The sequence below is a fragment of the Photinus pyralis genome, unplaced genomic scaffold, assembly GCF_008802855.1.
Source record: "Photinus pyralis isolate 1611_PpyrPB1 unplaced genomic scaffold, Ppyr1.3 Ppyr1.4_LG4, whole genome shotgun sequence".
NCBI classification, from domain to species: Eukaryota; Metazoa; Arthropoda; class Insecta; order Coleoptera; family Lampyridae; genus Photinus; species Photinus pyralis.
The window spans coordinates 38611962-38682711 of record NW_022170511.1 but is presented as its reverse complement, the minus strand read 5'-3'; the positions used below and the strand labels follow the sequence as shown (position 1 = coordinate 38682711).

The 70750-nt window shown below is 35.3% G+C and overlaps 8 protein-coding genes across 10 annotated transcripts; 3 read left to right on the top strand and 5 right to left on the bottom strand.

Moving 5' to 3' along the window:
* Positions 1–16607: 16607 nt before the first annotated feature.
* LOC116169764 lies at positions 16608–17962 on the bottom strand. The gene is made up of 2 exons (XM_031485930.1): positions 17304–17962; positions 16608–17252 (listed from the first exon to the last, which is right to left on the bottom strand). The coding sequence occupies exons 1-2, from the start codon at positions 17626–17628 to the stop codon at positions 16753–16755; spliced, it is 825 nt and encodes a 274-aa protein (XP_031341790.1). The 5' UTR covers positions 17629–17962; the 3' UTR covers positions 16608–16752.
* A 6052-nt stretch (positions 17963–24014) lies between these two features.
* LOC116169642 (beta-1,3-glucan-binding protein-like) lies at positions 24015–25049 on the bottom strand. The gene is made up of 2 exons (XM_031485783.1): positions 24492–25049; positions 24015–24445 (listed from the first exon to the last, which is right to left on the bottom strand). Exons 1-2 carry the CDS (start codon positions 24841–24843, stop codon positions 24144–24146), a joined length of 654 nt encoding a protein of 217 aa, XP_031341643.1. The 5' UTR covers positions 24844–25049; the 3' UTR covers positions 24015–24143.
* A 2995-nt stretch (positions 25050–28044) lies between these two features.
* Positions 28045–29118, top strand: LOC116169665. The gene is made up of 2 exons (XM_031485812.1): positions 28045–28524; positions 28578–29118. The coding sequence occupies exons 1-2, from the start codon at positions 28173–28175 to the stop codon at positions 29003–29005; spliced, it is 780 nt and encodes a 259-aa protein (XP_031341672.1). The 5' UTR covers positions 28045–28172; the 3' UTR covers positions 29006–29118.
* Positions 29119–36312: 7194 nt separating this feature from the next.
* Positions 36313–37727, bottom strand: LOC116168870 (gram-negative bacteria-binding protein 3-like). 2 transcript variants are annotated; one of them, XM_031484868.1, is made up of 3 exons: positions 36965–37727; positions 36729–36912; positions 36313–36608 (listed from the first exon to the last, which is right to left on the bottom strand). In XM_031484868.1, exons 1-3 carry the CDS (start codon positions 37311–37313, stop codon positions 36515–36517), a joined length of 627 nt encoding a protein of 208 aa, XP_031340728.1. In that variant the 5' UTR covers positions 37314–37727; the 3' UTR covers positions 36313–36514. The 2 variants fall into 2 exon arrangements, with proteins under 2 accessions (XP_031340728.1, XP_031340726.1); XM_031484866.1 differs by having other exon boundaries at positions 36313–36912; positions 36965–37724.
* Positions 37728–40586: 2859 nt separating this feature from the next.
* LOC116169123 lies at positions 40587–42289 on the bottom strand. The gene is made up of 5 exons (XM_031485150.1): positions 42285–42289; positions 42079–42218; positions 41579–41917; positions 41269–41530; positions 40587–41208 (listed from the first exon to the last, which is right to left on the bottom strand). Exons 1-4 carry the CDS (start codon positions 42287–42289, stop codon positions 41271–41273), a joined length of 744 nt encoding a protein of 247 aa, XP_031341010.1. The 3' UTR covers positions 40587–41208; positions 41269–41270.
* LOC116168878 (gram-negative bacteria-binding protein 3-like) lies at positions 42218–43712 on the top strand. 2 transcript variants are annotated; one of them, XM_031484872.1, is made up of 3 exons: positions 42218–43122; positions 43169–43440; positions 43524–43712. In XM_031484872.1, exons 1-3 carry the CDS (start codon positions 42780–42782, stop codon positions 43605–43607), a joined length of 699 nt encoding a protein of 232 aa, XP_031340732.1. In that variant the 5' UTR covers positions 42218–42779; the 3' UTR covers positions 43608–43712. The 2 variants fall into 2 exon arrangements, with proteins under 2 accessions (XP_031340732.1, XP_031340733.1); XM_031484873.1 differs by having other exon boundaries at positions 43510–43663.
* Positions 43713–56038: 12326 nt separating this feature from the next.
* Positions 56039–62297, bottom strand: LOC116168657 (beta-1,3-glucan-binding protein-like). Its single transcript, XM_031484594.1, has 4 exons — positions 62083–62297; positions 61556–61592; positions 57106–57432; positions 56039–57063 (listed from the first exon to the last, which is right to left on the bottom strand). Exons 1-4 carry the CDS (start codon positions 62140–62142, stop codon positions 56894–56896), a joined length of 594 nt encoding a protein of 197 aa, XP_031340454.1. The 5' UTR covers positions 62143–62297; the 3' UTR covers positions 56039–56893.
* An 82-nt stretch (positions 62298–62379) lies between these two features.
* Positions 62380–63239, top strand: LOC116168655 (beta-1,3-glucan-binding protein-like). The gene is made up of 3 exons (XM_031484593.1): positions 62380–62422; positions 62530–62922; positions 62966–63239. Exons 1-3 carry the CDS (start codon positions 62395–62397, stop codon positions 63181–63183), a joined length of 639 nt encoding a protein of 212 aa, XP_031340453.1. The 5' UTR covers positions 62380–62394; the 3' UTR covers positions 63184–63239.
* The last annotated feature ends 7511 nt before the right edge of the window (positions 63240–70750 follow it).

Sequence of the window (70750 nt, the reverse complement as noted above, 5' to 3'; positions counted from 1 at the left end):
TTTCTATGTATATTAGTAGACTGCAACTAAATATTACTCAAGATGATGTAGGTAATCTCATTTCTTGCAAAAAATGACGTTCACAATGCCGAATGCAAGAAAATGATTTCTAAATTTCCTGACATCTACCTACAGCAGTTTTAAACTCTCCGTGTATGAAGAGTATCTTGACATTATACGTCAGCCTAATATTTGGCCATCGGGAGTCACAATTGGGAAGTTTTTTCCAAATCTGGACAAACTCAGAGAACGCCACAAAACACTAATATTAAACTTCTACTAATTATGAAATTTTTCATCTGAACATCCAATCGGTCTCTAATAAAATTTTGGAGCTGGAAGCTATTTTAGAATTAAATAAAAATGTTAACGTAGTGTGTCTGACTGAACACTGGCTAAACGATTGTGCTGCAACCTTATTAGTGTAAACGGGTTTAAACTGCTTTCACACTTTTCTAGACAGACACATATATACACGGTAGTGTATTAATTTTAGTAAAAAACATTGTACAATGCGATCCTATTCTTATCACGAAGACCCTATCGAAAGAGATCGACTGCGAAATATCAGGTTTAGTTATCAAAGACTGTAATTTGATTATTCTCTCGGTTTATCGGTCACCATTAGATAATTTTAATACATTTACTGATACTCTTAACACTTTACTGTCAAAAATAGACCTTTACAAAAACGTGATAATTTTATGTGGCGATTTTAATGTTAAGATTCTGTTCTAATGATAGGCAAGCCAAATATCTTGTTGAGTTTTTACAAAGTTATAACTTATATATCCTACAATTTTTGAAAATACGAGATGCAACAATTGTGTCTTTGAGACATGCATGTCTGGTCATATGGCTCAGGTTATTAATTTTGAAATAATTCATAGTACTAAACGTGTAAATAGTAGTTTAAAATTGTCAAAACCTATTACAAATATGGGTAAATTGATGTTTTACCGCCTGTTTGAAAACTGCGACTGGTCGTTAATCGACTATGATCTTAAAACCGCAGAGGAAAAATTTTCTACTTTTATTACTACTTTTCTTAATTATTTTGATTGTAGTTTCCCCACCAAGGTCCGGAAGGTACTAGAAGCATCGCTCGTAGGTGGTATAACGATCGATTGAAAAATATGCATGATGTTCTACTGGTTCTTAATGGATGTTACAAAAGGGTGAGAAATGATGATCTACGTAAACTTGTGAGTAATTACCGTAAGCTTTACAAGGTTGCATTGCAAAATGCAAAAATTGCAAATAATGATGCGTTTATAAAGGCATCTAGTTGTAAATCAAAAGCCATATGGCAAGTAATTAAACAAAACAACAATGATAACCAAATGCATACTCAAAATCTAACACCTAATGAGTTTAACAACTTTTTTGTTCAAATTGCTGATGAGATAAGTGCGTCACTACCTGTGCAGAACAATGACCCAATTACATATTTTAGTAATTTCAAAATCAACAACTCTACGTCGTTTGATTTTCAAGAAATATCCTTTAATGAGATGCGTGATACAGTATCCAGTATTAATAATAGTGATTGTAGAGATCATTTTGGCATCACGGCTGACATTGTGAAGTCCTTGTTAAACGTCATAATTGTTCCATTAACAAAAATTATAATTGCCTGTATACGAAATTCAGTTTACCCCAATGAATTGAAAATATCCAAAGTTATTCCTCTGCATAAAAAAGGTTGAAAGGATAATCTTACAAACTATCGACCACTATCAATTACTCCAGTCTTTTCTAAAATTTTTGAAAAAATTAAAAAAAAACAAATTATGTCCTATTTTGAAGCAAAAAAGTTATTTTGCGACAGTCAATTTGGTTTTCGTAACAACCAATCCACTGCGAGTGCCATCTCGAAGTTAACCAACTTAATTTTAACCTGTTTTGAATCTAATGAAATTTGTGTTGCAAATTTTTTAGATTTAACTAAAGCCTTCGACTGTGTGAGTCACTCAATATTACTGAGTAAACTTCCAAAATATAATTTCCAATATAAAAGCATTATGTTGTTAGAATCGTATTTGAACGACCGAATTCAGTATGTATGTTTTAATCACTGTGCATCGGGTTTTAAGCAAATTGAGACAGGCGTGCCTCAAGGTTCAGTACTTGGCCCAGTACTTTTCCTAATATATATTAACGACATTGCTCAGGTAACCAAGCATGATGAGTTAATTTTATATGCAGATGATACTACTTTATTAAATAGATGTAACACCATAAGTGACTACACAAGCACCGGTATTAATATTCTTGAAGAGTGGTTTACTGATAATAAGTTGCTCGTAAATCATGATAAATCAGTTAAGTGCATCTTTAGTTTAAAACAAATTGATCAAATCAATAATACGGGTTCATTAAAATTCCTGGGTGTATATCTTGACCCGAAATTGAATTGGTCTGAGCTCTGCAATCAGGTGTGCACAAAATTGTCGAAAGCATGTTTTGTTTTGAGGAGTTTGAAATCAATGACATCTCATGAAGTTATGCTAAAAGCTTACTATGGTTACTTCCACTCAGTAATGAGCTACGCCATAATTGCATGGGGACATTCTTCTGGGGTTAAACGGATTTTTGCGATTAGGATATTCACTAATTTAGGCTACAGAAGTTGTTGTAGGTATAAGTTTGTTGAACATGGTATTTTAACCCTTCCCAGCTTGTACATTCTACATTGTATATTATTCATAAAAGAAAACATTGCTGATTACCATCAGTTTTCATATAACATACATGAATACTCCACTAGGTGTAGAGACAATATTAGCTCAAAATCTATTCGACTTACAACAACTCGGAACTGTAGTAACTATTACGGGATAAAATGTTATAAGTTACCCTCAAATCTGCGACTTTTATCTTTCAATAAATTAAAAAATGAGGTAAATAAATACCTTAAATTACACCCTTTTTATTCTTTCGATGAATTTTTAAGTGCGGAATGGCACCTGTAACTATTACTACTTTTTTTCTTTTGTAGGTAGTATAAAATATTTCCGGTAATGCGAATGCAACAAACCTTCATTTGAATTCTTTGGAATCGGATATTCTTGTAGTGTTTTAATTTTTGCTGGATCGGATAAAATTCCATTTGCGGATACAACGCGACCTAAGTATAAAATTTCTTTTCTTACAAAATTGCAATTCGAAGGATTTAATTTTAAATTAACATTCCTAAGTCTATCTAACACTTTAAATAAAGTTTTGTTATGATCTTGTAAATTTCTGGCAAAAACTATTAAATCGTCTAACATAATTCTACAGTATTATCAATCTAGAAAATGAGCTGGGACTGATGTTCAAATCCAATGGTAATCTTTTCATTTGGTACTGACCTTCGTTTGTGGCAAAAGCAGTAGAAGGCCTACTCTCTGGTTTTAACTCTACGTCTCTACTTGATAATAACTTTGACTCAAATCTAATGTAGAAAAATATAACGAACCCGATAATGATTCTATGATTTCGGTAATGTTCCCTAATGGAAATTTGTCGTCCTTAATTTTCTTTCACCAATTCTGTTTAATTTTGTGGGTAAGTACAAGTAAAACTGGAGATGAAAATTAACTTTTAGGCTTTTTTATTATATCTTTGTCAAGCCTTTTACGAATTTGTTTATTCAACTCAGCTCAGCGGTTTTACGTAAGTATATTAGCATTGACTTGTCTTTTAAATGTAGGTATTGATTGTTGATATAAATTAGTTACTGAAAGATTGCCTTCCGGCAAACAAAAAACGTCACTGTATTTTCCATAAAACTGTTCAATGGTCTTCCAAATTTAAGCCGTTTAAATTTAAAAGACTGAATCATTTGTTAACTCTACTGGCAGGGCCGGCTCGTCGAAAAAAAATGGGTGAGGCAAGCGCCAACTTTGCCGCCCGAATGGAAAGGTTTTTTGTTTGTTAATTGGTTCTTTAATATGAATATAAGCACCACCAAACAACGAGAAAATTAAATAAAATCGTAGAAATCCGAAAATGACGTTTACATAAGCATACAAAAAAATGGAAATTCAAACAAAAATACCAAAACAGTGTAATAATTCCTATATTACTATAATTCCTATATTCTCTTCTTAACTTCATTAATAACATAAATAATTTTTTCATTATTTTTTTGAGAAAGAACGTTTTCTATGGCAACAGTGACTAGAATAGTTAAAAGTATCTTTAGAGATACTACTATATTGGAAAGTTATATTACTCGAACTGTGGAGCGCTATACAGGGTGGCCATTTGAAAACGAAACAGAGCCTATTTTGGGGACCTCAAAACATTTACGAAAAAATCCTCGGACCCGTCAATTTTTGATTCAAAGGGGAACCATTTTTTTTGCTAGTTTCGCCCCCCTGACGGCAAAGCCATAGCGGGGGTGGCAAGCGCCCCCAAAATTTTAAATCGAATGGGGGGTCGAGTGATACCTTATTTGGAAGGTATTTTTATGTGGATTATAACCCTTAAGTTTTGAATCAAGTAAATGTTGAAAATGTTGGCCTTCGACTTCCATAGAATAATACAGGTTTTGTTCAAACATTTCCCGTACATTTTGAAAACTTCTGGGGTGATTTGACGACATTCGTCAATTATTTTTCGTCGCAAGTTGTCTAACGATGTTGGCTCACTAGCATAAATTTTAGTTTTTAAATGGCCCCATAAGAAAAATCTAACGCACTTAAATCCGGAGAACGAGAAGGCCATTCAAAATAGCACCTTTTCTTCCAATCCATTGTCCTGGAAACGTTTGGTCCAAATATTGACGAACCCTTGCAGCATAGTGGGGTGGCGCACCATCTTGCTGAAATACTAGACTATTTCCAAGTACTCGTTGTTATTTTCTAGTATCTCCACTAATTCTGGATGAATCGTCTTTTGTAATAACTCCAGGTACATCTCTCCTGTTAAAATTCCAGGTAAAAAGAAGGGGCCTACGATATGGTTACCAAAAATGGCAGCCCAAACATACGATGGATCTGTCGATTCTGGTGTTGTCGATTAAAGAGCTGGGCAGTTCTATTAGCATTTTCATTGTTTGCAAAAAAAGAGAAATTATTTCAGTGAATAAACCATTATCACTGTTCAATGTACCGATTTTCCAACTAAATATCTTTAAAGCGCTATTTGTCACTACTATGCTCTGACAACAGTAATTGACAATCACTATTAAACTTCAAAATGCTGCTATAGTAATGCTCTCAACAATAACCAAGATTTGCGTTGCAGAAAAGGCATATGTACTTAACGAGTATTAAAAAGGAAAAAAAAACAACAAAAAGTACGGTTCAGAATGTAGGAGAACAACATTTTTTGTATTTACTGTTGTTTTTATTTTTGTTATTTAACTAATTCATTTACAAGAATTTTTTTTCATAAGAAAATGTTGACATTTTTATAACTTTTATTAGCCCCTGTATCGACTAGGCAAATTAGTAGCGATTTAAAACTTAAGGGTTATAATCCACATAGAAATACCTTCAAAATCAGGTATCACTCGACCACCCATTCGATTTAAAATTTTGGGGGCGCTTGTCACCCCCGTTAGGGCTTTGCCCTCAGGGGGGCGAAACTAGCGAAAAAATGGTTCCCCCTTGAATAAAAAATTGACGGGTCCGAGTATTTTTTCGTAGATGTTTTGAGGTCCCCAAAATAGGCTCTGTTTCGTTTTCAAATGGCCACCCTGTATAGTTCATTATTTCTAAAGGTATTATTACCTTTGTGGCTTTGCACGATTCCTTCACTTCCCGTCTATAACGATCAGTGGCGGATTTACATATAGGCACACTAGGTAGGTGCCTAAGGGCAGCAGCTTTAGAGGGCGGCATCTTTTTTGCACTGTATTTATTTTAGGTAACATTTTAAGTTTTAAAATAAGTCCCCTAACAAGTTGCAAATGAAAAAAATTTTTAATTAAAATTATGAAATAAATTGGAATTGGTAGATAGTTTAAACAAACTGGAACTGTAAGAACGATAATCGACAATGCAAGTTTTGACGTGTGTGAAAACGTAATCTTAGGTATACTGTACTTCTATTCATATTAGTTTTAAAAATTTCAAGTTATAATGTGATTTTTATTAGCATCTTAAAATTTATTGCAATTCAAAGATTATTTTTGGAGAGGCGCATATCTTTCGGTGTGCCTAGGGGCGCAAAAAATTTAACGATTAAGCAGTAATAAGCGAAGCAGCGACATTGGTATATGTGTATCACCGCCGGCGCTAGCTTATTTGTTGTGTATCAAGTACGATAAAGTAATTTAAAAAAAAACCATGCTATCCTATTACATATACCTATCGCAAATTAGTGGCCTGGCAGAGATGATACAAAGATTAATTAGTACATTATTAATATATAAATCGAAATTATGCCACCCACGAGCCGGCCCTGCTACTGGCAGTGATTTCACTTGGATGAATTTGACAGGCCAAGTGATTGTATTTTCGGTGTGATATCTTTTACTTCTGTTTCTCTTGTTTTCAAAATTGTTATGGATAGTTTACCATTTCTGGTCTGCTAAATAAACACCCTTGTGAAGTTACTACGAAATTTCTTACAATCTCATTGTCGAAATTTAAATAGGTATTGAAAACTTAATATAAACTTAATTTATAGTAAGGTTAAACAATTAGCTGCAGAATTTCAAGTAAGAATAAAACCTTCTGAATTCAGTAGTGAATTTAATTTATATAAAATTTTATAAGTAATACGCATAAGTTATATACCGAAATTATAAATTTTTTGTCCGCCATTTTGGAGCCCACTAATAATTAACGCTTGCAAAATGTTGCATGTCCTGCATGTATTTTCGTATCATTTAAAGGAAAACTATTAATTTTTTTAACGTTCATTAATGCATAAGTGTTATTTAAGGTAAGATTTTACAGATTAAACAGTTTGCCTGTGCACAGATTTGGACTGTCAGTGGCTAGGTCAGTGGGCTCCAAAATGGCAGACGAGTCTACTACCTGTAATCTTGTTGGCAGTCGATTTCTACTTATAAAACAATAAACACGTAAGGTAGATTTTTATTGGAAGTGTAAATCAATCTTGTGAGAATTTACCACAAATTCAAACACTCGGATCAATTTTGACGAGTGAAAAAACCGCACACAGTAACTTTTTTTCATTTTGACAATCATACGCGATAGTCCGACATGGGAGACAAAAGAAATGAAATTGAAAATGGACACAAAGCGAGCTTTTTGTTACCCTATATATTAAAAGCTTCGCCCTGTTGTGTGGTGTATATTCACAGAAACAATTACATTCATATAGTCGGCGTTGCGTTTTGTTACACACTGTCGCCACTACAAAACAACATAGAAAATTCTGTACGGTTCGTCACTTCATTCAGCTCCGATGGCAATAAATACTAACGTGTTTACATTGATGAAGATTCATAGGAGCTTATGGCTGATTTGATTTACGGCAAGCCGATACTCCTCCAATGCTTACGTAAGCATTGAACGTACACCTTATCATAAATCTCAACCGCCACAAATGACTCGAATTTTCTGCACGGCCGGTCACGTTGCCTCGGGTAGCAAACAAACCCTCATAAAAATCGCGTGTACTGTGCTATCGGAGCTGCACATACGTGGCTAGCCACTATCAATGTCGATTCAGACTACACATACAACACCACAATGGTGCTGAATAGCCACAATGATCTTTACTGCCCCTATTCCACGATACGTGGTGAACATTCTGTAGATAACTACCGCTCGAGCCATAACAATTAAAGCGCTAGGAAATTTGTTTATTTCAATTCGAGCTTATAAAGTTATTATTAATGATATCCACCCCCATTTCGGGGCGAATTTATTGAAACTGCCGTTCGTACTCTGCCGATAACGGCGTTATATTTTCAATTTACAGCAGACTTCATGAACTTTATCGCATTAAGGTGTATATCAACTATAAATTAACTCGATGAAATTTTAGTCGAGTCAAGAGGTACGTACTGCTAATCTGGTTAATTTTATGATTGCCTACGTCGGAGAATTTTATAAGAACGTTAGTGGGGGGTTGCAGCTTTTAACATCGCTTATAACCGTAGCCAATAATTACGATACCAGATTTAGAAAAACGTTATCTATAGGATCGGGGCAACAGATATATTAATATTAATATATCGGGTGGATCGTCATTTAGAAGGATTTGCTATTAACGTGAATCAAATAATTGTGTACTCAATATTCATTGCAATTGTTATTGCATGGACCCACACTGAAACCCTTGTGATTTTGTGGATAATTGAAATGAACCCTTGAATGAAAAGGCACAAATGCCTACTGTTTATTACCTGGTCATAAAGTAGGTGGGATAACAAAATAAATTTGCACTTTTCCCTAAGATTTCCATGTAAACTTTACTTGCAGTTACTTCCAATTGTTCTTACATAAAGTGCAGGTAAACAATCTCAATCCCCAATCTCAAGACGTACAGACGTTTGTAGGGCTTGAAAATCTGGCAAGCGGTAAGGAGAGCGAAATTAAGAGGAAAAATCTAGGGGAAATACCAATTACCGGATTGCAGATATTTCTCACTACTTAATTTCGTGATGTATGGGGTGTGATGAACTAGAAGGAATACAAGGAAGGTATTGCGAATGGGTACTGCAACCAAACGGAAGGAAATTACATATTACCTAGAGGAGAAAACTACCAATGGCGAAGATTAGAACTGCGTCTGGACGCAGGGCGGTAAGATTCGAGTAAAGGAGAAAAAGAGATTGTGAATTGGTGACAGAGTGTTTGTGAACAAGGATGAACACAAAAGGAAATTGGGAGGAACAAAGAAAAAGATATGAAAGAAATGTATACGGATGAGCAAAATTCGAAAGGAGGAGTGTTTTCTTGCAGATTTCTTGACCGTGGGTATTCCAGTTCAGTTTCGAGTTCCACACCACTCACAAAAACTTAACGTTGTTCTGATATTGCAGGTTTCATCCGTTTAGATTGCGTTGATATTCTTTTCGCAATCGGTAGAAATGAACACACGCTATTTTCTCACTCTGACATTTACGAAATAGGAGGCTATACGCTTGAAGAACATTCCTCTCTTTATATATTCTTATACAGAAGCATTTGCTAATATGACAATTGTTTTAAATGTATTTTCGTAATTTCGCAAAGAAAACTTATGGGACTTATAACCCTGAATCCTTCCGGTAACAAAACGACTAAATACTTGCACGTATGTAAAAAAATTCGCCGCATATTGGGAGAGATAAGTAAATTCCTATGGAAGACTGACACTTTGGAAACAAACAACATACGAAAATAACATTGGGATGACGAAACTGCAGGTGGCAAGCCCAATGGCGGTTGAACTGTACAGAAAAGACTTATTTGGGTGTTACCCTTACCACAGTAAAAACTCAAACTACACAAATTAAGAAAAAGGTATCTGAGCTGTTTTATAAAGAAATCGAAATTTATATCTTTCTTTTTCTGATGGCACAAAACCGTAATTCACAACAAACTGTATGTCAAACTAAAGTTTTCACGTAAGTAACCGAAAATGGATTACGATAGCGTAACCGTGCGGAATGAAATATGATTTGTCTCTCCACGAATTACCAGATACGTCTAACCTATCAAGTTCCGTTACAGTAGCAGAACTTGTTAATAAATACGAAATAAATCTGCTGTTCAATCCATTGAAAGTAATTTGGAACGTTATATCACTGTATCCGTTCCATTCCTCTAATAGCTATATTATCAGTAATTAGCAGAATGAAATATTGACGATGTCACGTGGAATAGTGAAAAAAATGTGGAGGAGGAGTAAAATAATAAACGAAAAATGAATTTAATCGAGCATGTGCGTGTCCAAGAATAAATAACGTTAATACAATGATAATTGATATATGACTGCAACGTAGATATTGGATTATAAAGCGCCGCCGTTACAATTTACATACAAATGAATGCATATCGAAAATGTACAATCGTTTGTAACACCCGTTTCAAAATTTCCATCCAACCACATTCGTGTTTCAATTGGAATCGAGTTAAAGCGAGCGCGAAATGATTTAGTACTCGACCGGTAAGGGTGCCGCTCTCGCATGCATTAGAGACCCACAGAGATATGTTTGTAGAGATTACAGTTTTTGGGCCCATTTAGGTTATAGTTAATCTAAATTTAATTAAGTAACCCGCTAAATGTTTAATCTAAAATGATGAGCGTTTCAAAATCTAGCTCGCTCACTAAATGTCACAGATGTCACTAACTGCACAGACTTCAAAAATCTACATCGATTTACGGCAGAAGTAACTTTCTCCGTGTAAGTATCTGTACGTAAACAATCAATTATAATTGATTCGCTCTAAAAAGGTCTGGATTAAAAGGGTTTTGTGCCACAATACCCTTTCACTGTAACGTAAAGTAATATTTAATGGCTACAATTTAAATCTGATTCTTTAATTTGGTTTTTCAATTACATTTTCCAATAGACTATTAATTATAAAGCAAATTCCATAAATAACTGGTTTCCCATTTGAGAATCAAAACATCTTCCTTTTAGATACTCGTCAATTCGGAGAGATTTTAATTAAAAATTGTGCAATTCCAATTGAAAAATAAATGACAGCGGCAGTTTTACTGGTATATGAAAGAAACGGGGTGAAATAGATAAGATGCGGTTTTTTTTCGTATATCGAATTCTGTTTGCGGCCTAGAAAAAGTTAATTTCCTAAGATGTCGCCCTAAGAGATTTAGATCTATTTGGGAAAACAATTTCACCTTAGCAGAAATTCCTCGGTTTGTAGTTTAGTAGTCCTACGAGAATATTAAATCTTTACTCGTTTCGCACACTGAACTTTACAACAATTTGCTCAGGTTAGCATTAAAATTTATTCTTGCGGTTTTTGGTATCGATTCCTTCGAATATGGGATGCGCTTAGTCGACGCCGCCGGGGGCATTCCTTTTCGCCACGAGGTACGTTTTTTTCGGTTTGCCCTTAAACAATGGATCTTCCCCATTTGATGTAAAATCCTAAACAACGCGCAGGGATGGTGGTCCATCAGTAGAACACCGAACCTTCCGGCGATACATCATCCGGCTTGCTCGAGCCATTTATATTAGCTCGACATTGCACAAGCGTCGGAAATTATTGATGATGACACGTATTAAGCGGCGCTGCCATTCGAATTACTTTTTAATGAAATTTACTAACAAACACATGACAGAAAACTGAAACGTTGATGAGAAATCAGACTGGTGGATAGACCAGCACGCCGAACCTGGAATTAAAATCATCAAAACTGTCGCTACAATTTGTGTACCAAAGAAGTGTGCACGTAGCAAAACAAGAAAATTAATAATATTATCTGTCTAGAAAGTTATAGCAAAGTAACATCTTTTTCAAACAAATTTTCTTTATATACCGCATATGTCGTTACAACTTTTCTAATACCGTACAGAACACACCGAGTTTATCAGAAGTTTTCAATGAAATTTAAAATATTCTCTTAAATTAATTTAATAAAAATGAAAGTTTGGGATACCTCATTACAAAATGTATCTTTGTTTTCTTGCACGCATCGTAAGATTTAGCATTAAATTTATTATATCAAAGTTCCATTCCAAAAGCGTTATTGAACACATGCTATCCGAAAGAAGAAAAGTTTGGTGCGCAATGAAACATGTAAGAATTCTTCTTTAAATCCGAATTTTATATCCGTAAACCGACGGAAGTTTAGAATTCTTGCGTTCACTGGCATTTCCCAAATTAATATTGTTAAGATCAATGAAAGGAAAGTCATTTTATCTCGTCTCTTTCGAATGGTGAGCTTTTAAGGGATGAAAAACTTTTACTTTTGGGTATTGCAAAAATACGTTTAGTGAAAGCGGGGAATGGACTTGAAGGTACAGAGAAGGAATCGGGTAAGTTCCCCAGGAAATTTAAATGCGAGGTATATTCCCGTTTCCCTTATAGACTGGAGGACAAACGATCCTGGAAATTAAAGTTAAATACACAAAATTAAACAGCAATAACTATTAAATGTGGGGTACCTGGAAACTGAAAACTGTAATTTATTTATATAATAAAAAGATAATTGTAACTGATAACATAGATGGTTATTAAAAATGATTTTAGTGTTTTTACGAATGTCCTTTCATTCTAGTGTTGGATTGAAATGTCCACCGAGCACTTACAGAGAGAACTGCTTCCACGTTATGCATGCGTCTTTTAAGTGCCCCCTTCATACATTCGCTTTTGCTCAAAGATACATTCATACCTAAATTTAGATTTTGCCCCCGTTACATTATCTACCCTACAGTGACTTTACCCTAGATTGTGACACCTGCCCATTTTAAAACTACCCATTTTTGTTAAAAAAATCCCTCCCTCAGTGCTCGGGCTGTAACGTTTGTGGTGGATTAAATATCTGTGGTGAATTTTTTGGATTTCGTACCTTGCCAACGTAGGTCAAAAAATAAGGAAGCTCCTTTTCACATCTCCCTTATGAACCGAATTGCATTAAATTCAAATGGAGCATAGCTTTAGCCATATAATACGTAATGCCAAAAGTTGACCAAAATCGATTCAACATTCACAGTGCTTTTTTTGCGTATTTTTGTAAAATTTTTTGTAAAAAATAGCTTTTAATCTAACTTTAACTGACTGGCTGGCAGGCAGCAAATGAGGGCCCGTAAAAGAACGCTTGCATCCCCCAGCGTGGTTTACTAACGTGGTGATGTTTGAGTTTTTTTCCTAGTTTTGGCCCGATTGTTTTCAAACTGGTGTCGCCGGAAAGGTTTTGTAAACGCCTGACGGAATTATGTTTCTTTTCCTAGGGGCGAAATAAACTACCTGTAGCAAGGAGCCCGTTTTCGAGGGGTAGTCGCTGCGAATTTTGTCACGTAACTTCTTAAAGTCCCGCCAGGGTGCGAGCCTCCGCTAACAACTCCACGGTAACCAAGATGAAACAGGCGGCATCCATTGAATCTAATGTGACCTTCGGCTCTCAAGATAAATGAGGTCTGTAATGAGAATGAGAGACGTGCGCTTCCAGGCTTTTGGTTAGGAAATCTCCTTTACATAACATCACAATCGTTCATTGCATTTTATCGTGCATTAAATATTTCTGCTTCTTTTTTTGCTTATGCTTACACGGTCCACAAGCTACCTTACAAGTGCATTTAAAATTGTCACCCCTGCCCATTTTATAACTTTTGACTTTTGGGTGGAAAAACTCCGTTGTATATATGACTATTGTAGGAGTTGCAACCTTTTGAAGGATTAAGTATTTGTGTTTCTTTAATCGATTATGGTCTACAAACTGCCCTATAAGTGCATATAAAATTGCCACTCCCCTTCACATTTGATAACTGCCAATTTTTATTTGGAAAACCCTCTTATATTCTGTGGTCAAGACACGAATGTCTATCATGGGGATCTCAGAAACGATTGAAATAGGGGTTTGCTATTTCATTTAAGGGCTTTGAACTCTCTTACTAGCTAGCTCTTGACGACAACATGCACAATCACTTCTTTTTTGGTCTGAAAAAAAATTTACCTAGTTAATTGAACAATTTGGTTGTCAAATCAAATAACAAATTGCCGTAATAGTTTGAATAAATGAAGTATAAAATTTACGATGCTCTCTCTCTCTCCCCAAATCACATTTCCTTTTTACAACTTTTCCTTAGGACATTCTAAATCATTATATTGTAAAATCTGACCAAGATATTTTGAATGCAATATTCTTAGTTTACCTTAGAATTGAATAATAAGAAAATGCACCATGATATTCATTTTTACATAACAAATTGATTTTGTACATAAACAGAGTGGACACATGAATTTGGATAATATTTTCTATTGAACTAAATAATTTTCAAATGAAAAATCTACTTTCTTTTTAGCGCATTACTGTAAAAAAGGAAAATTTATTGTTCGCAGTCTGTCTGTGTGTGTGTAGCGTCGCATTAACGGACTTTTTATAATAGTTAATAAAACACATTATTTCTTTAACTAGAGTTGGTCCGATTGATTTTGCACTTTCGATTCCGATTTCGGTTTCGACAAATCACCACGTTAGTGTAATATGATCCGGGATGGCGCCCAGATGTTTCCGGCGGTAAAGAAACCGCGTCAACTGCATATAATCCGCAATATCCTTTCAGTGGGATTGGATTAAATTGAGTACTGGTACTTTGCACTGAATTATCCTATTTACAGTTTACAACCAGAAGTAAGAGTCAAATTAGTACAAAGCACGGAAAATTAGGCCTTGAATGTGTAGTCGAGCCATACCCAACTATTTAATTAAAAAGGATGCGAATTATTGCAACTGTGCATAGTTAATATTGTTCTTTACAAATGAAAAGTGTGATAACACAATGCCGTAGGGAAAAGGTAAGACAACCGTCTCTCAATACCAAACTTAGCTATGCTAATAAAAAAATAAATTACATTTTAGAAGTTTAGCTAAACAGATTTAACAATTTAATGAGAATCTGGAAAGTAATAAATTTCTAGAGAAAATTTCCTACCAAAAGCTTGATGACGGCGCGGAAAACAATTTAGCGCTCTAACGTAATAATATCTAGCCCGAATGAAAGTTTGGCATGAACGAATCGCCCATAATAGGGGACAATATCTAATAATATGACGGAATCAAAAATAAGAGGAGACGCGACCGCCAAAAATAAACAATCTCCAAATTACAGAAGCAATATGCTATATAGCGAGTTCGATCAAACTCGACAAACCCGAATTTACTCGTCCCCCTTCTAACAAAAAGTTGAATCCAATTTTCCACTTGGTCTCCCGCAAAACTTTCTTTTGCAATTTTGTCGGAAAATAAAACAATTTAGAACATATTGTCGCATTGGACAGACGAGGCGAGCGTAATAACGTAGAGATCATGTCTGCAGTGTTGATATAAAAGTCCGGACCTTTTGTTTCTGTCGCGAATAACATTCCATACTGAAAACTGCTCCCTCTTTATTTTTGACTTTAAGATTTCACTTTTTGCACAATCGTTCCAGATTCGTTTCCCTTACACCACTGCGAGGATAACAAGTTCAAGGCGTAATCGTTTGAATATAAAAGGAACGAGGATTTGTAGGTAAATCCGGTGAGCATTGTTTCGTTGTCGCCCTTTTAAATCTGCGTGAAGCTGTGAGAAACTCGGAAAAAGTGGCGAACATCAATTGAAAAACAATTCCGTAGTCCGATGGAGGTTTGAGGGATGCGGTTGTGGCAAATCCCTTGAAGCATGACCCTGCTTGTAGCTACGGACGCCATTTATATCGAAACGACACAGGATCATTTTGATTAATTCTTGAATTTACAACAACTGCATATTCGAGCCGTTTCGCGATGACAAATACTTTTAGAGTTAACATAAAGAAAATAATATAAGGAAATGCGGAATAGCTTTTCGTGATAAATGAGTGTTGATGGTAACTTTTACATTACGTAAGTAGTTCCTGATGCTCGTCATTTGAGCCATCTCGAATATTCTTTTCAAATTCTTGCAGAACCGTATCATTAATATTCCCAATTTCATTATTTCAATTTCCAATTGTGATTCGATCAATCATTTTAATATAATTCAATAGCCTTTATCGGGGCGCTTGTTTTATTGCCGTCACGAAAGCATGAGCTCTATTATTGAATAAGTTAATTCATTTACTTCATCACTCCATATTTTTTTCTGTGGAGAAATACAATTCATATACTATATTGTCATGGGTCTATTACGTGACCACAGAATCCAATTTATTCTTTTATATTATTATTTATAATTTATAAATTTATATTATATATTATTTTTTATTATATTATAAAATTTGATATTCGGGCATGAAAATAACTGCGGTTCTAACACCCTGTATTTTATTGCATTTTCGAAATGAAACGTTACACGTCATAAATCGTTTTAACTACTTTTGGTCATTTTATTTCAAGATAATCAACAATGAATCAAAAATTTATGATTGTTCGAGAGCACTTAGTATTGTAGTTTTGCGAAGGGTTATTATTATTACATTACGGTAGACCTTCTTAGCAGAAATATATTCAAATTTGTCAATTGGATTAAGTGAGGGGCTACAATTATTATTTCCTAAAGCCACCCCGTATATTACCCTTGGACAATGTGCACATTTACACACATTTTTTATATGACTGTATATCATATTTATTTACACAAAGTACGGATGTAACCTTCAGGCACCGAGGGTATGAGAAACCGAATGTGATGATAGATCACGACTACAACCTGCTCGTTTTGTCTTCCGAAAAAAGTAAACCTAATAAATTATTTTACCCATAGTAGGTGTTTTGATTAAACGCATATTCGGTTTCAAACGATCCAGCCAACAGTACAAAACGTTGTTAATAACGGACTGGTAACAATGTAATTAAACTTCATTGCAGTTCCGATCACATTAAATTTTAAATTATTTACCCACCTATTGACGTTATTAAATTGCGATAAATTTTAACACAAATTGGCGTCTAAACATTAATAATGCATAAGTAGTTGTTTAAATTGGTACATGCATGCTAATGAATAAAACATTTGCAATTTGAAGGTATTAGCACCTCTGCCAGTCACAAAATATGCAAATTTCTTATTATTTATTCATCAAAGGTTGTCACTGTCAGCTTCTACGCTAAATTAGTTTTTAAACTGGGGAGGTACAACAACATTATCCCGTCACCCTTTCACTCGCAGGAATAATTACTCTCTCTTTGAAAAACGAATTTATTAGGATATTTGGATTCTCGTGCCCTGCAATAGAAATTTTGCCGTTTCTAAAACTCGAAACTTCTCAAGAACTGTCGAGACGGTAAATCTGATGTTGTACGGCGATTCTCTGAAGGCCGACACAATCGCGGGACTAAGATTTAATTTTTCGTAGAGCATAAACCGGACAGTTTCAACTGCGTCGCCATCTGGTGGAATTCTGCCGGAGAGGGTGAGCTGTTTCGCTAAGGGGTAAGTCTCTTCAAAGTCTTTTATTTCTTGGGTCAAGTTTCTGAGTTCTTCCACTTCAAATTGAAGTGCCAGGATTGATAGACTTGCGTTGAAAACCGCCTGCTGACAGTTGTTCAATTTGGCTGCGATGTCTTCATCTGGAACATCGATTCGTTGCGCTGTAACTACAGGTCCAGTGTCGCTCATTCTGCCACAGTCTTCTTCTGATAAGGTAAGGTCGTAACTGAACATCCAACCGTGCTTTCTCAGCATGCCCATCGTCGGCAATTCTTCAATAAACAGTTTTTATAGGTACACACATTTATCTGAGAAAAACCTACCTTTGACATAGCAAACTTCATCCTTAATTACTTGAGTGGAGCCATTTGTATTAGACACAACCCTGTAAGAAATCGAATCGCCCACATTTAACGCAACGTTCCTTCTCGCGAAAGTAAACTGAGTGCCAAAGAACTGGTTCACATTCTTGGTGTAAGTGCCCACTAATAAATTACCATCATTTCTCGTTATGTTCACGTGAAAGTTAAGATGTTTACTCCTCTTTTCATCCTCAACACTTATGCTAAACCCCTTGGGAAACAACAGAACCACGCTAGCACTAGTCGTCAGTATCACACTTAGAAAAATTATAAATCTGCACACCATTTTACACAAAACGCTACTAGTTTATTCTAGAGAACATACGCCACCGTATTAACCGCGCACTTTGATCTTCGACGGCATTAGCACATCAAAATATATTAGATTAAATCATTTATACAAATAATCCGATTTATTCGCGGAAATTCCGAAGAATATCACTTTGAAATGGTTCATTCTATAATAAGTCACGATTCTAGCAAACGGATCTTGAGGTTGAATTTCCGATTTTTCGTCGTGACGATGACCGGTTGTTTACCTATTCGCGAAAAAATGGGAAAATTGCTTACAGGTTAATTTCGACGTAAAGACCTACGCGTTAATGATGACCGCTGTGCCATAAAGTTAGGTACGGGTTGAAGTTCTAATTACTAACTAATTAATATACAGGATGTCTTCATTCATTATTTATAATACAAGATACCATCTTATGAGTAATAAGCGTGAAAGGTCATGTTTGGGTTGCGTCTTTGTTAATGGGTATTTACTTTCTATGCGGCATTTGCTCCCATAGGGTTTTCCAGTGCCAACTTCTCACAGTTTTGCAAAAGTGGTGGTATTCTATGATTTCTTCCCTACTGGCATGTTTGTTCATCTGTTATAAGAAGAAAAGTACTGATACAGTAATCTTTTCACCAAATTTAGTCGATTGCGTCTTTCTAAATGTTGGAATGTGACCATATTAGGTAATTGCGAAAACGACATATCTAATTAACTAAGTTATTTCCCTAACCGTTGAATTATACAAAAATTTGAAATTGGGTAATTACTTCTACATACATTTCTAATGATTTATCAGTCTATTAGGCAACAACACATTGAACTGATTATGTAAAGTGAAAGTGCGTTCATTCCAAAAAGGATATAAAACTCCTACCTAAGTTCTCACGTTGCTGCAGCTCTTGACAGAGTGTTACGGTACCTTTTTCGCTCGCAAAAATTCGATCTTGGTCGTGATATATTTTATAAGCTTGGTTCCCACTGACTAGTATAATATTTTAAATTGTATTTCGCTCTCTTCCGAGTGATAAATATACTGATCGCGCATGTAGGTAGAAACGTCCCTATTTGATCTTCGCTGATGCAATACGTCATTACTTTTTTGTGTGTCACACGCTGCACTGCGTGTTTTCTTGTATCCTTCTGTTTTTAGGTAGGTATTATGGTTTACATGAGAGAAGAAGGGTTTTCTGTGCCAATAAAGAAAACGTCAATTCACGCTATTAGGAAGAAGCTGGCTAAACATTCAGGTAATTTTGATTTTTCAGAGAGAGACAAACCCCATCGACGTCCTTCCCCGGACTTCGCTATGATGAAATGAAGATTTGATCTAAGGTAGATAATCAATTCACGGAAGATGTTAAAATACAACTCTGTTAGGTGATTTCCCTAAAGAAAGTAAGTGACAAAACACTTTGCTGTTTTAGTGAAAAGACGAAATAAGTATTTATTTAGTAAACCAAACCTTATTATGTAAAGTACGTAATCCCACAATGGCCATTAATGCAATGCAATCATTTTATTCGAAACTAATATTAACAAAACAAATAGGCACCGGTTAATAGCTGATGTTTTTAAAAGAAAAGAGGATAGTTTTAGCGAAATTTGAAACATTTTTATTAAATCTAATAATAATTTTCACTTATTTTTATTAAAACGCGTTGTTGATTTGTGGCATCTCGGGTTACACCGTAAGTTACTTTTTACAAGCACATCTTTTTGTGTTACACTGTATTTTGGATTGTTCGCAGGAACACTTTTTAAATCGTTGAACTCCAAATAAGGATACATTTCCTGCAATCTCACAAAGACTTAAGTTGGCATGTGGAACTGTTTCCGTAAATGTTGTATAGTTGCTATTTGAAAAGCGTTTCGTAGTCAATTTTTATAATTCCAACTGAGGTACCAATTTGGTAATAAATTATTTTATTATCTAATACGATCGCCACAATGTTATTTCCATTTAATGGGCCCATATCTACCTTAGGCACATCCAGTAATACTGTGGAATCCACTAACACGTTTGTAAATTTCTTTAAAGAACCTTCTTTTATTTTTTCAGCTGATCTATTCAGGTGTTCGGCAGCATTTTCCCTTTGATCCTTAATGCTCTCTTCTTTCTGCCATAAATAGCATAAAATTCTCGATCCATATTCTTCTCCTCCTACTGTATTCCGGATTCCCACATATTGCATGTACCGGGTTTTTACAAATGTCGCATAAATAGATTTTTCCAGTAGATTCCATTCCACTGGTGCAAGTAACACTACAGATGTTTCAACTGTTGAAGCAGGAGTGGAATAAAGTGTCGATAAAGTACGGCATAAGTGTAAATATAATTAGGCGTAGTATTAGTTTGTACGTATTACCCCTTGTAAGGCTGGTAAATGACTCTTTTATGCTTTAAAAATTGCAATAGTTATTCCTTTGCATAAAAACGGAGATATTTATGACGTAAAAAACTATCGTCCGTTATCAATATTGCCGGTTTTTTGGGAAATATGTAAAATCGAATTTGTTATAACGTTTATTTTATATTATATACTTATTATAAATCTCAAAATAGCACTGGAATTGTTGCCTTAAAACTTTTTAATCATTTATCTGATAATGTTAAAGTAATAAAATCACCGCGACAATTTAAACTAAATGTAAAAAAAATGTTGACAGAATCCGCATTTTACAGCGTGAAAGAGAGAGGGCAACAGTGAATTGAATAACTATAGTTTAGATGTTTTGTTTTGTTTTCTTTTTTATTGTACTTTCCCATTATTTTCATTTGGACGACTGTAAGTACATTGTTTACATTTCCATGAAATATACAGGGTGACACTTTTAAAACTTTCAATGGGCGATATCGTTTTTTATATTAGAGGTATCACAAAATGGCCGAAACCGTTTCGGTAGAATCGAGGGGGAAGCAAAATGGTCGTATAAAGAAGGAACCAACTTCAACCTCGTACCCCCCGCCTCCCCCATGCCTAAATTTTGAATTGTGATGTATCACTTGTGATACATCATTGGAAAGCTCTTAAAAAATGCTTTTCAGAAATACACTGGTGCATTTAAACTGCCCATTCACAATTTATGTAATAAAAATGAGTAATTTGAGTATTTGATGAATTTGTCAGTGTTTGAAATAAAAAAAAATTCTTAGATCTAGTGATGCTTTGGAAAAACAATGACAGCAATTTTTAGTAAATAATAATTTTCTATTGCTTTATTTGTTGATCGGTTATTATTATTTTAGTCTCGTTTTTAGTATTTCTTAACAAGAAAATTACAAATGTTGAATTTAACTAAAGATTTCATAATGGTGTACACGTTAGCCGAAAGAGTTGAAATTATTTTCATCTATGGTTCTGAAGCGCGATTTGCATTTAGAACAGCAGCTGTTTTTAATGCCCGACACCCAGAACGACGTGTCAGTCACACTTATGTTGCAATGTTAGTGACTAAATTTGAAGAAACTGGGTCAGTGGAAAATAAGAAAAGAGACGGACCAAGAATAATGGATGAAGCTGCTCAGATTGAAGTTTTAGGTCATTTTGGTGCAAACCCAACATCATCTATTCGAAAAGCAGCGACTATGACCGGACTTTCGCGAGAAACTGTACGACGAACTCGTAAGGTGCACAAATTCTACCCTTATAAGATGCAGATTGTACAGGAACTAACCGAAGACGACTCCGATCGAAGAATCCAATTTTGTGAAATAATGACCGAGAATATTCAAAATAATCCGGAACTGGTGAAAAACATTTGTTTTAGTGATGAATACAATGAATACAAACATAACTGCCGGTATTGGGACGATAAAAATCCTCATCTTTTTCGCGAGGGGCATACTCAAGGCTCCAAAAAATTAACGTCTGGGCAGGTATCTTAGGTGATAGCATTATTGGTCCTCTGTTTATCGAAGGAAATTTAACTGGAGATACTTACCTAAACATGTTACAAAAAACCGTCGAGCCTCTCATCAATGAAATAGAGAATCAAATAAATCCAATTGACAGAAACATGAATTTGATTGAAGATTTCATACATTTTCAACAAGATGGGGCTCCTCCTCATTACTCTATGGCTGTTCGTGAATTTTTAGATGAGAAATTTCCGGGACAGTGGATAGGACGAAGAGGTCCTATAGAATGGCCAGCACGATCTCCAGATCTGACATCATTGGATTTCTTTCTTTGGGGTCATTTAAAATCGGTTGTGTACAAAACTGAACCAGCTTCCATAAATGATCTTCGCTACCGGATAGTCAGGGAGTGCCGTTCACTTTCCAGGGAAGTGTTTAAAAATGTTAGAAATGAATTTGAAAACAGTTTGTGGTATTGTTTAGAACAAAACGGTGAACATTTTATTAAATAAAAGTTGTTTATTTGCAGAGTTCAAATTTTAGTGTAATAAATTGTGAATGGGCAGTTTAAATGTACCAGTATATGGTATTTCTGAAAAGCATTTTTTAAGAGCTTTCCAATGATGTATCACAAGTGATACGTCACAATTCAAAATTTAGGCATGGGGGTGGCGGGGGGTACGAGGTTGAAGTTGGTTCCTTCTTTATATGACCATTTTGCTTCCCCCTCGATTCTACCGAAACGGTTTTGGCCATTTTGTGATACCTCTAATATAAAAAACGATATCGCCCATTGAAAGTTTTAACACGTTTAGCGCCGCAGCGGTCCGTGGGGGCCGCTCGTAACATAGCTGATAGGGCCACGGCGGTCCCTAGGGACCACTCGGTAGTTGCAGCAGTTTTTATTAAATTTATTATTTTTATTTTTAAATAAACAAATGTACAGTGTGTAAAGCGATGGGATATACAAGAGGAAATTTTTTTTAAATATTGATTTATGAAAAAAAATTATTCTTCATAATATTTTTTGCTTGCTTTGAAAGTACCAATAACGTGGATTGTTTGTGGTTTGATAGTAATACTCTATCTTAATTATAATGTAGAATGATAACTTTCAATAAAAAAAAATTAATTTTATATTTTTCCAGATTTTTATAAATAAATTTTAGATTATCGAAACGTTATTGGTACTTTCAAAGCAAGCAAAACATATCATGAAGAATAAATTTTTTTCATAAATCAATATTTTAAAAAAAATTCCCTCTTGTATAATACCCCATCGCTTTACACACTGTATCATGATATTTATAACTTTTTGCCATTATACCCGCCATAACATATCCGAAAATGCTTAAAATAGTTTTTGGCCCGATAAAAAATTTTCAAAAATTTCTCGTGGCACTCAACGTGTTAAAAGTGTCACCCTGTATACATTATTATTATAAAGAAATTGATTCCATTGTTATTCATCAATTCAGATGGTTGTAAATCTTTTGATGTTGAAACATTGTTGTTGTACTCTAAGGAAGCTGATGGTAAGTCTTCTGGTGTTAAAATAATGTTATGGTCCTGCTGATTAAGAAGTAGATCCAAGTCCTCTTCAGTAACAAGTTTTTCAAGTAACTCTTTCAAATGTTACTAGATTGTAATCCTGTCTTTGGTTCTGTTCCAAATAAAGCTTTGTAAGGTGATCGATTAATGGTTCGATAAAAAGAGGCTTTCTTATGAAATTGTACAAAGTAACAACCTATAGCCCAAGTTTTTTGGGTCATTGTCAATTAGCCAAGCACGTACATAGCTTCAACATCCTGATTTGACCGCTCATCAAATCCTTGATTGTCTGGATGTCTAGACTTACCATTTACACATTTTGCACGTTGGCCAAAGGCCCTCATTAATCAAACGGCAAATTCATGAAAAAAAGTATTACTTTCAAAACTAGTTGTACAAATAACTATATTAATATCTTATTACACTTGAAATCCACACACACCATACAAAGTTTTCGTAAAGGTTTTTGTAGAATACTAATTATAGTGTCAGAAATATTGCCACGGCCTTAATAAGCACACATCCTTAGCCCTAAAATTTAAAAATACCAACATCTGCAAAAACTTTTGTCTGACAGAACCATTAAAGCTATCACTTAATTTGATTCCTCTTATAACTTAGCAATCGGCAAGAATACTTTATTTACCTCGTCACCTGAAAACTTTGAGTATCACAATGTCCCAGTGACCAGAAAGTACTGAATTATTATAGAATTAAGTGGCAGAACCATCTAACCGTTTATCTGGTAGATTTAACTTTTTGTTTGAGGAGATTATTGTTTATAATACCTATTTTTATACTTATTTCCTTGTGTTTTTTCATTTCCTATAAAAATAATGCATCGAGCCCAATCGTTTTTGAAAAGCACATAAACTTCAAGACTCTCTTGCACAATATTGGCTACAGTAGCGTTTCAAAATATCACACAGTGGCCCTCGCAGAAAAGTATGTTGAAAATTCCTTAGTAAATAAAACAAAATTACAGAGAAGATATTATTGGAAACGTCGCGGAAAGAGACACACTTTTTGGGCACTTCGAAATTATTTCGAAGAAATGCTTCTTCCTTTTCGATAAAGGACTAGTACGGAAAAAATATAGGACGTATTACTACTGTATATTGATTTTTGTCCCTGCACTGAAACTGCTTTTCGCAGCTGCAAGGATATTCGACTTGTCCTGAATTGATGGAACTTCGAACGTAATACTGCCATCAGAATTTCGCTGTGCAGCTACAATCACAGGATCTATATCTAACTTTTCTTTTAGCACAAAAGCAACAGTGCTTAGAGCAAATCCATCCAATGGAATTCTTCCACTCAACGTCAGCGTCTTAGCGCTACTTATCTCATCTGCTCCGGTATAGTGAGACGCTTTGCCAGCGTTTCGTATAAGAGGATTTTCTACAAGCTCTAAAAAGTGATGATCAATACCAAAATCAAACTGCACACCTCTCACCTTTCACCGTAAATAGTCCATTGATGAACTTGTAATCCATACCATGTTTTTGAACGTACAACCAGTAGTGTATCGTGTCGCCAATGTTGAGCTTGTTCCTTCGGTCATAAAAGGTCCACTTGCCATTACCATGAATGGCAATATCTCGTGAAATCTCTCCGGTCTGCGAATCCGTTATTTCCCTATTGATGTTCGCGTGAAACCCAAATATGCGTATTCCCGGAGCATGTGGTATGCTGACACTGAAACCCCGTTGCCTGTAGACGGTTATTTCAGGTTCGGGCACCACGTAACTTTGGCACGACACTACAGCGCACACAATCAGCACTAATACTAATATAGTTTGATGCATTATCTCTTTTAACGCACTATTTGAGATTGCGAGCTGTACTTATACTTCATGCGGCGATCGCGTCGAGTTCTAGGGAATCATAGGTTACCTAATTACATTTTCACATAAAAGGTAACAATTAATTCAATAAAATCTTAAAATATGTTGCAGATATTTACTTCACAAGAGTAAGACACAGCTATAAAAATAAATATTAGGTCATTTAGTTATCGCGATGTGTGTATAACGATAACCCTTTGGAAACAAAAAATGGCCCACTGTTACGTAATAGTACATTATTACGACGCTCTCAATTAGATATGTTGCTATAGAGGGAGAAATAGTACTCAATAGTCAAACAAGTGATACAGCCAAACTTTCGTATTCTTTTCCTATTTATTGAAACAAAAAACAGTACCAGAAATGGGTTCCCTGATGCTTTCCTGGAGTTTAATTGAGTCGTTTCTAAGTAACTAGATGATGCGATCTTAGTATTGCGGTTGTAATTCTACAATAACTATGCGGTTATTTTCTGGAGGTTTGATAGTAATTGTTTCGCAATTTCTTAGAAATTATTTATAATTGGTTCTCTTGAATGCAAATTTTTCCTACAGCATAGACTATTTATATATTTAAACTAATGGTTCACATAAAAACGAATAAACATTATTATTATCTACGAAAACAGACAAAATTGCAGAATATACCAAACATCTCGAAAGAGAAAACAAGAGGAAGACTTCATTGAGACTTTTTAAAATGCCATATTGACTGTGTCATGAGAGTTTAATTTTTTAGGAGTGTTTGATCCTCTTGAAGACTGGGGTAATTTAAAAGAACCCTACATTTTTCAGAAAAATTGATAAAATGGAGGAACTTTTAGCTTGTAGGAGAAAGTATAGTGAGGAAATTAGGTGATGTGAAAAACTTTACTAAATTTCATGGTGCTGTTGAGGCAGCTATAGAAGAAGACGTAATTTATCTCATAAGCATGTCTTATTTTAGAAGCATCTACTGTGTGTAACCACCCAATAGCCGTATTGATGCCCTATGATTACAACTCTTTTCGGAGTGCACCACGTTATTCAAAAAATTATCTTGTACTTTCATAAACAGCATGAACTGTCCGGAAAGGTGAAGATGTGATAACCCCGAAAACAAGAGCCAGAAAATGATGGCAGCACTCAATTGGACCAGAGAAGAATAGAAGATGCAATGAGCAAACAACTCAACAAAGGAATCCAAGAAAACAAAAATTATACATTTAAAGACTTCTTGAGGGAGCCAGAGAGTTTATTCGCTGTAGAGAGCTACATAAAACCTAAAGAGGCCAAAAACACAAGCATAGTCTAAGGAAAGAGAACGGCACTTGGGCTAGAGACAACGAACAAAAAGCGGAAGTTTTGCGGATTTTCCTTGCAAGACCAGAATAACGAGCGTTTTTGTAAATATAATTTTAAATTTCAGAAAGAATCATGTTAATTTCTATAGAAAATGGTCAATTTGTTAGGTCACATGATCCAGAAAGGTGTATTCACCACACTTTCGGATCCTCAAAAAATAGAGACAGTGCAAAATCTACCTTAACCAAAAACAAAAGACAGGTTTTTGCAATTTATTCAAAACCTCCCATTTTAAAGAAAAACTGAATGGTACATTTAGAGTTTTGGAACAAACAGAACTTTTTATAAAGAACAACTTTGTTTCGTAAATTTTATAATAGAATTTCCATACGTTGCCAATTTAGGTCGACACACTGTGTGTTAATAACTAAGAATTTTATTATAAAACACGTTGTAATTACCTACGATAATTAAAATAAAGTGATTACAAGGTAGTTAGCATAGCGAAGAAGAGTTTCATTGTCTAGGTTCTAATTGATGGAAGATATGCAAATAGTCCTAATACTATATTGTATCTAGGTAATTTTCTTTTGCATTCAATAGGATTTAATTGCGATGGTAATTGAGTGATTTCGATATTTCTATGCTAATTGTGGAAATAATGATTTCCTGTAATACTTAGTAATCTTTTTATCGGGGTGTATTGTATAAATAAGCAATACCATTGAATAAGTAATTATTATTCAATGGCAATACTAACCAATTTGTTCCATCATTTGTCTCTTAATAATTGCGAGTTGTTCGTGACGAAACAATTTCCCTAAGCGGAACAGTAGATAGTCCGATTCTGTAGCGGTACCTACGCAAAAGCGAAACAATATCCCCCCATTTAATTAATGAAACGGAAAATAACAAAAAGCTTACCTTGCAATTAAACGGAGCGGTAAAAATGACTATGGAAGAAAAATGCAAAAATTAAACGGTACGAAACAAAATAAATTTACAGAAAAGCTCAAAATTACGGTACTTTCTAAACGTAGCTTGCGAAAGTGCAAAAGACAGAAAGATCCCCTCTAAACAACTATTTTTAAAATTTCCCATAAACCTCTCCATAAATAAGACTCTCTCCGCATGACACCCATAATTTTTAACACTTCTGTGAGAGACCTACTGTAAAAATTTTTCAAAAATCGATCCATAAACTAGAAAGTTAGTTTTGCGCATGCGTGGTAGGATTTTTAGCCTGCACTTTGAATTTCATTTTGTATCAAGGACGTGCGGTTAAAATTTTCTAAAATCCCTCCATAAATAAGAAAGTTCGTTCTGCTCTAGGGCGACCTATTTCATTATTTGCGCCTTGAATTTACCCTTTTTAGGAGTACCTACTGTTACAATTTTACAAAATTCGCTCCATAAATAAGAAATTTTAGGTCGCCTTTGTATATTTACCGTTCCCTATCAACAGAAATCCCTGTAACTTTTGTCCCTAGTGATGGGGATATGAAAATCAATAGCGTTCTTTCCTAAATTTTAAAGAAGCCGCTGTTAAAAAGAGTGTTCACACCGACGGACGGTCGGAAAATAATAAACTATAAAAAAGTGATTCGTAACCGTGCCCTAGTCCGGGTCCAGGTCCTGGTTTTACCCAGACCCGTGTTAGATGTGGGAATTCACGTAAATTAGGAAACGCGACATTGCGGATTTTGTACTTTTTTTTGACAGGTTGATTTGGATACGTATTCTAGATATTGTTTATAATTTCGATAAGAGGATTGACCTGCGCTCCAGTGGGTTTACCACAATAGCAAAGGTCCAAACATATTGATAGCGTATCAGGATCAACGTCAATAGTTGCGAAATTTTTTAGTTACTTCATTTTAAAAATAATCGGCAGGGGAAGTTAATGCCCGCCGTGCACTACTTATCACTGAATTTTTAAATTTCAATCAAAGAAACTTATCGCTTAGGCGATTGGTCAATCAAAACTATAATACAGTAGTATTCATAATGTCGTCGAGTGTACTCGTGATTTCAATAGGCTTAATTGTAACCCAATGCTGCCAGTGTTACACAGTTCCAAAGCCTGAAATACTGGTATACAAACCGCGCGGTTTTAGCGTTAGCATACCGGACGAAACCGGCATACGTCTGTTTGCATTTCATGGGAAAATCAACAAAGTGATCCAAAATTTACATCCAGGAGATCTCACAAAGGAAGTGAAATATCCCGTCAACGGAAAATGGATTTTTCATGACGAACGGACCAAACTAAAGGTTGGTGACACCATTCACTACTGGATGTTCGTGGTAAAAGACGCCCACGGATACTCACTGGACAGTACTTCGTTTACAGTAACAGGTAAAGTTGCACTCACAACTAACTATTAATGATTAGGGTTACGTACACTCCAGATTTAGTGGAAAACGCATCTACCAACTCTGAGATGCCTACCAGAATTGGTAACCCCAATGGAATGTGCAGTAACGAAATCAACACCATATGCCTCCAAAGTCTGTTTAACGTCACGCAGTCGTTCGGGCAACTTCAATCCTATGTTGTCACACTGAAAAAAAAATCAGAGCAACTGAGGAACTTTATAGAGCAATCACCTTCCGCCAGAAAAATGACTATCAGTGGTAGGATTCCACTGGAGGGACTAGCCTCAAGCACCGTCGCCTTCTTGTTGAGGGAGAAACTGGATATTAATGTAGTTGTGGTATCAGCTGAAAGACATTTTGATGGAAGCATAGCGTTTGAAGTTCCTACTATTGATGACAAGTTAGAGATCTTAGAGGCGGCTAAATCCAAGTTGGCCTATACAAAAATATTTGTTCACTAAGGACCTGCACTGCAACTTCAAACTTTCAAATTGCCGCCCGTGGGTGGTATCAAATCTATTATTCACTTTTTAATGTCAAATGCTCTTACAATTAAATTTTGAATTTGAGCAAATCCGGTAGTTCAAACGTATCAGTATAAGTTTGTCGAAAAATCTCCGTTTTAGGAGTATGGGGAGACTAGCAATTTGGTTCCTGCTTTATCCTGAAAGATGAACAATACACTTTTATGTAATGACCCTAGTGACGCGAATTATATAGCAAGTATCATAACGATAATTTGACAGATAAGGAAAATAATGTTTTTACCATTAGCGACCAAAAGTAACTGCTTGGTAAGTTAGGCCTAAACAATATTCCGTGATACAAACATTATTCAGTTTTAATCCCAGTTGATATTCTCTTATAAATTCTCGAGACGAATAGAGAGAAAAAGAATTTGCATGCTAGAAAAAATAGGCAAAAGTAATTTGAGTAGTATAAATTGGGAAATAGCTACATATAACCTTCGTAGATGATTGTAAAAATATTTTGTAAAGAATTTGGTAGTAAATTGGTAGCTGGAGGTCCATAAATCAAGGGAATGAATCCAGGAAAAGGAGGTTCTTATTCCGATTTGTTATAATTATAACCTAACATAACATTATACTAATCGTTCGGGGAAAATTTAAGGCTCATTTCCAGAAATCCAGTTTATTCCAAAATTGGTGATCTCTAAGTTGTCTATCTAAAAGGATCGGCTGTAATTTGGGGTGCGTTTGACACACTCACGAAAGAAATTGTAAATAGGCGTCTATGTAAAGTTAAGAGACGCATGTGTAGTCTAGGATTGAAGAAGTTGAAGGTGGTTTGGGGAGAGAAATTGCATGGGATCGAATAGGTTAGTTGATCTGGTACTTTTGGTTCTGGTACTTTATAGGAGAGTGTGATACGCATTGGAATAAATGATCAGGTGGAGGGGGAGGTTAACAAGTCTGCCAGATAAAAAGGAATCGAAGAGGAGAACATGATTAGTGGTGGTAGGCGTGCTATAGACACTAATTCTTAAGAGTGAGAATCTGTCAGGTCACATTGGACGCCATGGCTATGGAATTTTGAACAACATGCGAGAAATTCAGATCTTGTTGAACCAGTTGGTAATATATTCCACTGAGATAGTGAAAGAGCCGATAGGTTTTATAGGGAAACCTACTAGACAGACCTCAAATCGTCTTGAAATTTCCCGACAAGAATTTGCAAATTCGAAATATTGTTTTTATTTCTCCCGTGTACGTTTCCTTTATTCCTTTCCACTATTACTTACATTCTAAAAAAATTCCAAGATGGTGGCATAAGTATCTGATGTTTGGTGCGTAAGTTTCGGACAGTGTATAATAAAAAACTGAGATTGTCCGAAATTGAGCTGATCGATTTGCTACAAATCCTACTTCGTCAACAGTCGCAAAATTAACTAATCTATCTACTGGGTCACTTCATACAATTCTGAAGAAGTTTTTTCTATACAAGGTACAATACAACAATGATTACAACGGGAGAATCGACTTCTGTGAATGTTCCAAATAGTTGCGAAGATCCTAGTTTTTCCAAAAATATCTGCTATACGAATGAACGGAACAAACACAATTTATTGTAGATATCTGGGATTGCAGAAAATCAATGTTTAGGCATGTCTTCTTGGGAGTCAAATTAGGGCGATATTCCTAGAAGGAAACTAAACAGGGGAATTATATCAGAATCTATTCGAGGAGATAGATATATCTTCTGATTACACAAATTCAGGGGGCATGCTGCTAAACGAATATAATTTGCACTTTTAGCAAGACGGGGTTCCGCCACATTATGGTTTGGCTGATGGCTATGTATCACAGAAAATGGATTGTGCGGTGTTTTAAGTGCCAAAAATTTGGGCATAATTCTTCCGACTGCTGTGCTGCACTTCAATGCGATCAGTGCACAGGTAGTCAAGAGAGCAAGGCCTGCCCGAAGCTACAAGAGGAGCCCTTCTGCATGTACAAAAAATTCCTATACAACACGTTTGAAGTGTCTTTCTATAATCTCGGTTTCATTTTAACATCAAACATTTTAAACAATTGAGTAGGAAACATCAAAAACATCTTGTCAATGGATAGTGGGTTGAAATGGTATCCAAATGAAAGAAAAAATCAAAATAAAGGAAAATTGACAGGGTATAATACGTTACCATTGTACTCTCCTTCATGAGATGGGCAGTATTTCTACTTTGGCAACGAGAGTTTCGTGTTCCAATTATAGGCAACATATCACACGATACTGCCACTATAGACCATTCGCACCTTAGTATGCAGTATGGGGCTTATGGAGAAACAGTACATGCTTGCCAAACTTATTATAGGATCGATTACTGCACCGTAAAACGGTAGTTTAGACACTATTTATTACTTTTTAACCTAACCTCAGAAGTCAAAAAGGTAAATTAATAACAAGTTGTAATTGTTTGTCAAATGTGGCCGAGAACAGCTTGTATTTATTAAGTCCCCAAAAATTTACAAATGTACAGTATACATATTAGTCACTGGAATCGAATTGAAATTCATCGGAAGATGACTGCGACACTTGAATTATAAATTCTTCAACATCATCTTGAAGATAATCTGCTGCCCACATGCCATCTTCGATAGTTTTCACGTGATTGACATAATGTTGCCAATTTTGAACCGTAACTTGTGAATAACCCATTTTTATTAATTCTTCCATGTCCTTTATTTTAAATGTTTTGTTATTCATTTTGATATGATGTTTAACTTGAGCCCACACCATTTCAATGGGATTTAATTCACAATGGTATGGAGGTAAACGGAGAATCTCGTAACCTTTTTCTTGTGCAATAACATCAAGCTTATTTTTGTCGTAGTGATGCCGAACATGCGCAACAGAAGCCAGTAGGTCTCGTTTTAATGGATTTTCTTCAATCGGTACATTTTTCTCACGAAGCCAATCTATAATGTGTTCTTTTCTCCACGACATTGTTGGTATCTTCTCCAACTTTCTACTGTGGTACGAGGCATTGTCAATAACAATGACTGAATTCGGTGGCACATTTGGTAGAAGCTGTTCAAAAAACCACTTTTCATAAGTGTCTGCATCCATTTCGTTGTGTGCATCAGCAGTGTTCTTTTTGCAGAGAAAAGTCAGTTCCGCGCCCGGAATAAAACCATTATCACCACCAGCATGTACTAACGCAAAGCGAGGCCCTAGACCAGTGGGTGATTTTAAACCTGTACTGAGTCCTTTGATGAATGCCTGACGATTGCTTTCAACGGTGGTGTCATGCCACGCCCTGCTCACCGAATGACCAATGTTAACCCATGACTCATCCGTATACACAATATTTTTACCTAAAATATAAATATTATGTAATTTGCAATTAAATATAATAAAAAGATTAAGCACCTTCTTCTCTCAACTTCCTGATGCGACGTAGGTATTTATGTCTCCATCGTATAATATCATCCCGTTCAATAAGGATACTCTTGCGGCCAACCTTCTTAAATTCAAAACCCATATCTTTCAAGAGATTGAATAATGTGGTGCGTTTAAAGTTGGGTAGATCGTTATCGTCATTTACGGAAGCTAAGATGCTGTTCATAGTTGGTGGAATATTTGTAATGAAGAAGTTATGCACTTTACGTCGAATAACTGATTGCACATTTTCATCATACACATGAAGACGATCATTGCTTTGTTTCCCTTTTCTTTGCTTGCGTTTTTTCGGGCTTGATACACCTTCGTTTCCGTCTTCCTTTTTAATGGCATAGATGCTCCGTTCAGAACAACATAAAGCTTTACTTGCTTCTTTCACAGCTGCAGTAACGTTCATCGTTCCCAAGAAATAGTTCAGCACGTTGATAATGAGGTGTTTCTCCTTCCGGCTAAAACACTCTCCTTTATGGCGTTTCACGTTAGCAGATCCTGCTTCAGCTTCGGCTTCCATTTAATGGGATATTCTAAAAAGATGAAATCAAATAACGGTTCTACAAGAACACTCAAAGTTACCTTGTATATAAAGTACGAGATGGGGCGTTCTTAAAAGAACGATTTTTAAAGCAATGAGACAATAAAATGTGTTAAATACGAAAGACAAAAACGAACCACACACGTAATGACAATACAAGAAGATTTGACGTTATATTTTGTTTTAAAGCTTAAATTCAATCATATGTAAGTTTGGCATCATTGCGGTAAGGAATAAGGATAGCGTTATTGAAGAATGACGCAAATTAGTAAAGGAGGGATATAGTCCATAAGACCCCATACTGCATACTAAGGTGCGAATGCTCTTATAGAATAAAATGCGATAAAGGTTTACATGGTATCTTTTACCATTGCCATCACAAAAATCCTATTAAAATAATTGGTCCTTTTAGACCGGGCGCTAGATAGACTTGAGTGTGCAAAATATGAGGACCGCATTCTGTAAATAGTTTTGAACTCTGAAAAGCCTGCAGAATATAATTCTGGATGTTGCCAATAGCTTTGTTGGTCCAATTATTTTTTATACCCCACCTCTTTAGACATCAAGGAAATAGTCGGAACAAATTCTTTGGAACTGTTTTAATGACAATATCTAATTGCTTCTTATGATTAAAGATTAACATAGCTAGTCAATTGTTACAAAAATATAAAATAATTGAAATACAAACAAGAACTGTTGACAAAAAAAATATTTAATACGAAAAAGCAAATGTTAAGTTATCAAAAAAAATACCAAAGTTAATCTTGTTTAGTGTGACAGTCATTAATACATTTACACAACGAAATACAATTTAGTTGTAACTTTTGGCATGAACAAGCCTGTGTTTGACAATTTGATGAACATTTACAGGGCTCAATCAACAGTTCTGGCAATGGTCGCTTCGTCATCTACCTTGGGTACAATTTATCATCTTTTTTTTCATAGCCTAATAAGGTGTAATCAATAGGCTGTAATACCTATTGTTTGGTCAGCATTTATCCACACATAGGTTTGTGCTGAAGCTCTTAAATAATGTAAATGTAGAACATTTGATGTGCAAATTATTCTTAATAAGTTTAAGCCTAAGCCGATATTTTGCGAAATTAATTTATACCGAAGTTAATTTTTGTTGCAAGTGGTTTCTAATTCTGTTAACTGATCGATACTTGGATATGGATTTCCTAAATGCCTTAGAGCTTTCTGTACAAAAATCAACGATGCAACTTGTAAACTATTTTTTTCGAGCCCAATCTGCCATTTGAATCGCAGAGTGTAATGCTGGTAAAATACGATAAGTAAATGTTTTCGCCAAGGGATTGGGCAGCCAAATGACATCCTAAAATGCAATTCCTCTTATAAGATCCTTCAAACCTAAACAACCTAGACGAGCTAGCTTCTTCCAGAAATAAATTCCTGGGATGAAAAACATCTGTATCAGCGCTAAGGGTTATGATGTGAGCAGATTGGATTTTTACTGCGTGAAATATGTTATAAAACATCCTTGAATCGGCTTCTAAATGGTTCGAATTCAAGTCAGGTCCTTCAAAAAATGAAGAGCCTTGCAATGTGAAACATTTCGTTGGATCATCAAATCCTCCGCAGATATATAGAACGCAATCTTATTGTACTTGTGTATATTTATTAGTGGCAGTACATCAGACCATTCGAACGAGCTGTAATTTATTTTCAGGGTTTGAAAAAAAATTATCACCATTATTTGGAATTTTTGTGTGATCATTTGAAATTACAAGTGAACATTTTTAATCCTTTGACCTTTACTACGTAAAGTTGAATATAAATTTTTTTATCGAAATATCATCGTATCTGTCAAATATAATATGTATCTATTCGTCTTATTGTATTTAACTGCAAGAAAATGTTACGGATCTTTTTGAAGAATGCCTCAGCAAAATCGCCAAAGGTGTTGAACCTTTTTAATTGAATTCTATGAACAAGTAATTTTTGTTGTATTCAACTTTAAAACGTCCTGCCGTGTGTTTGTAACACACTTATGGTTATTTTCAATTTCGAGAGAAAGTTCCCATTTTGGAGATTTCCTGTAACATCCTTCTGCGTTAAAATTTTATATTTTATAGATTATCATATCTAACAAGGACAATGTCGATCCTCTTTTCACATTTTCTCATATCGATATATTTGCATTTTTTGGAAGGTTATTGGTTTCTCACGCGTATTTGATTTTTTCATTCAATAATTTTGTACTCTCTTTATTCATCATTCCTGTTTTAATTTCATTTGCCAACATTTAATTATGGTTAATTATTAAAAAAAAATTGTCACAGCATTATCATCGGGATAGATATATAACATGCACTCAGGCAACTTCGGTACTCGCGGCGCAAGAGGAGGGGGTATCACACAAAATTGGACCAAGCGGGGTTCCGGCAACATCCGAATTATTAATCTACAAGCTTTTCTGAACTGGGATCAAGTGGCAGAATGCGGTCCTCGGTTTTTGCACACTCAAATCCATCCAGCGCCTGCACTATTTAGTATCATCTTTGTAGCATTTAAATTAAAATTGTGTCAGATAAGTAAAGTACTTCAAATGTCGACGCCATCTGTGGCCCATCGCTACAGTTATTTGGGAAACACATATTGTATAATGGCCTAAAATTACATTACGACTCCCACTTGCATCCTTGAATTGAATTGATAGAAAGACGATGAGTACTTTTAAACCTATGCAAAAACTACATTAAAATCCGTATTATACTAAAAATTTTTTAAATCGAGTACTTAAAGGAAAATTTAGGTAAGCAATGTGCCGGATCATAGCACCAAATGGGTACCGGGTACTTTCTAAAAAGGTGTTTAAGTTTGGAAACATGACATTTTTAGTGGATTTATTTAAAAATCGAAAAGACGATTTGTTTCATTTTTAACAATTTTTTAATAAATTTAAAAAATGCAGTCTTTCATGCCTGGTCAATTTTTTTAGATAACATTTTCTATGATAGAGTTTAAGTAGGTGGTTTCGATGAGGATCATCTTATAGGGTGTTAATTTTTAATCCAATCCCCCATTTTGCACATTTCTCAAAATTTTAACTAAAGTTCTGTCAGTAAATCTACACATGCGGACGTCGGTACGTTTGGATCAAAGATAAAATTTGAGTCAGTTACTACCAGTAAGAAAAAATCTGGCAGTGCTATGCTTCCACAAATTTCAGTTACAGCTTAATTCCTCTTAGGAGCCAATTAATGGTGTCTATATAGTTTTCTCACCACCATGCCATAACTTTAACTGTTCAATTGTTCACTCAAGCTGATTTTAACGCCAAAGTAAAGGACCAAAAAAATATTACAGAATTTACTATCCCAGGTTTACCTACGAGTATATTGACTAATTATTGTACAATTCTTTGGTAGTCGCCTGAAAATACATAAGCCCTAAAACCTGCGGCCCTAAACCATCACAAAAGGTAAATCTGTCCACACTTGTAAGAGTACTTCATTTTCGGTCTTAGGGATCGCCCAGCCCTTTTCTTCACTCAGCATTATGTTATAGATATTGCTGATGTCGCCAATTTTTTTCTAGCTGCTTGTAGAATTTCAATCTTATCTTCAACCGAAGGAACTTCAAACGTAATACTGCCGTCGTTATGACGTTCCGCGGAGACAATTATGGGGTTTAAATCCAGCTTCTCCCTTAGAATGAAACTGACCGTCGGCGACGCCATATCATCCGGTGGCAGCCTACCGCTAATGGTCAATTTTCTTCCATCCTTCTGCTGCTCTATATAGGTCCTCATTTGCTTATTCGCTAATTCGAGTGCGTTAATGTAGGCCTGCTGTTCTAGCAGCGTCTTGGTTACATTTAATATGCCTTCTAAGCATGTCGGATTTTCTTGCCGAGACGGAGAAGCGGTCTTGTGTTCGTCAGAATTGTGCGATTCTGGAAATTAATTCGTTGAATTTGTCAAGTTACGGGTCGTCTACAAGCTTACCTTCCACCACAAAGCGGCCATCATCTAGTCTGTATCCCAAACCATCTTTGATGACAAAGAGCCAGTAGTAAATAACATCGCCGCCCTTTAATTTTCGGCTCGAGTCGTGAAAGATCCACTTGCCATTTTCCTGTTTTCGAATGTCCACCGAAAACTCTCCAGCACCAAGACCGACCAGCTTGCGGTTGATATTACCATGAAATGCGAATATTTCTATTCCAGATTCGTGTGGTATACTAACACTAAATCCACGTGGCTTATGCACAGTTATGTCCGGTTGCGGCACTTCGTACTGGCACGTGCTTTTAAAATTTAACACAAAGAGAAGCACACCAACGTTCACCCACATCTTGGTACATACTAACGTTAACGCTTCAATGAGAGTCTATTTAAACGACAAGCTTCGCTACAGGAAAAACTTCGAATGCTGGATTTTCTTTACAAGTCAAAACAAGAACAAGGGATTTTCGTTCAATTTCCGCTTGAGATTTTTCGTTCTCATTGCACAGTTGAAGGTTACCAGACTCACGGCGTAACTGGTTCACTGGCACAATTATGACATCACCATCGATTCGAAACGATGTACCAATTATCGAAATTAACTATCTTATAAATGCGCATTACTTATTATTGTATGTAGATACGATGCTTTGGATACAGGGTAATACGACAAACTGCATGCTTACAAGGATGAAAAACCCAAATCTAAGCGATAGCACGAGCGAATTTAGATAATTGCACTGTTTTCTCTACGATTTCATGGTCAATCGTTATGTAAGTAAAGTACATTAATTATCATGTTTGATGGATAAAACTGCTTTGTTTGTGTTTAGTGAAACACTATCAGACTTGTTTTTCTAACATAAAAAGTCCCTCGAACTGGTTTTATTTTTAAAAATTTTAAATTATAATTTTTAATTAAATAGTAAGTTGGTATTACGTTCATAAAAATTCATTACAAGTTAGGAAAACCGATAGTGAGCCAGGCGAAAAAGGTTCCCCTTTTTCAATATAGCGCTTTGCCCTAGGCAGTCTTAAAAATTAAAAAAAAATCTTTCTGCATGGATAAGATTTAGTACCTAATTGCATAGTAGTAATAAATATAAAAACAGCAAAACGACTTCGAAAAAATGTATGGTCTTTGCTACTTGATACTGATTAATTAATTGTGAAGAAACCGCTCCACTATTTTTTTGATGGATTATAACGTAGGAAAAGTCATACAAACATCTAACTAGAATTGCAACTTTTTACAAAAAATATGAAACGGTCTCTAATCTGTATTCCCTCGAAGTCCAATTATGACTCACGCGTTTTTCAGGAACATTTCTGGTAATTTGAAGATTGCTCAGTGCCAAATATGTGCTCTCAATAATTCCAGTTCTAAAGGCTAGGTGATTTTATAATTTCATAGCAATTAATTTTGATTCTTAAAAGCTCGTACAATTCAACTTAAAAAAAAAGAAAACTGGATCTTAATGCTTGTTATGCTGTTTCTTTGTTAAGTTACGATTAGTTTTGAGTTTTTATTATACGGGACGTCACCGATAATCTTCCCTAGAGTGATTATCGCGGTAATCATCCCTAGCAAAAATGATCAGGTAACGCGTTCCTGATTGGGTAGTTTTTTCAAAATGAACAGTTCTGATTTGGCCGCGTCAGTCATGTGACAGTTGAGACTAGGGAATGCAATCCCGCAGCAAAATCTCAATCCCGGTATTTGCGGGATCTCGCAAAACTTTAAATAAATTGGCAAATAAGCAATTCTGTGCGGTTAACTTCTGTATTAAAATAAATCGCTAATTATCACAATATTTAACAAAAAAGTACCTTCGGCCTAACTTAGAACTCAAAAAAACCTTACCTGTAAAGCACAAAAAGTCTTCTAAAGTGCCTCAAAAATCATAGTACATTTTTAACGAAAAAAGTTTAACAATTACTTAAAAAATAATTCGCCGTTATCAGTTTCATTAACAAAGTTAACAGAGTCGTTCCCTTGGTCGACAAATTCCTCAGTCCCGCGGGATCCCGCTCCACTTATGTGCGGGATTAATCTCGCAAAAATGCTGCGGGATCCCGGTATTTCGGGATCCCGCAATCCCGGTGTTGCATTCCCTAGTTTCTAGTCTATAACTTTTGATTGAGAAGTCTGATCGAAAAAGTACGAATTGTTTTGGATTGTACGCACCAAAATTAATAAGAAAAAGTGTTTTCCCGAGAAATTTTGGTGCAGTCCATTTTTGGTAAAAAAGGAAGGTTTGTACACTGCCTTTTTTTGAGACCCTCAAAAAAAATTGTCTCAGATCGACCCGAAAAAAAATTTTCTTATAGAATGTGGCTTGTAGAATCCATAATTTCAAACAGTTCCAAAATTGGGCTACTAGTTCAAAAGTTACAGCTTTTTGAATTTTCTTTCGAAATTGGTTTCTAGTCTATAAATTTTGATTGAGAAGTCTGATCGAAAAAGTATGAATTGTTTTGGATTCTACGCACCAAAAAAGAGTTTTCCCGAGAAATTTTGGTGCAGTCGATTTTTGGTAAAAAAGGAAGGTTCACTGCCTTTTTTTGAGGGCCTCGGTCCCGGTATTTCGGGATCCCGCAATCCCGGTATTGCATTCCCTAGTTGAGACAATGGCCCGTATGAATAAAAGTAAGCAAATGCTTATACTTGCAAAATTCAAAGTAAATACTCGTAACTGCCCTTTCATACTAGTCTGTTTAGCATGGTTTAGCAGCGCTGCACTGCGTCCTGTCCTTCTGCTTAGAAGCGCTACTAAGTCGTCCAGTGCGAAGGAGCACTTACGAGTATTTACTTTGAATTTTGCAAGTATAACCATTTGCTTACTTTTATTCATACGGCCCATTGCGTCATTAAGGGCCAATTCTACAATGCAGGGATATACTGAGAATAAGCTATACCTCGAATAAACGTCGACGGTTGCGTTGGTTACCATTGCGTCAACCAATGGGATACTTGTTACTATGGCAATTATTCCAAGAATATCTTATTCTGCGAATAGGTGTAATTGTAAAACCGGCCCTAAGATGTTCAAAGAATCAGTATCTTAATCCTTAACCGTCAAAACATAAAAAATGGAATTGAAGGTTGAATTTTATATTAAAAAATTAGTGACCCGTTTCTTTAACCTGTGTCTCTCCTGAAGAAGAAGAAGACTATTTACTGAAGGTTTTGTGTAATATCTGCATTCTTTCTCGTATACTTTAACAGATAAGCGAAATATCCAAAAAGTGCCATTTTTTATTACTACAAAATATTAAATTGATCAAATGCACAACGTGAAAATCCGGAATTTGCTTAGAATTTGCAAACACGTCAAATTTCGATTGGTTTTTTTCTGATCGCTCGTTTAAGATGATTTTATGATAAGTTTAAAAAAATATTGTGGCAAATTTTTAGAGCAATCTAGGAACTGACGGTTACGTCGTCAGTTTTACGTTTTATAGAATTAAAAGGTACGTCATATATTGATTAATTTTGTTGAACGGTCACTTCTATTTTTAAGTAATTTATCAAAATTTTGATAACAACAAAAAAGTTTATTAATAATTGTATGCCATTAATACATTTAATTAACACATTTGATATTTTATATTGACAGCGCCTATCAAAACTTGTTTAGCAATTTTTAAAAAGTTACTTATATGCTACCAAGCCAACAGACGAAATGAATGAATATGAAGTGAAATTTTAAAAGTTCACTTTATAGTTCGAAATTTTAGTCCCAAAACTACGACTTATAAGATATAAGCGCACATTTTGACTTTCGACTCAAAATGAACTTGAAATTACGAACTTAAAGGTTTAATTCTTTGATAAATTTTTATAACATCCCAAAATGTAACTTAAACCGAGAGTTCTATTCACCAAAGCATCAACTTTATAGCTGGTAATTTTAAAATTTGTATCTAATAACTTAGAAAGTTATAACTCGCAGTTCGATATGATTTTGTACCTTTTCTATATCTACATCGTACACTCTTTATGAACGACTAAGATTTTTCGGCACTAAATTAAGCCTAAAATTAAGCGTCAGCATTGAATTAAAGTGCTTTTTCAATGACTTCAGTCCACCAACATGGGTTTCAAAAGAACCTAAAAAAAATGTGTACCTTCCTTTGTATAAAATTCTATGATTTGTTATCAGCATCATCATCGTCATCTTAGCCAAATGATGCCAACCTCTGCTGATAGTCAGTTATTGTGTACGTCCCAAGGAATCGGACTAGGAAAAGAGATAGGGAGATGTTTGAAACAAACAAACTTAAATATACTATGTGCTTACTTTTAGTATACAGTAAAGTGATTCAAATAAGAAAAATTTGCCGCTCCATTTTGCATATCCATTACTTCGGTGATTTTCGCCAGAGATTTACGAAGTAGATTAATTCTTCCTCTCAGTGTGGCTAATTTGTGAGTTAAGTTCTGCAATTCACCGGCACAGAGAGCCCCACAGTCGAGCATATCTGCTCGGAGATCCTCTAAGTTTGGTGCAAGTGGGGTTGTTGTGTTTTCAGCTGTGATTTGACTAGATTTTCTATTGATCTCTGGAAACATTACGCTTATGGTGGTTACATTGAAAGTTAACGACTTACTTTTTATTACATATTCTGTTGGGGGCAATCTGTACCCTATGCCATTTTTCTTGATATACAGCCAGTACGTAATAGAATCATCTAAGCTAAAATCACTGTAATTGCTTTTTAACACCCATTTATCACCCTCCCGTTCGTAGGTCTGCAGATCAATGACCGACTCGGGCGCCACTTTCACATTTGAGGTCAAAACTTTTCCGTGAAAGTATAATAACTCGATTCCATCCTCGTGGTCTATTTCAACTTCGAAACCATTCCCGTTGACTGTTATTTTGGAGACTGGTACGTTATAGTACTCCAAAGTAACGGCCGCTTTCACAACACTCAATATGATAAAGACTACAAGTTGATAAAACATCGCTTAGCTTGCTGGTGCACGTTGTGCGTATTACTTATTTATGCTTTCAGGCCGATAACCAATAACCTTTTGTGAGCTAACGATTAAATTAATCGAAATCATGGAAGTGATGGTTTGGATTATTTCAATTCCTATTACTTACCTGAAACCTCCAGATCTCCAAATGCAAAAGCATCTGGCCAAAGACCGAATTCACTCCCACCTTTCTTACCTACATATTGGGAGAAAATGTAATAATTTAAATCGGCTAAATGAAGGAAGATTATTTTATATTTGTGTATTCTTTATAGAAGTGATTCAATCAAGTAATTTTTTCCCGCAACTAGTCACCACAACTGGAAATCCCACGCCATTTATCAGCTTTCCGGGATAATTTCGCAACCCATAACGAAGTGTTTGTTTTGTGAGCTACATATTCAAATATATGGTGAACGTGTACAAAAAAAACTTCTTATACCAGAGCACTTTTGAGAAACTTAATCTTTGCTGTAAACTGCATTCACATAGGGCGCAGATTCCCGAAATATGCAGAAATTTTATGGAGGATCTTTAAAAGCGGAAAAAAAACTGATGTTCAACAACCGAAACTATTTTATCTACCAAAGGTTCAATGTGTATGTTTACAAACGGCTAGGCTGACTGCACTGAGACTGCATATCTACGTTCTTCCTAAATCCCGATTGGTTAGATGCACTCTTGGAAATTTACTTGGTCTTTACCGGAATTGCTAACAACAAAAGAATAAAGTTCCCCTAATCAACGTCGTTATTTCTATATTAAGGTTATCACTTATCACACAGCACCATAAATTGATAGATCAGCTACTCATAAACCGCAGTAGAAATGTCACGATTTTATGCATCACTAACTTTGTTGTTTACGTACGTTCACAGCTACGTAATACCAACACCGGAATTCCAAGTTTTCGGGAATACCTTAGAAGTTAGTATTCCGCACGAGGATGGGATAGAGGTATTTTACTTCCACGGGCGTGTACAACGAAAAAATCAACACGCGTTGAAATCTGACGCGATAGCGATGGATACAAGGGATAGAACCGGAAATACATGGGTAATAAGGGATAATAATGTCCAGCTTCAGGCGGGTGACGTGATAAACTATTGGGTTTTCGTGCGGAAGAACGGTGTAGGTTATCGTAATCCCACCGGGTATTTCATGGTTGCAGGTAACAAACGCGGTAGCGCGAGCCCCTTTCAAGTAATGATTTTTAGACATTGCAAAACCACCGCAAAGCGCCGTTTCTACCACAGAGCGAGGGATGGATGCCGTCCCAGATAGTTTCTCAGAAAAAAAAGAACTTGATGCTTTCGTAATGAATGATCCTGTAAATTTGGACAGCGTATTGTATAGCGAAGGTACAGCGTGTACCTTCAATTGCACAAATCAGGTGAAAAACGTTAATGAGACCATACATAGAATGCAAAGTCAAATGGAATCCTTGGAAAAAGCCGTTGATCAAATCATGGAAATAGTCAATGAGCAGGTTAGTTCCTAAGCTTGAAGTATTACAACTTCATTCTAAATGCATACGTTAATCCTGAATCTTTATTAGGTGTTCTGTTATAGGGCGGAATGAAGAATAGTACGGAGAACGTTACCCTTGACCATGGTCAATCTCCAACTACAATTACAAGTGCGCAGATATTTTAAAAGGCAAAAGCTTCAGTATGGGTTCGAAGCAATCTAAGACCAACACTTATTTTTTAAGTGAAAATAAAAAATTTTAACTAACAAGAGTTTCGTAATTGTCGTTACCACTTTTAGCATAGCAGCTTTTTCACCCGAAGAACCGTGAGATTTTCATCTTATAAGTTCCAAGATGCCGTCTATAAATCTTTTTTTTTTCTTTATTATTATTAACCTGCCCAAACGTTTAAACCACTTGAAGTGGGCCTGGAATAAAAGTTTCTTTTAATTTTCGATGACATACTCATACCATACAAGCATAAATCTCTCAATTAGCTGGAAGCTGTGAGATGTTGCGCTTAAGATTGTTTTATACGTTTAAACCGCCTATGCAAAATAATGTATTCTTTGTTCATGAAATTTGATAAAATGGTTAAGCGCGATTTATATGAGTGAACTATGTTTAGATAATTAAAAAAAAATAGAAAGTTTACTCAAAAAGTGACTTTGAAATTTATGAAATCGTAAATAATAAATAGGTATAAAGCAAAAAATTGAAAACAGCGATTTGCACACATAATGACATAGAATTGCAGGAGATATACTATTTTTAGCAATAATTGTCAATACAGTTTTAATAAAAAAAAACTGTGTGGAATTGAAGTTCATTTAAAGTTTCCTCCCCTCATCTAGACCCGTCTATTTCACTTACCTCGACCAATTAGTAGGTACGCTAATTATATAGGATACCTAATTGCTTTTATTATAAGTAAATAAATAAATAGATACGAATTTTGAATATAATGGTAAATACCCACCTATAATCATATATCTACAGGGTGTAGAATTGGTTTATGCACCATAGGGATTTCAATGGTAATTTCTTTATATTGAAATATTTTCCCCCCTAATTTTTACAGCAAAGTTGTATACATACATTTTTTGTAAATTGTAAAATTATGCGTCTCTATTCATGTGCCCATTTGTAATTTTTTGTTGTGGAAAATCGGAGAAATTAAGGAAATTACAGCAATAATCACTCGTGCCGTTAAATTATTGAAACAAAAATTCCATTTTTACGCAAATACTAAATTCTAATTTTTTTTCTAGTTTCCCGAATTAAAAAATAATAAATGAGGACATGACCAGGCGGAGAATTTTTCAAGCTACAAGAAACTTATTTACAACGTTGCTCTAAATTAATTAGGGGAGAAAATATTTCGAGATAAAGAAATTAGCATTGAAATCCCTATGTTGCAAACACTTTAACTATACATATGCATACATTTGTGCTATTTTTCTAAAATGAGCTTCTTATTTCAGATTTTTTTTAAATCCAACTACGTCTCTCACATCACTGATGTAAACTATTGCATCTGTGCTACGATCAAGTGCAAGGCCAGTTGAACAGTACCCAAAAAATATTTTGCGATTTTGCGCTTTACGACGAAAGCGATTGAAAAAATGTATAAAGAGAATGGCAAAATGTAATGCTTCCTGTGTCAGAGAATGCAATGCCACAATGCAATTTTCTTGTTTTGACAATTTTCCCGTACTATTGAGATGTGTAAGTTTCAAAATTGGGTCGTCTGAAAGTGTATAAAAATATTTCAATCTGCAATTGTGAAGTAAATTTCAATCATAAAGTTTAAAATCTCAAAATTTCAGTACAGAGTAAAGAATGCATCAAAATATTTAGTTATAAAACCTTAGTGGCTCTAAATTTCAACTAGAAAATCAAAATCTGCGATTAAAAGGCGCAAAAAAGTATAAGAAACGACTTGGAAATGATGTTTCAATTTGGAATATTTCTAAATTTCCACTTGAAACTCTGGATTTTAAAAATCAGTTAGCAAAATGCAATTATAGACAAAATCAGAACATGCGGAAATTTAGGATACCTCAAACCTGTTCTGCAAATTACTACACCAGATACGAAAACCGACAAGTCTACAAAAAAATGTATTGTCCAAGCGAAAAAGTGAAAAAAGAAGTTGTGGGAGATGTCGTTTAGTAACTATTTGGTAAATCTTGGTGTAACGTTGGTTCAAACGGCTAAATTCTAATCGCAAAAAAAACTTTCCTATTCCGGTTGAATGTTTGATCTTCCTCCTCTAAAGTAATAGGTAGAAAATTATCCAAAATGATTTTTTATACAATAACTCAGTTTGTTGCAAACATTTTGAATTAATTGGAATGGAATGTAAATAAATGAAAAAATATAAGAAATTCATCTGGGTACGAAAATTCCATTTAAAAAAAACTGATAGTCTCAAAGTCGGGTCCTATAGACTCGTTGTCTTATACTGTTAATGGCGCACTTTCCACAGCATAAGGATCTTGATAAAAAAAAGCAGCGACTACTAAATTTTGCCTTTAAAACGCTTCTGTTGAGTATCAAAATAATTCATTTTTTAATAATATTAGATCACTCACATCCCAGCAAGACTTTATCACTCACGCATGCCTGTGTAATTTAATTAATGGTGTAGAAGTTTTCCACGTTTAACAAATAATCCTCGCTCATGTTAATAAATCACATTTATACGGGGTGGAATATTACAAAAAAAAATTGAAGCATGTTGATGTTTATTTAAAATGATTGATGCTCCCTGCGAGATGCGCTTTTTTTTATATACCGCACTATTAGCAAATTTATCTTACCCGATACCTAATTGCGAAGCCGATAAATTGAATTGTTCTAATTGGAGGTGGTTGAATGCGAGATGGATGGAAAACAATATTTTAGGAAGCCTAGTAAAATTTAATCCCGGAGGGAGAGAGTGCATTAACTTTGAAATGTCGCTCCAAGTTCTAACGTTCTATCATCATCTTCGCGGCAATCGCCATTTGTCACTTGTGTAAATTTATGTGACAGTTTCCAGGTGGTTAATGGATGTAATCTTCCCTCTGCTACTCTAAATCCCAATGATCAATTCTAAAGTCATAACACGTGTAAGTCATCAATAATATTTACTTAATAGGAGGTATTCGCCCGATTTTCTCGTCGCCTTTTTTTTCTTTTAACTTGAAATTTTAGAGTCGATCGAGGAAATGGAAATATTACGGTGTTTTAAAGGTGACGTTGACATTAGTCAGTATGTGAACTTTCTAGGGATGCCGTTAAGCTCGCACTTACGCGAATGTCTTTTTAGATATAAAGCTAACGTTAGATTTCGGCGAAGCAATCTCGTTCGCCAATCATAAAAAAAGGCGGAATGTAGCACTTTATCCTACATTTGTGGGTAATATAAGTGTAATGTTTTCATATACACGGTTTTACGAGCGTAACGCATCAACGCAGGGCACAAGCACTAATTTACTTCACTTTACAGCAGAAAAGTTAAGTGCCGGCATCTAGACGAGCTTTTCATCTTTTCAAAATTTAAATAAGCGCTACTTGTGGTAATTCAGTTTCGCAGGGGCACATATAAGAAAATCGACACGCGTGGGTGCCTTCTCTAATTACTGTACTATTAACACGCACTTCTTTTCAACGCTCATTTCTAATACGAGTTTCATCCTACAAAATTACAATTCAAGCTGCTTCCAAATAAAATTTTCTTCTAAAATGAATTACTTGCAAGTTTCCTGTATTTTATTCTTCATTGACGAAAACTCAAAAATCCGGTCCATATAAAAGTAGCCTCGGTTCCCCTTAAATGAAAAATCAATAAAATTAGGCAAAAATTTCAGAAAATTGAGCAAAATAATAAATAATTCAAATCTCTATCTTAAATAAAAATAATGTTGCCAGGTAATTCTAACCGATTCGAGACGCCCTGATGCATTTTTATTGCACTATTCGGTAATCCGAACACATCTGTTGTATACAGTGTGTCCCAGATCGGGTGGGATTGCATGGGTAACTTTGTTATTATGAAGGATAGAGAATTGGTTAAATGGGCAATGTTTTGCAGTTTTAGATGCTTATTTAAAATTTCCTTTTGGAAATTCAAAATGTCGCATAGGTTCGACGTAAATTCAAAAAAACTATAATTGGTCATTTCCTTGAATGTCTTATATAATCGAAAGTATAAGAGATATAAAAAAAAGTTTTATATAAAAGTTACTGTCTTTGATACGTTTAATTTAGAATTGATGTAAAAAAAATTTAAGATGGCTACTTTTGAGGAACATTTATCAACTTCCTAAAGTTAAATAGGCGCCATATGGGATTTTTAGATTACTTGATAGATTTTTTAATTCTCTTTTCAACGAGCCATCATAACATAAGATTGAAAATAAGATACCAGTTATATCAACGGTTTTATATTTTAATTAAGTAGGCTGTGATGAATTAAAAGAAACAAAACAAAATCTATTCGAGGCAACAAAACAATGAAAATAATTACATCAGATGTTTAAAAAAATCAGGGACGCACTCATGAGTGGGGGGGTTTGGGCATTACAACTTTCTCCAAAATTTTATACTTGCATTAGGTCTAGAAAAATTTGATTTTTATAACATCACTTATTGACTTATTATCCATACTTACATACCTACAAATGGTGGTATAACTACAAACTATCCCCTCGAAAAAAGTCATGCAATTATCCAGTTAAAGACATTTCAAGACACTTCGCTTTATTTTACACAATGTATTACCATTGATGCATTGTCCCAGGTCACATTTTGTAGGTGGTTTATCCGCAAGAATATCGAAACTAACGGTTTTGCCAGTCCGAGTATATGGACAAATGAATCTTATTTTTCTAACTGCGAAGTGTTCAAATCGACATTATGAACACTACTCGTCACAGGAAGACCTACATGTTGTAGTTTCACGCCGAAATCAAGTAGGTAATATTTTTTTTAATTAATGTATTTTATGGCTAATGGGAAGTCATGTAATTGGACCGGTAATCTTCGATGGATCTTTAACTGCTCACCATTATTTACAAATTCTCCAATAAACTTCCTTAAAGGATTTTTCTCGACAACCTATGTTTCCAAGGAAGGGTTAGTTTATGCTGCCTACCAACAAGCTGGCTGCTCAGGTCACAATTCACGAATTATGTACAGTACATTAAATTATAAAAGTAAGTACTTAATTAAAAAATAAAAGTAAAGTGAAAGTAGCTACCACTACAATAATAATAATCATCAATGGCAACACGTTGCCTAAACTAAACTGTCTTGAAGTGTGTTTCACTAATAATGGCCAGTATTTTAAACATCTGGTGTAATTATTTTCATTGTTTTGTTGCCTCGAATAGATTTTGTTTTGTTTTTTTTTATTCGTCACAGACTACTTGATTAAAATACAAAAACCGTTAATATAACTGGTATCTTATTTTCAATCTTATGTTATAATAGCTCGTTGAAAAGAGAATTTAAAAATCTATCAAGTAATCTAAAAATCCAATATGGCGCCCATTTAACTTTAGGAAGTTGGTAAATGTTCCTCAAAAGTGGCCATCTTGAATTTTTTTTGACATCAATTCTAAATTAAGCGTGTCAAAGACAGTTACTTTTATATAAAACTTTTTTTTATATCTCTTATACTTTCGATGATATAAGACATTCAAGGAAATGACCAATTTTAGTTTTTTGAATTTACGTCGAACCTATGCGACATTTAGAATTTCCATAAGGAAATTTTAAATAAGCATCCAAAACTGCAAAACATTGCTCATTTAACCATTTCTCTATCTTTAATAATAACAAAGTTACCCATGCAATCCCACCCGATTTGGGACACACTGTATATTGACCTCAGAAAAGGATTCCTAATAAAATACCAATAAGTGTTTAGTTTCCTTAAATTCTATAACAGGAATTTTACCTCTAATTTGCTTTGTATTGTACTTTTTTCATTATACACAAGAAAATTTGAAGAGATCAGTTGTGCATAGACAATTTGAGTAGCTACTGTAATCGTAAATATGTTATGTTTATACGAGCGTAGTCAATGTTGACTTCTATCGAAATATAGACAGTTGTTTTGAACTTCATGTGAATTATACTTGTAATCCCTTAATTCTCATTTTATTGTTATAAAATATATATTATATATTTTTAACCAGGATATACAGTGCTACTCGAAACTATAAAAATATACAGGAATATCGAAAACGCATTTTGTTGGACACTCCCAGTATACAGGGTCTTTCTTCTAAAGAGTAGCCTTAGGTGTATGGAAAAGTAGAAAAGATACACTTATGAAAATTTACACACAAAGATTATCGACCATGAACTTCTTCTTCTTTAAGATAGTGGCAGTTTTTTAACACTTTCGATTATACCAGAGGTAGTTCTTTACTTTAAATGGCAACTCCCATTTTTTATTCCACATTTAGATTTCTTTTTGAAAATTAAGGTCAGTATATTAAACAGTATCTATGGCCATCTTTGACCGTTTTGAAGATATTTGTACTTTAAGAAAAGTTTACAGTTAAAGAGGGGTATCTCAGTGACTATTAGAAGTAGTATAACAATAAATTTTTGGGGGAGGGGTATCTCAGTGACTATTAGAAGTAAAACAATAAATTTTTGGGGGTATCTATAAAAAATGCTGGCTATTCGAATAATCATAATGATTTTTCACAATAATTTACAGTGTTACACAAATTATAAAACACATTTTTCAGTCTTTTAAAAAAACCGTTTTTTTTCAAATAGAATGTTTTTTTTATTTTACATATTAATTATAGGCAAAATGTTCATTGGATAGATTCATACGTTTTTGTATAATTAATATGTAAAATAAAAAAACATTCTATTTGAAAAAAACCGTTTGTTTTTTAAATTTAGATTTCTTTTTGAAAATTAAGGTCAGTATATTAAACAGTATCTATGGCCATCTTGGACCGTTTTGAAGATATTTGTACTTTAAGAAATATTTACAGTTAATGAGGGGTATCTCAGTGACTATTAGAAGTAAAACAATAAATTTTTGGGGGTATCTATAAAAAATGCTGGCTATTCGAATAATCATAATGATTTTTCACAATAATTTACAGTGTTACACAAATTATAAAACAAATTTTTCAGTCTTTTAAAAAAACCGTTTTTTTTCAAATAGAATGTTTTTTTATTTTACATATTAATTATAGGCAAAATGTTCATTGGATTGATTCAGACGTTTTTGTAACCGAATTATTCCTAAGAAATTAATCTGGGGCGAGGAATAATTTTTAGGTCGGGGTTTGTTTTAGATACAGCGATTTTTTTTATTGAATTGCGTGGGGTAAATTAACTTGTAACGAAATTTATTGAGGGATGAATAACCTCAGAGCGATATTAACGATGTTTTCAAAGTGAAGTTATGTTACAAATTATTTATGGAAGAATTTTTCCTTGAAAGCGTGTTTTATGAGAAAATTTTATTTAACCTGAAACTTAATTTATATTCGGCTAGATAAGATGCACATGAATAATTTTCTGTGAGAGTAAGCTTGGGAAACAAATTTCTAGCGCTTTTTTTTCTTTAAATAAAAACAGTTCGGATGGTCCAATATTCTGAGAGAAACGTTTACTTGTGGCCACAGTTTTTTGGGCGAATTGGTGGACATTCTAAGGGGTTTTTTGCGTTTGAATTTTCCTTCATGGTGAATTTTCTTGAGGGCTAACGTGATTTTTCCTCTAGAACGAGCGACAAATTTATCGAAGGAATCGAGTTGTTTAGGAGAATTTATGGAACGACTAATTTTGGGGTTTGAATTTTTTTGCAAATAGCCCAGTCAATCTAGGTTAAATAAAAATAAAAAAGCTTATAGTTCTGAAATTGACCAAAAGTGTTCTTTGGACCTTCCTCTTGAACATATCCAAAAACCCCATACGTTTCGGGGTGCGCAACTGGTCGTCATTTTTGATTTTATGTCACTTTTTTCGGTTTTTCCTCAATATCTCGAAAACTATTCACTTTTTCATACCCAACTATTTACACAAAATGAAAGCTCATTAAATTTCCTAACAAGTTTTTTTCTAGCTTTAAGTTTTAACCATTTGAGAGACACATAGATGTACAACCAGAGAAGGCCAGGAAGTAAAGTGTCCGAGGGGAGTTCATTGTCTTATTTCCAACCACCCCTGTTGCGATAAACATGATTTCTGAGTTTTCAGCAAAAGGATGGTGATCTTTTAGCAACTCCGTAAGCTTTTGTACATCCAAAGAATCCCTAGCAACTCAGTAATCACGAAAATCGATATGCTGAGATGAAATTCAACCAGTAAACTCTTCCAATGATTGACAGATCTTATGAGTGGATGCAATCCCTTGAATGTATTTCGTCAATGTGCCGTCTGGCCGCTAATACCCAATTAAATGCAATGCTGCGCGTTAGAATCAAATTCTCTGCTTATACGAGTACATATAGAAAAAAACTTGTTGTTTAATAAGCTTTCATTTTGTAAATATGAGTGCTTATGAAACGGTTGATAGTTTTCGAGATATTGAAGAAAAACCGAAAAAAGTGACATGAAATACAAAATGGCAGACTGTTGCGCACTCTCCACATATGGGGTTTTTGGATATGTTCAAGGGGAAGGTTCTAAGAACATTTCTGGCTAAATTTCAAAACTATAAGTTTTTTTATTTTTATTTATCGATTTTGGAAGTAGATTGACTGGGCTAAAATCAATTTTCTTGGGGAACCAATGAGTTTTCAAAGTTGAAAAACCTTGAAGGAATTTTCTTGATAATGAAATTATTAGTCTCAACTCTTTCTAACGCAAATACTTCAAAGCTCGAATTGATTCTGGTCAGAATTTACTTGCAGGACAGTTTTAGGGATCGTTTCTCAGCAAAATACTCCGGCTATAGAACAAAGTTCTTAGAGGACAAATATTCCAGGAAGAGTATAGGTACCTGGGAGCCGTTTCCTTGAGAACGGGTGTAGTTACGAGGCGAATTTGAGGCTGCTTATCTGAGTTAATCTATTCAAGATCCCATGTTTCCTAATCGAATTTAACGGAAATCGTTGATGGATATTTAGGAACAAAATTAACAAAGGCATGGCAATTTTGTTTTTGAGAGCTACGTAATTTCCGAGAAATTAATCCGTCAACTTTTCACTTCAATTATGAAAAGTTGTACATTTATTGTCAGTGAAAAACCGATGTTACTTTACCGTTCCGCGCAGTTTTTAATGAGAATGTAACATTTTCTCTAACTTTTCAGTCATAAAGCTTAATTAGAAGAGCTTCTGCAATTATTCTCTCCGCATCAAAGTACTGCAGTTATAATACGTCTGTATCTAAATTACCCTGCGGGTTTAGGTTCGTTATAACTCCCACTGTATCTGTGACCACATCGTAAAGAAATGGAAACGTCGGAAAATTTTGAATGGCCATTGTTAACACAAAATATTATGCATTTCTGTTGGATTCGTGGAGTTGTTTTTACATTGTTACGGCGAGGGCAATTTGTGCAAAAGGCGTATACACAACCAATCAAAAATAATGATGTATTCAAGAATTCGAACATCTTGTTATGTGAATACGTTAATAATAAGAAGAGGAAAACTGAGAATGCATTACCAATTTAAATTTGTATTCTTAGATATTCGAATTTAACGAGGTGTTGAATTTTTTAATAAATTTCAGGATAGAGAGCGGCAGTCTCGAATTTGAGCATATCTCGGTTGAAATGTTAATATATTGCCTCTGCGTTTGATTACGATCTTTGCGGTTTTTGCAGAAAAGTGGGAGGGATTTTAGGGGATGTCTCGGTATTCTCATGCAGGTTATGATTCCGTTTTCTCATCCGGTCGCTATCAGTCGCGACGTCTTATCAATATGTATGCGGCCTCCGGTTGCTTAACGTCTAGCTACGACCGAAGCACATCAGCATCACATCCCGCGGGAACACCGCACGATGTCGCAACTTGTTTTTATTTGGTATTATAAGATTTTATTAAAATCAAAATTCTCCACGCTTCCACGCCGCACACAATCTCCTGACACGAGATTGAAATTTGCCTGTCGTAAGAATCACGGTTATAAATGAAATCAATTCCGCAGACCGAGCGCGTCGCCCTATGTTTGTTCTGTAAGGGAACAAGTCAATTTTCCGGAAAAATAGACGATTATTTCTCGTGAAAAATTGGAAGTGAAACAAATTTCAAACACATTCTTCGCCTCCTTTATTTACACTATCAAGTTACATCAAATTTGATTTACTCCAAAGTCATCTTCTTTGTTGCTTTTCAATATTGATTTTAAAATTAATTTAAGCTTTCATTGGAAAGACTGGTTTAAATTGCTATAATGCCAAATATTTGCCTTTAAGCGGATGCGAACGTACATTTAAAACCCTCAATAAATAAAGCAGGAATTAAACACATACATTGGGCTCAGCATTCACTTTACAATGCTACATTTTCAATGAATCTTTCGAAATTATAAGCTTAGAAAGTCAAATTGACATATATCCTGTCAGTGTACCAAAATTTGAGCCTTAACCTTCTGTAATACAAATAATAGAATAATTTTGTTCCTACTCATATTTAATTGATTAATTCTATAATAGTTCTAATTACCTACTTACACCTATGTATAATTGAAATTGTACCTTCATAACACCTAACTAATATTTGCACTTGTTCCACTTTAAGGAATTTCTGTAAATTGGTTTTAATTGACTGTTCGTTCACTTTTGAGTAACGCCACTGAATAAGTTTACTTACAATTATTACAATTAAATTTATAATTAACATCAACATCAATTCACGTAAATTCGTTGTCCTGTTCATTGCATCTACAATTTATAGACTTTAGTTAAGTTGAGAAAATTAGAAACGTGTTAAATATTATATAATTTAAACAATATATACAATTTTGGATGTATAAAGGTCAACAGGACAGTCTAGGAAGTGGAGCTTTACGGTGACACAGATAAGTTGAATGCCTTCTTGTGCAAACTAGAATCGCAGATGCATTGTCTGAAAAACCGCGTTGAAAGGGAAATTTCTCGTGAAATTAGACGTCAATATTAATGGGGATATGAAATTTCTAAGCTGAATGCCTATGTATCATTTTGAAAAAGTTCAAAAATGTATTTCTTTGTAAGGGAATATGTTTCAGTAACATCAAAGAAAGAAATTTTGTGATTCTTGGAGGCTGGAACCAATTTAAATTTTGGAGTTAAGGCGATTTATTTTACACTAGTTTATTGCCGATGAGATCTCAAATCCCCTTTAAACGTATAATAAACTCATAGGGTAATACCTGTTTTTTGGTTTCGTGCTTCCTCTCTTGAGGATTAGCCTAATAAATAACCTTTTATAGAAATTCGAAATCCTCTTACCTTAAATCATGTGGATATAGGTTTGCACATCGGTTTCAAAATGTATAACCAATTATTACATTTTCATTAGTTCAGACATGAATAAAACCAAACGCAGCGATAACAATATTAATATTTTCCACTGAAAGCGGAATTATTCCAGCGAAATATATGACATCAATCGTTAATATCCAATATGCAGAAGCCATTATTATGGGAAGCATTAACGTTCGCTGCTGGAAAACGAATTGAAATCATTATTGGATTAGATACTAAAACCAATATGAAATCTCGTATTATAATTTATGTTCTCATTAGATTTCGCCAATTACAGTGGTTTTATGCTGGAAATTAAATTTTGAATGCGCGGACGGGCGTGATTAATTAACTAAAAATTAGACTGCCTGAAAAACTGCGGTTAATCCCAATGGATTTAAAACTGATAGAGTCGAAATATTGTGACGAACACAAAGTTCCTCGTTTTATTAGTACAGTGAGGAGCACGTTCGCAGCATAGGTACGCTACTGTGGCAATTTAGTAAGTGAACTGCAGGAAAAGGCCCGAGCAGACTGTGACAAAATATTTGCATTGGGTTTCTATACCACGTAGGTAAATGTCAGTTCAAAATTGAAACTAATGGAAACATCACGTTTCAATGTTTGTATTGAAACTGCATCTACAGCAGACATTGCTGTAATTGCGTAACATAGTCCCAGTTACGTTTCTAATGCATGTAGGTACTGCAAAATATTCGAATTTTACTGTAATTTTCGCTCATATTCTGCTTCAAGCCTTGAAAGCGTGAAATAGGCTTCTGTATTTAAATCGACGAATTACGTAGTTAATCGCGAACTGTTGAAATGATGGCTATTTAAATTATTCGGCAATTTTGTCTGCCAGTTTAACTTCGTAAGTAAACCACTTTGCAGTGGAAGACGTGTGTTTCCTGATTTGGTGCGTACGGCGGTACCCTCCTTTCAGGAAACCTAATTTAAGGTAGCCCAAAACCATTTACCTCACATTTGTTAAACTAAGAGTTTCCATCCTTCAAGGGAAATAAAAGCTTTCCCTTTATAAAATTCCATGGCATCACAGATTATTGAAAAAGTGGGGGTTTTATTTTCCAATTTTCCGTCTTTATTATGCAAAAAATTGAAAACTAATAGGGTTGATTGACGTAAAAATTTTTTCCTACAAAAAACCTTAATACATTTTTGCTCTAAAATAATTTGGGGAGCCAATAATCGCATGTTATGAATTTTACATTGAAATCCCTATGATGCGTTACACAAGTCACCACCCTGTATAGGAAAAGTTAAAAAACACTTTTTTGAAGTTTTTTACACAGAATGCAATATACCGATATCTGTATTATGGTTTAACCTAACTAGTTATAAAATTTGAACACTATAGCTTTTATAGAATCGGACTTATGATTGAATGAAATTTACATTTTTTAAGACTTTAAATAATTTTTGACAAAAAAGTACAGCTCCAATTCCAATTTCCTTTTTAGGATACCTTCATAGAAGTAACTGCTGTAATATAACTTAAAATTAATCCGATCACAGCAACTCGATTTTTGTACGGTAGACCCTTTAAATTACTGCGGCATGGAAAGTTGACGGTCTCGATAAATAACGTAAATTTACAAGTTTCAATTATTATTGGTCAGGATAAACACTTTCCATGATAGATCATGACTTATAGACATGAAAAAAATTCCAAATAGTTCATTCAGAACTTTCGTCCATTATTGGCCAATAGGCATAAATTAGCTTTCAGTCCATTGGCTGGATGGTACTTGTAGCAGACCCTTTGCTTGTCTAGGACCACAGCATTTTCCATGCGCTTTTTATTGTTTTTCGCACACATTTAACTCCGTTCAGATCATTTAAACACTGCGCCCATCCATAGAGGGTGGTTCCAACGGCGCGCATCATTACCAACTTTATACCTGTCTTTATTCATATTCATAGCACAGCGATATTGAGATGAACAACATAAACTTAGTGAGAAGTTACTCCTCCCCCTCGATTCCTTTTTAGATCATTAGGCCCGACGACATTTACTTTTAATTATCTTTGTTGCTTGTTTGCGTCCAAACGTGGGGTACTCCAACAGAGCATTTTGTAGGTATCTTCAGTTGTGGTGGTTGTAATTGGCGTGCTCGTAGTGGACAACGGCGCAGGGGTAGTTGTAGTGGTTGTAATTGGTTCGCGCGTGGTGGTCGGCCGCTCAATGAGTTCTGAAACACAACATAGAACCCTTCATACCTCCAATACCATACCTTCAACGGTGTACTTCTGCCTTTCGTACCGGTGAACAACAGAGTTGATGTTAACGAAGAAAGTATAATAAATGGTGTCACCGGGATTCAATTTAACATCCACATCCTCGATTACCCACACACCGTCTGTAGGTTCGTAGGTCATCAGTTGGATATCGCCCAAATTCTTTCCGTCCAGTTCCACGTTAATATTCGCCCAAAAGAAGAATTCGGTAATGCCCTTCATATCCGGCAAACTCACACGGATCCCACTGGGCTCGAATGTTTCGAATTTTGGAATGGGCATATGATCGATAACCATTCCGTTGATCAAATATGGTAGAAGAGCTACAAGTATCGTCACACGTAGCATTTTTGACAAACTGGAGTCATGTTATCTAGTTTTACTACTACATATTAAAGGTCAGTGGTGTTATAGTGAGATAAAAAACCGATACCGTTTGCCATGGATCATACCATTGAATAATGAGTCTTTAGATATGTGTAACCATTATGAAATCGTTGACCTTATGCCGAAAGGCGTTACAAACAAATAAGATCCACATCACACAGATTTTCAAGCAACCGTTAAGTTAAAAATTTAGAAGCTGCGGTAACTGCATATACCAAACCTTTGCCTTTTAGTTCACAGACATTAAGGTATTTGGCAAATATAAAAAAAACAAAGAACCATTTCCGATCAAAAATTTGGGGATTTGGAGGTTGGTTAGGTGCCGAAATCTTTTGTCGCAATTTTTGAAGGTTTGATTTGCCGTCTGAAACGTAAAAATGAACCGTGAAAATTGGGAAATTGCAACGCTGCCAATCAAATTTTCAGGTTTGGGAACTCGATTCCTGCCTTTTTGGCATCGGTTTATTTTGTGGTCGATCTTCTTGATGAACTAATTAGAAATATAACACCTTTCAATATGGAATTATACGTGGAAGAACCTATATTCCTTAAACGTATAAACTACAAAAGAATTTTGGGACTATATCCTTTAGTAAAAAAAAAACGTCATGAAGGTTTGATAACGCGATCTCAAGGTAATCCTCTTACTACAAAAAGCACGTTTGTTGTCAGAAAGTTCTACGGCATCTGCAGCATTTTTCTATACACTACCAGCCAGAGCTGGGCAGAATACTTTCAAAAAGTATTTGAATACTAAATAGTAAATACTTTACACAAATCAAAGGTATTTGAATACTAAATACTTTCACGTCCAGCACAAGCGAATACTAGATACAGATACATTGAAAAGTATTCAAATACTTTAAAAAATAAGTATTCAAATACTTTAGAATGTATTCGAATACTTGCAAAAGTATTCGAATACTATCAAAGGTATTCGAATACTATAAAAAGTATTCCAATACTTTGAAAAGTATTTCATTAACTTACTTTGAAAAGTATTCGAATACAGTAAAAAGTATTCAAATACTTGTCACTCAAATACATTAAACATTTAAAATAGTATACTAGATAAAAGGCTTAATACTACTTAAAAAATCAAGTTACCTATACTTTGTATGGGGTTAGCTTTTTTATATTTCTATTGTTATATACATATTTAAGGGGAGTAAAAGCGTATTATTATTATTATTATTATATAGGAGGTACCTACCAGGACCTTTCTTATACCAGTTATATCCTTAAGAATACGTGTACCAGTTTTCAAAGCGTCTTGCACATGATACGTACGCCTTTCTGAAATTAATCCTAGCGATTTTGGAACAGATCCATTTTTGACCATCCGTTTGTCCGTGTGCATGATAACTTGTTTAGAAACGTGCGATCGCTTTGAAAATGGTCTTAAGGATATAAGAAAGGTCCCTATTGTTTTTTAAGTTACGTAGACTATCGAGTTCGGTATTCAGATGTATCGGATTTTTATATTTGATTTTGTGACAATGGAAACTTTCCCTAAACATTTCTAAATTGTTCTCAAATATTTGAATAACTTAAAAGTACTGCCTTTTTTTGAAGCCGGAAAAAAAAATTGTCTGAGATCGACCGGGAATATAGAATTTGGCCCGTAGAATCCATAATTTCAAACAGTTCCAAGATTGGGCTACTAGTTCAAAAGTTACAGCCCTTTGAATTTTTTTTTGAAATTGGTTTCTAGTCTATAACTTTTGATTGAGAAGTCTGATCGAAAAAGTACGAATTGTTTTGGATTCTACGCACCAAAATTAATAAGAAAAAGTGTTTTCCCAAGAAATTTTGGTGTAGTCGATTTTTGGTAAAAAAGGAAGGTTATACACTGCCTTTTTTTGAGCCCCGAAAAAAAAATTGTCTCAGATCGACCCGGAAAAAAAAATTTTCTTATAGAATGTGGCCTGTAGAATCCATAATTTCAAACAGTTCCAAGATTGGGCTACTAGTTCAAAGGTTACAGCCCTTTGAATTTTCTTTCGAAATTGGTTTCTAGTCTATAACTTTTGATTGAGAAGTCTGATCGAAAAAGTACGAATTGTTTTGGATTCTACGCTCCAAAATTAATAAGAAAAAGTGTTTTCCCGAGAAATTTTGGTGTAGTCGATTTTTGGTAAAAAAGGAAGGTTATACACTGCCTTTTTTGGGCCCCGAAAAAAAAATTGTCTCAGATCGACCCGGAAAAAAATTTTTCTTATAGAATGTGGCCTGTAGAATCCATAATTTCAAACAGTTCCAAGATTGGGCTACTAGTTCAAGAGTTACAGCCCTTTGAATTTTCTTTCGAAATTGGTTTCTAGTCTATAACTTTTGATTGAGAAGTCTGATCGAAGAAGTACGAATTGTTTTGGATTCTACGCACCAAAATTAATAAGAAAAAGTGTTTTCCCGAGAAATTTTGGTGCAGTCGATTTTTTGTAAAAAAGGAAGGTTATACACTGCCTTTTTTTGAGGCCCGAAAAAAAAATTATCTCAGATCCACCCGGTAAAAAAATTTTCTTATAGAATGTGACCTGTAGAATCCATAATTTGAAACAGTTCCAAGATTGGGCTACTAGATCAAAAGTTACAGCCCTTTGAACAAAAAGGAAGGTTAAGTATTCAAATACTATGCGAAGTATTCGAATACTTTACGCAGTATCCAAATACTTTGCGAAGTATTCGAATACTAAATATTTGTGAAAGTATTTGAGTTACAAATACAAATACTGCTTCCATAAAAGTATTTAATTACAAAGTATTTGAATACTTTAAAGGATTTGAATACTAAAAAGTATTTACAGAATCGAACATTTCGTTAAACAATATTTTGCAACTAGCTTTAAAAAGTGCAGGAATTCCATCATTATTGGAACCCTAGTTGTTCACGGAATGACGGGAAGGGCCCACAGGGGTCCTATTCTTGACCCTACGTATTTATCAAGGTTATTCGTTTTTTGATCCCAAACGATGAACTTTGGTCGAATGGTATTCTTGACCGTTCGAAAATATTTCGAATTCGTTAATGTCATTCGTTTTTACAACGAGCGGTATAAACCAGTCGAATTTATGACATATGCCATTTTTTTTACCTTGACGTAACTTGTCCACCGTATTCAGAATGTGTTTAAAAATTCATTTGAGGAATTGAGTGATGAACATGTTTCATTTAACGAAACAACACACCAAGAGACATTGCACGTGAGTTAACGAACGCCTACAACAACGTCCATCTGTGGCTGAAACTCTCACATGCACGTTAATGTTAATTAACGCACTTGCATGTCTTAAGACAAGTCTCTTGGTCTGTCTGGCCTTACAGCTACATACGCATAGTCATTCTTGTGAAGGTTTTGGTTGCTGTACGATTTTTGGAAGCGGCCAAATTAGATGTTAAGTTCCACTGTTCCACTTTTCGCAACCCGTTAAGGGCCCCACAGAAGACCGACTTGTTCGTCCGATTTGCACAACGTGTAAATCAGTTGGCACGATCGGACAAAGAAATCGGAAGTGCATGGGTAAAATCGGGCGTACTTGTACGTCGTGTAAAATATCAACATCCGACTTTTTGCCTTCCGATCGATCAAACACGAGGTACGTGGAGTCTGTCGTACTTGTTCGACATAGGTACCATCCGATGTACACGTCGTGCAAATCGGACGAACAAGTCGGAAGTCTGTGGGGCCCTTAATCACTTTTTGTAATTTGCTCAGTTATAAGTATATAGTTGTGTATACAAACTGTTGTCAAGGAAACCTCGTATGAAGGTATTTACTACTACCAAATTCAACGTTGCCAAACATATCATTCGAATTGAAATTACAAGCGTTACGAAGGCTACACATGAATAGCAAATGATAGTCGTATGCGAATTTTCATACATCGTTTTAAAACGAATACGAACCAATTCGAGTGAGGTCAAGAATAGCACCCCAGATAGATCACGGAAAAACGAACGACAATTAATATGGGATGTAACATGTGTAGATACCGTTAGCCAAAGAAAAAAAATGCTAAAATATCTATAGTAATCTACTAGACCGGTTTATTCTCTACCTTTTTGGTATTGGAACACTTGGCGCTCGGGGTGTATCTGCAAAAAAAATTGCTTCAGAAATTTGTAAAAAAGTTTTTTAAAAAACTCAAGAGGAACGTTGCTTTGAATTTTTAAAAGAATGATTTAGTTTAGCTGTTCAGAAGGGAAATACCGCTTGTATTTTAGGCACTATACCGCCACAGAGAGCATTTGATGAAATTTTAAGTGTACGGTAACTACAACCAACCCCAAAGAGAAACATCGCTTTTTCTGCGAGCATCAGAACTTTCCTAGTGCCAATTTTCGAACCGAACTAAAACACCTGCTGAATCCTATTTGAATCGCCTATTGAATTTTTGGAACTCCACCATTTTCAGGATCGGTTCACCTCTGGAGGTTAGAGAACTTTTGGTACGCTCACTTTGCAAATTTGTCATGGCTTTTTGTTCCAAAGGATAAATACGTTGCATTTTGTCCATTTTCAGTTAATCGAGCACTGTCATCTTTATTTATTTTTGAATGTTTTCATTATTTTATTTAACTTTACCTTGAACTCTGACGCTATAAAGATTCTGGGGGTGGAACCTTTGAAAGTTTCGACTTGCATGATAAACTACTACACTGTGCTAAATGAGCAAGTATGGCTGAGTTGTGGTAATTTTTCCCTATGTGGTTGCAGTGTGGCCTTGGCGATTGGATGGATAATAAATTAATAAATAACAGTATCTGTTGCACATATCCTTATCTTTCACAATTACTTTGAAAAATGCATAGTTATCAGGATATTAATAGTGATGTCCTTAACCTGTCTGTACGAATATCATTTTGCAACGCATTCCTTAATGTACCCTTAAGTAGGATGAGTTGGGAATCAAGATTTACAAAAGGTACCTCCTTATATTTAAAAAAATCCACACGCAAAGGACATTTTCTTCACATTTGCCCTTAATCAACAGTAAACAAGCTAAATCACTTTGATAACCTTTCTAAATAGGGAACAAATATAAGGCTTCAACATTAGGAAGGAATACTGCAGTCATGATTTGTACAAGCACTCTAATTTTGTTCTGGCTTCACTTTGTTATCGGTACCGCAATAGAGAAGCCGGTACCGACATTTGAGGCATTTCGACCGATTGGAATTCGCGTCACTATGCCTCACGTTGATGGTTTAACCGAATTTTTCTTGTGGGGCAACATTAATGTGCCACTTGAGGGTCAAGATTTGGGCAGCATTCAATTAAAAACGTACGAACAAACCGACGGACAGTGGGTAATTGAAGATATGAGCGTGAAATTGAATCCCGGTGATACCATCTATTATACGTTTTTTGTCAACATTAATAATGAGGTCCATAGGTATGAACGTCAGCAGTATACCGTAGAAGGTGAGCACATTTTAAAGTTGCGGTTGCATAAATTTTGGTTTAGCGCTGGTACAACGGGTAGAGCGGGTACAATTGAGTACCTACGAGGATACCTGCTTGAACGACGTAATTGCACTCAAGTTTATTGAAGATGGAATGGCCATTATAAGGAAAGGTCAGGATGGTGAGGAAAAGGAAACGATTGTGTCAACGCGTCCCGTTGCAATTACAATCGAAAAGGGTCGCATTGAGTTTGGGAAGAGTGGCAGCAAGAAGTGTTAAGGTGTCTTTATTTATTTTGTAGTAATTGAATAAATGTTAATTTAGAAGTCCTCAAATCGTCTGACCACTATTTTTAATTATCCCAGATATTTCTTTGCCTTTATCATTAGTCTGTACAATCGTGGTGTACTCGTATCTAGGGTTGCCATCCATCCGGGTTTCCCCGGATTTGTCCTAGTTTAGGGGGCGTCCGGGGAGTGTCCGGGCGGGGTTTAATTGGTAGTCCGGGTTTTAGGCTACTGAGATATCTATGAGTTCCTGTCAAAACAAGATAAACTTTTAAGGCGCCAATCAGCTTTGGTTACAATTTTTTAAAACGCCGACTCCTCATTAAACTTGGAGTTATTGAAAATTGTCTGGTGCTTTTTTTTGCATTCCTGCTCATAATACCAACGTTGAAAGAATATTTTCACTAGTGGCATAACAGTGCACCAAAGAAAGGAATTTTTCCAATACCTACATTGTTTTCTTGAATTTAATCCCTAATTTTTGTACATTAACAGGTAATTTTAATCCCTAGAGATTAATAAAGTTTTAATCCCTCATTTTTGTTTTCTTGTAAACAATTCATGGAAAAATGGATTTAAATCGATCGGTATTGGAAAAAAATAGTATAAGCAACACTGGATTAAACTAGTTTTTGTTCCCTTAAAAATATTTAAAAAATATTAAATTTAAACCATTCTCTCAGGAACAAAAACTCTTTTTAATCCCTTGTTCCTTTTTACTATTATTGAATTTGAAACATTCTAGTCAGTGATAAAAATAAAGTAGAATTTCGAAGACTATTTCTTCAGACAATATTTATTCTAAAATTCAGTTGATATGTCCGAGTTAGAATCCCTAAATCCGGGGTTTTCACGCTTCCTGTCCTAGTTGGCAGAGTTTTGAGATGGCAACCCTACTCGTATCTCATTAGTATGAACTCCAAATCAGCCCTTGGTGGAATCTTCAGTTGTGGTGGTTGTAATTGTCGCGTGGTGGACACTGGCACTGATGTAGTTGAAGTGTTGGTCGCTCGATTATTTCTGAAACATAACATAGAACCCTTCATACCTCCAATACAGTAATAACCAGCCCTTCGCCAAGCCGCTCTCTGAAGCCGGCACATCCAGTGTCTTCTTGCTTCTGAGCAATGGGTTTCCTTTTTTGTCGCTCAGCAGAAAAGCTGAAACAAGGATTCCTAATAGAATAAAATTATACGTTAAGATTCAAAATTTTGAAATTAACAAAACAATTGAGCACTATTGGTAGAAGTTCGTCTTTCATGGCGAACGGACGTGTTTTGAGCGAGCTCCGGCCTTTTTTAGTGGTTTTTTGTGTTTGTATAGGTTTAAAAATGTATGTCGGTAGCGTACAAAATTTGCAATTGTTTAGTGCTTATTTCATCGAAATCGGTCCAGTGGCTGAGATTTTACGAATTTTTACAGTTTTAAGTTTAATCTCAAGATTCATAACGCGCGAGACTAATTAAATCGTGAGAAGACAGGGCAGGAACCTCCAATCAACAGGACAAAAAAGGGCGTAAAGTTAAGATAAGTGCTTACTTGATTACTTACTCACTTACTTACTTAGAATTAAGGCTAAATTTAATTTAAAAGTGAACAAAGGGGAAAAGATAGAATAGAGAGGCGCAAGTCACTGGGAGCTACATTGAATATACCTACTTCGAATCGGGGTGGAACAAATTGACCCTTGGGAAAGGAAATATAAACTTGTCAACCGGAGACATATAAAGAAACTAAGCCATTAATTACAATATTTAAGCTCTCAAATTTCGGTCTAATAGGCATGATTGACAAAAAAGGAAACCTTTCTTACCAAATTTCAGCGGCTTTTTTTTCCTGTTTTTTGCGCTTTTTACTTTCGTTAGTACCTTTAGTTTAGAGTCTCCCAGACACAATAGAATATACGAGGCGGTCAAAGATAGACTGAAGGGGCACGTCTCGGTGACTTAACAATTAAAAATTATCTCTCCTAGGTATCTCTTTTAGCGATCAATAAACAGCACCCACCACCCAAACCAGGATTAAGACCTTAAAGACAAGTACTCGTAACAGCGATCAAATAGAAGTGCGATCAAAAGAATACATCCTAGAATGCATCAGTATAAATACGGATGGGGACTGCCTGTTTGGAGCGATTGCGCACCAACTGAGGCGACTGCCAGTGACATCAGAGCCTCACAGGAAATTAACCAAATGATTAAAAAAGAAATCAACGCATACATCAGGGAAAACCTGGAAGATTTCTACCCACAATTGATAGGAGACGTAGACGGATACGTGGAGGGAAGAAGGAGAGAACCAGCAGGGTTGCGGAAATCGTAACCAAGAATCACCGATGCATTGAGGTGGAGAAATTTGAAGGAAAAGCAAGAGTATATCCATGGCCCAAATCAAGATGAAAATAAGAAGACTAACAATCATAGGATGCCACATCCCCTCGGACAAAAGAGGGCAGGCGGAACTCAGAAATCGAAGTGAAACAACAAAAAAAGTGCGAAAAGAACCTGGGTATCATACTAGGCGACTTCAATGCACAACTAGGCAGACTGGACGGAAGTGAATAGGAGGAAGGGAACGGCAGCGACCTTTACGAACATGGTACACCTACATGGACTGAGGGTAGAAAACATATTCGGCAAGTCCAAAATGGTAACATGTAATCAAAGGAAATAAGTGTCACGAACACACGAACACAGCAGACATATGGGCAAAAACAGTAGGATCGGACCACAAAATGGTAAAGCGTGTAATGGGTTGGAGTTTTTTAAAAACCAAATTTACACGTTCTTTACGTCCTAGAAAGAATTTTTTGATTACAATGTAACTTAGATATAAAGTGCAAAGGACAGATTCTATTTTTAAAGTGCTTTTGTTTCATTTTTATATGAATGCGATTTATACGGTGCGAGGGGAATTTTTATCGTGAGTAAAAAAGTGCAGGGAGTCGGCGTTCAACCATCGAGTAGTAAAGGTGGTAATTAGTGTGTCTGGAAATTTGCAGTACGCGGTATACGCAGTTAGCGTACTACGATTTCAATACGCAACAAAAAGTCAAAAGTGGTAGTGTGACGTCGCCGAACGTTTTAAAATTGATATAGCGTAAATAAAGTTATCGAGATATTTTACGCCCACATCGTTATCTGAGTGGAATTTGGGGTCTGCGTGCCAACGTAGTTTGTTTCCCAGCCTGGAAGAGGAGCCTATGCAGCGTTAGTTTTTCCCGCCGGCGTATCGTTTTCCGCCAGCGAGTATTTTTGGGTATTTCCACCTTGAGAAGATTAGATTTGGGAAATTTGGCAGTCCACCACCACCAGTTTGATTTCCTGTAACGACAAAAGCGAACGCCTGGAATGCGAGGTCACCAACCTGTTCCCAGCGGATGTAAGGCGATTAGATAAGAAGCAACGCCATTACCGAGATGAATTAAGGTAGAATTTGCAGTTTTATATTTGATAAACTTGATTAAATCGTGAAGTTTGCGTATTTTTGATCGATCTGAACAATTTTATATTTGACTTTTGGGGTTTTATGTATTTTAGGGGATTGTATAACAGTTAAATTTGATTAAGGTACCAGTTAAAGGAAATGTCCGTTATTTTTGATTATTAAGCTTTACCGTTCTTTTAAGGGCGGAGATATTTATATGTTTTAAATCCATTGACTTTCAAATAAAGGTATTAAAGATAATTAATGTTAATTCTCTGTAATTTCTCAAGGAGGTCAAGAAGTTTGCGTATAAAGGAAACCCAAATTGTTGCATTTACATACCAATCTCGGAAGCATATGAGAGTAGTAACGTCAAAACAACATTCTTCCAAATTTTGGTTACGTTTTTATGATTAATGAATGTTATACCGTGAGCTAGAATAGAACGAATTATCTTCCTATTTGCACCCATGTTATTATCTGAGCTAGCGGGTTAAAGAGGTACAGAAGGTAAGTCCTAAGTACTTTGAAGAGAGAAAAAGAAGATTTTTCACACCGACACGAACCTGAAAAATTACTGTTATTTTGTAAAGGGAAACATCCACGGCAAAATGGCGTACCTACGTTCAGTTTGTTAGGAAACCTTTACCAAAATAACGATAAATTGCGAGCAAGTTAAGAAAACCGCCGCAAGCGGAAAGTAAAGATGGGGAGGGGAAGAAGAGAACATGAAGGAAAGGACAAGGAGCACAACGGGGAAACCGAAGGGTGGAATGTGAAACTTCTGTCAGGGGAGAAGAAAAGAAAAGAGTACCGAAAGCAGTGGTAAAAGATTAGAAGCAAAAAGGGGATGGGATACTATATGGAAAAAGATCGGCGAAACGATCAAAGAAGCAACAAGGAAAACAATAGGGAAACAGAAACCGCCCATGTGACCGAACAGAAAGCGGGCCAAAACCCACACTAACCTGAAACAAAGAAGAAGCTAAGGGAAGCCAAGGAAGAAGAAAACAGAGCCTATGAGCAACACGAAATCAAGGAATTCGCCGAGTTCGCGGAGAACATCACCAAACTCAGACCAATGGAGAGGAATACGGAAATGTAATGGTATAGGCACATCAGAAAATATAAAAGGAGGAAACAAGGGGGAAACAGAAAATAGATACCAATGACAGCGTGGGACTACCCAAATTCCTAATCAACAGAACCATACACGCGTGGCAAAGGGAGTATACTAGTATACAATGGTTTTGGAAGAAAACCGAACACCAAAAGAAAACCAGGGGGATCAAACAAGGATGTCCGTTTCCCCAAGGCTCTTCGCGATAGCACTAGACCACGCTATAGAACAAACAAGGATGGTGGTGCCAGGCATATGTCAAAGTTTCAAGTTTCAACAAAACAATTGAGCACTATTAAGTACATAAGTACCGTATCGACACGATACAATCGTCACTTGATGCGACACTGTTATCTTTTGTGCTTGAATGAAAAACTTTATACCCATAGGCTATAGGTATAGATATACCTATGAAACCATAAACATTTCCAATGTTAAAATGTATGCATTTATACAGTCATACACATATATTCCTCCCCTTTAGTCAGCAATTGCTCTTTGTTATTAATTCCTCGCACTGGGAATTATTGTTGCAGTAGTAGTAGTAGTTAATAATAAGTAGTAGGGAGAAAATAGTGCTAGTATGTAAGATTAGAATGTAAACAGTAGTATTGTAGAAGTAGGCAATAAAATCGAGTGGTTAAAAAAAGCGTTTTTCCTTCGGACTCCAGGCAAGTCCGAACAGAAGCATATCACTACACTGTGTCATCTTGATACCTACTTTTCTTTGCACCAATGGCAAACAGTGACTGAATTGATTGGTCGAATACATTTTGTGGCATTTTCCCTAAAACCTAGGTCTGCAATCTGTACAATTGCATCATCTACTTGTATTCGGTTGACAACTATATTTATACTTTAGAAGTTTAGTCCCAAAGGATGGCGAGGGATAAACTCTTAGAAAACGTGGTATATGTGACAATTCGACACTGTTGGCGAAATATCGATTTGTGTAAAGGGAAATTTTATATCCTCTCAAAAAGAAGGTATAAATTTTGTTGATGGAAAATCACGAAGTAAACTTCCGGCCTTAATAAAATCGCAAGTGATATATATTAAGAATTAGATTTCCCGAAATGACTGCCGACGAAACTTTATGGATTGTGTAAAGTTAGCATTTTCAATAAACTTGGTTGATACTTTGAAATGGAACGCTCGAAAGTTTGAGGAGCGGTAAGTGTACAATAACAGTAATTGTTATAGGTGAAGTTAGTGCGAACGCGAGTGATTTTATATTCGTGGTCTATTTAATACGACCCGGCCATAATTTCAGGCTGACGTCTCTTCGTGAAACTAAGTTTAACTCGAAAGTTTGGCGTCGTCATTCAGCAGGGCGGGCAACAGCTCGTGACGCCGCCGCCCGCCCTGATAACAATGTGCACCTGCACAGTTTCTTGCCATTATCCTGATTGCGCGTCGCAAAAGTCACCTGTAGACCCTGATTGATGGTGTCTCTCGGCACTATACATAATTGCAAGGAGATAGAATGTGATCGTAACCGGCGAAACTCCGAAAACGATGTTAAACAGCGGCGCAAAAACGTGAAATTTTACGAAACAGACAACGTTAAAAAGTTGGATGGAACATTCTTTACTTCTCTCTCAACACTTCGAAACAAAAATAACAAAAGGACGACTTGCCATCGGCCAACTTCCGAACCGAATTTATATCAAAGTTAAAGTATTGTAAATCTAATATAAGAACCGTTCCTAATCAAAAGTAAGAGTTCGATAACTACATTATCCGAACGTGACCTATAAGACACGATTTTGTACAAAACTGCATTCGGAAAGTAAATACGTGATAAAAGCTCAGGAAATTACGAAAACGCTCGTTCGAGAACTTTAAAGATGATTATCCTCAAGAAGGTCATCGCAATTCTCTCAATTCCCTCGGATAGGTACACACACATGTCGAAAATATCAACCCCTATTTCGAAATGTGGGAGTTTTCGTTCCAGTTGCAAGGAAACGCAATTAACACTTTAGCGGTGTTCTCGCTACACACGTGTTTGTGCATCCGGCCGAAGTTTAATTCAATTTCGTAATTACTGATCTTTAAATTGAAATTAATGATACACTCGCGTAATTGCAATCACGAAGTGTTAAAGCGATACCATGCAATTTCCTGGAATCTTGGCAAAGTTTTGGTAGCTTTCTGGAATTGTTTATAATGCAAAAGATTTTAATTTTAATTCTCTCTGTCATTATACCGAAACATATTGTAGGTGTATGAGATGCAAGGTCTTTGGTCCTTGCGAACTCCGGCAATTGGCCGAATTAGAAAGAAGGAAAGCTCTTGCAAATTTAAAGTGAGTTTTTTGCTGAAGTAACTCACCCAAGCGCCAGATCCCAGCCATCGATTGTGGAAAATAGAACTAATCGTCGATTTACTTTGTTAAAGCTGGGAAAAAGTAGAAAGCTCACGTAGAAAGTTATGAGGGTTTACTTAAAAAAGTATTACTCCTTTCTGATTTTACAAAAATCGGGCGACCGCCGATGAATTTAAAGAATAATTTGAACAAATGCTGGAATTTATTCCACAAGGTTCAATTATCGTTATGGACAAATACAAGCCAAGAGATAATACGTACAGTAGTGCAATGATATTGAGTTAAGTCTTTACAAAAATCACTCAACGAAAACCGGTTGGTAAAATTTAGAAGTTCGACGTTATTTTCTAGCTACGAGTAAATTTGATCAACGTATTTATTTTTCGGATGGGCTTTGTTTATTAATTGCCTTAGGAAGGCGATAGAGACATAAAGTCTGGAGTTTATATCGTATTTAAGTTTCTTTTAATTAGTACTCTTAAGTTACAACGCTACCTCAGTGTGATAGCGTACGGAAGTTGACAGGAAATACAGGCCAGGTGTAGGCCAGAAATGGGCAATTATCAAATTATCACCCCCTGCTCTGGTGTTCTCAGCAGAATTCCTATGGGAGGCAATACGAAGAATCCTTATCACGACTGGGTCGCTAAGCCAGAGAGCTAAGCTCAGACAATCTTAAAA

What these genes read in the sequence shown, in the direction of transcription:
- LOC116169764 (XM_031485930.1), bottom strand. Translation starts at nt 17,628, where the DNA reads ATGGTGTGCAGATTTATAATTTTTCTAAGTGTGATACTGACGACTAGT. An exon ending in TGAAGTTTGCTATGTCAAAG is followed by an intron (nt 17,253 to 17,303) that starts GTAGGTTTTTCT and finishes TGTTTATTGAAG; the next exon opens with AATTGCCGACGATGGGCATG.
- LOC116169123 (XM_031485150.1), bottom strand. An exon ending in TGGAGATCTGGAGGTTTCAG is followed by an intron (nt 41,918 to 42,078) that starts GTAAGTAATAGG and finishes ATCAACTTGTAG; the next exon opens with TCTTTATCATATTGAGTGTT. An exon ending in AACAGAATATGTAATAAAAA is followed by an intron (nt 41,531 to 41,578) that starts GTAAGTCGTTAA and finishes TAATGTTTCCAG; the next exon opens with AGATCAATAGAAAATCTAGT.
- LOC116169665 (XM_031485812.1), top strand. Translation starts at nt 28,173, where the DNA reads ATGTCGTCGAGTGTACTCGTGATTTCAATAGGCTTAATTGTAACCCAA. An exon ending in TACTTCGTTTACAGTAACAG is followed by an intron (nt 28,525 to 28,577) that starts GTAAAGTTGCAC and finishes CGTACACTCCAG; the next exon opens with ATTTAGTGGAAAACGCATCT.
- LOC116168870 (XM_031484866.1), bottom strand. Translation starts at nt 37,313, where the DNA reads ATGTGGGTGAACGTTGGTGTGCTTCTCTTTGTGTTAAATTTTAAAAGC. An exon ending in TGGCCGCTTTGTGGTGGAAG is followed by an intron (nt 36,913 to 36,964) that starts GTAAGCTTGTAG and finishes ATTAATTTCCAG; the next exon opens with AATCGCACAATTCTGACGAA.
- LOC116168657 (XM_031484594.1), bottom strand. Translation starts at nt 62,142, where the DNA reads ATGCAAGTCGAAACTTTCAAAGGTTCCACCCCCAGAATCTTTATAGCG. An exon ending in AGTGTTCCAATACCAAAAAG is followed by an intron (nt 57,433 to 61,555) that starts GTAGAGAATAAA and finishes CGATACTTGTAG; the next exon opens with CTCTTCTACCATATTTGATC. An exon ending in GCAGAAGTACACCGTTGAAG is followed by an intron (nt 57,064 to 57,105) that starts GTATGGTATTGG and finishes GTTGTGTTTCAG; the next exon opens with AACTCATTGAGCGGCCGACC.
- LOC116168655 (XM_031484593.1), top strand. Translation starts at nt 62,395, where the DNA reads ATGAGTTGGGAATCAAGATTTACAAAAG. An exon ending in GGAATCAAGATTTACAAAAG is followed by an intron (nt 62,423 to 62,529) that starts GTACCTCCTTAT and finishes CTTTCTAAATAG; the next exon opens with GGAACAAATATAAGGCTTCA. An exon ending in TCAGCAGTATACCGTAGAAG is followed by an intron (nt 62,923 to 62,965) that starts GTGAGCACATTT and finishes ATTTTGGTTTAG; the next exon opens with CGCTGGTACAACGGGTAGAG.
- LOC116168878 (XM_031484872.1), top strand. Translation starts at nt 42,780, where the DNA reads ATGTCACGATTTTATGCATCACTAACTTTGTTGTTTACGTACGTTCAC. An exon ending in CGGGTATTTCATGGTTGCAG is followed by an intron (nt 43,123 to 43,168) that starts GTAACAAACGCG and finishes AATGATTTTTAG; the next exon opens with ACATTGCAAAACCACCGCAA. An exon ending in TGGAAATAGTCAATGAGCAG is followed by an intron (nt 43,441 to 43,523) that starts GTTAGTTCCTAA and finishes GTTCTGTTATAG; the next exon opens with GGCGGAATGAAGAATAGTAC.
- LOC116169642 (XM_031485783.1), bottom strand. Translation starts at nt 24,843, where the DNA reads ATGCATCAAACTATATTAGTATTAGTGCTGATTGTGTGCGCTGTAGTG. An exon ending in TGGACTATTTACGGTGAAAG is followed by an intron (nt 24,446 to 24,491) that starts GTGAGAGGTGTG and finishes ATCACTTTTTAG; the next exon opens with AGCTTGTAGAAAATCCTCTT.